The 72,089-nt window shown below is 39.2% G+C and overlaps 1 long non-coding RNA gene across 1 annotated transcript; it reads left to right on the forward strand.

The window, feature by feature from the left end:
• The first annotated feature begins 11,181 nt into the window (after nucleotides 1-11,181).
• LOC118239073 lies at nucleotides 11,182-36,711 on the forward strand. The gene is made up of 2 exons (XR_004770535.1): nucleotides 11,182-11,287; nucleotides 34,891-36,711. It is a non-coding gene; the product is annotated as an uncharacterized LOC118239073 (long non-coding RNA).
• Nucleotides 36,712-72,089: the final 35,378 nt, after the last annotated feature.

A 72,089-nucleotide genomic window follows, 5' to 3' on the forward strand; every position in this document is an offset into this window, starting at 1 on the left:
GTCTTCTGCATGAGCAGTGCATGCTGAGCCATCTCTTCACTCCTCTAAACTGTACTCAGAAAAAAAATCACAGCATTTCATTCCAAATATGCTAATATTCTTGTTAATTTTTAATAATTTCACTGAAATTTTCTATTACATTTATTTGTTTATAAGTGGGTACTCAAGCCATGGTTCATGTGTGGAGATCAGAAGATAACTTGCTGAAGTCACTTCTTTCCTTCCATCATGTGGTTCAGTGGATTGAACTTTAGTCCTTGGGCTTGACAGCAAGCATCGTTACCCACAGAGTCATCTCACTGGACCTCTATTATAAAACATTATGATGTTTTTCTTCTATTTCCATCATACTGAAAGTAAAGAAAAAAGATCCAATTCTTGACATAGAAAGAGCATTCATATAATGTTCTAAATCATGTTACAGAAGGTTTTCCATCAACATGGTTTTTCTTTGTCTCAGATGGGAAGAATATCCTCACATTTTTTGATTTAAAATGACTTTATAGAAAGGACAATAGATTAAGACAATGCCATATACTAGGATGTAAACCTAGATGAGAGGAACTGCATTATGATACAGGAGAACCAAGAGACTAAAATGTTGGGAGAGGCTGAAGAGCAGGTAGAATGGAAGTGACCCTCACTATTGTGGTACAGGAGTTATTCATGTGTTGAATGAAAGGGTGCTGTTACAACTTACGATGAGTGTCCACGAGAAACTGATTTGGATGGTCCCATACTTAATGAACTTCACAATTCCAAATGCAAGAGCATGTTTTCTACAAATGGTAGTCCATTTATAGGTCTACTTATACTTGAATTCTATCTAAAAAAAAAAAGCCTCTTTTGACTCAAACCTCTGAGAATAAAACAGAGCAATTAGGAGAGTTTCTCAGTAGAAACTTCTTCAAAGTTTTAGTAAATTATCAGGGTCATAACTAGTTAAAGCTTACAATATGTGCAGGTAAATCCTACCGCCATCAGTTGGTGCCTCTTCCATGTATACTCATGATGCTTAGTTTTGATGTTTCCCCATATCTTGGTTTCTATGAGTTATATTCTCCCCTCTTAACTGTTCTGATTCCTATCTGTTCTCAGTGAATGACCCCCACCCAGAATATGGCAATAACTCCTGTACCCTCTCATTTCTACAGTCATTATACTTTATGCTCTCTCACTGTGTCAAGCATCCACTCTACCCCAAACCTGTCCTAGGTCCTATGGATGCAGTAAAGAATTTAAGGTAGGAATTTCTTGTTAACATGGAATTCAAAGGGTGAAGATTGTTGAGAGCATGAAAGTACTTGCTCCCACAGATCTCCATGGAAAACCAGGAATGTTAAGCAACCAGGATTGTCCTTTCAAAGGGAAGGACATACAACCTATTTTACCAGAAGGCTGGGGATTGGAGGGGATTAATATCCTGGCTATCTGTTATATCTTCAGAAATACACTAGTAATCTACCTTACATTTCAGTTAGAGCCGGGGGCTCCCCCAAGCTCCCACAATCAGGACCAGAAATACCTAATAGTTTAAATGACCCTTGCATTATCTGTATAGCCAGCAGCTTCCCCAAGTTCCCACAACCAAGACCAGAGTGACTAATACCCCAAATGAACTCTATACTGTCTGTATGACCAAGATCAGGCCAGATCCTTCTTCAGGCCCTTAAGCTAGTATAGGTATCCTATCTCTAGAACCTATCTTCTTGGAAGAAATTACATGTTGAGTTTTGATTTAATTATCACCTCGTTGTGCACTAGGAATTGTGTTACATCAGGAAACTCCCCCCCCAAATTATAATGTGTTTAAATATACTGATAATAAACTGCATGGCATCAGACTCCCTATAAGGCTGATCCAGTTTGATGAAGTCAAAATGAACTGAGTTTTCATTCTCACCTCTTCATTTCCCTGACTCCTTCAGGAACCCTCTCAGAAGAGAAGAGAGAGTGAAGGACTGGCAAGAAATGGGATAATATGCCCTTTAAAGTATTTCTATAGGGAGGCCTGCAAATCCAGAAAAGGATAGTTTGTAATGTGGTGAGCAAGACACAGCTTCAGGGATAATGAAATACCTCATCTAAAGGCCTAGATAAGGACCAAGATTCAGATAAAAAAATGACCAGAAGTAGTTCTCAACATTTGGTTTCATCCTTTGGTCCAGGACCTAATACTTCAGCAATATTAATCAGCTCTTCATCACTGCCATGGTTGGATCTGAAACATCCCTGATAGGCCAATCTACTAAAGGCTTGGTTGTCAGACTCTGGTCATGAAATCTTTAAGACATAGATGGGGCCTAGTTGAAAGGTGTTAGGGCATTTGGAGCACATTCCTGAAGGAGACATTAGAATCGCAGTCCCTTTCTCTCCACCTTTCCACCCTAGTTACAATGAGATAATCACTTTCTCACTGCATACTCCATGCCATGATGTTTTGCTTTGTTATAGGCCCAATAATACTAGATCCTTTGAAAGTATGAGGCTTGATTTTAGTTATTTATCTCAGGTATTTAATAACAATGGTGGAAAGCTGACTGACATATCAACCAAGGTTGACTCACAAGGCCCATGTTTTATACTGCAGACACCATCCCTCAGATAGTGGGAAATCATGATCACCCATTTCAGTTGCTACTGAGATAGAGCTCAGAGACACAGCATGGAAAAATGTAGTTCATAACAGCATTTATAGATACTATGGTTTCAGCATACTCTTTCCTCTACTGATTTTTTTATTGCAATGATGATATAAAATTGTACTTGCTATTTATTATGTACAGATGTGACCATATATGTACTTCCTTATAATTTAACTCCAGAATGATCCTAAATGGCAGCCATTCTCATTGTTGTTATTTTACAAATGATAAAGTAAAGACAACACAGAGAGATGCTGTCAGTAACTCATAAAGCGCTAGCAAGTAGAGGGATTAAAGTTCAAAACCACTTACCTGGTCGCCTTGCAACCAACTACTAGATTTTGTAGAAATGACTAGTTGTGTAGAAAACTTGTAGTCATCCTTTACTGATCATCGCTGATACTGTCTTTGTAAATGTACTCATTGTATTCAGAGAGAATTAACAATTTCATTCTTAGCACACTGTGCAGTAATGCTACAGTAGAGTATTAGATAAATGCATAGGAGAAGAAATATGCATTTATAAAAGTAAACTTTTCTTCGTGTCCCATTGGGGGGAAGGCAGTGAATATAATCAAATATATTGTATGACACTCTCAAAGAATTAATAAAAATATTACTTGAAAATGCACATTTCTGATGGTATCTCTTATTTTGCTCTCCTCTTCCCCCTACACAACCTTCCTGCTCCCTTATGTCCTTCTCACCCCTCCTCTTCTCCCCTTCTTATTCTCCTAGCTCCCTCTCCCCCCTATGCTCCCAATTTGCTCAGGAGATCTTCTCCCTTTCCCCTTCTCTGGGTGACCATGTATGTCTCTCTTAGAGTCCTCCTTGTTGCCTAACTTCTCTAGTGGTGTGGATTGTAGGCTGGTAATTCTTTGCTCTATGTGTAAAATCCATATATGAGTGAGTACATACCATGTTTGTCTTTTTGTGACTGGGAGAGATACCATCAGAGAGGGAGCCAGTTTAGGTTTAAAGAGAAATCGGGTATTAGGGAAATGTCCAGAGATCTACAAGAATGACACCAACTAACCATATAAGCAACAGAGGAGAGGCTACCGTAAATGCCCTCCCCTGATAGTGAGATTGATGACTAACTTATATGCCATCCTAGAGCCTTCATCCAGCAGCTGATGGAAGTAGAAGCAGATACCCACAGCTGAATACTGAACTGAACTGGAATCCAGTTGCAGAGAACGAGTGATGAGCAAAGGGGTCCAGGCGAGGCTGGTGAAACCCACAGAAACAGCTGACCTGAACAACAGGAAGCTCTTGGCTCCCAGACTGATCACTGGGAAGCCAGCATGGAACTGATCCAAACCCCATGAATGTGGGTGTCAGTGAGGAGGCCTCGGCAATCTATGAGGCCTCGGGTAGTAGATCAGTATTTATCCCTGGCACAGGAATGGACTTTGGGAGCCCATTCCACATAGAGGGATACTCCCTGAGCCTAGACACACGGGGGAGGGCCTAGGCCCTATCCCAAAGGATACAGCAGACTCTGAAGACCACCCCATGGAAGACCTCACCCTCCTTGGGGAGCAGAAAGGGTATGGGATAGGTAGGGCATTGGTGGGGGGCAGGGGAGGAGGGAAGGGAGAGGAAACTGGGATTTACAGGTAAGACAATCTTGTTTCTAATTTAAATAAAGAAATTGAGGGGGAATGAAAAATGAAAAAAAAAGAAAATTTACATTTCTACCCTATCTCGTTTCTCACTGATTTTTGCTACATTAATATTTGCATATTTATTTGCATGAACTTCTTCAGTATTGTACTGAATTTTATTCATATCTTTTATGCTGCCACCTAGCACAAATCCTGTCTGGCAGGTACTTAGTACATGTCTACATAAAGGGAAGAAGTGAATACATAATGAGTGAAAGAAAGGGAAAGATATTAGAGACCTGTGCTGGAATATCCCCAAATCCTAAGGTATTTCTGTTGTTTCTTAATATATTTACACTTCCCAAACTTAATCTTGTTTTCTTGTATAGTGTACCTATGTGAAATTCACTTAGTATTTCTCAAAGATTTGTTCTTCCTTTCTCCTGCACAGGGCTATGTGCCCAACTTTAGCAGGAGCCAATATAGTATGTGTCACATTAGGCTTGGGAAACTTTGAAACTGTGTAGAGAAAGTAGCCCTGTTCCCTGAGTCTGTAGTGAGAACAACAGATATGATGGCCTCAAAACGCCTTCTTCATCGTTATTCACTTTTTTTTTGCAACTGAAATAGCATGTTTCCAGACTTCCTTCATCCTGTGCTGTTTGCTTTAGTTCCATATGGCAAAGTTTCTACTGGTAAAAATCCCACATCTGTTCCTGGCCTCTTCTGAAGTGGGTGATTATGTCTATAGCTCATGTCTGGACCGATTGTCTTATCAATTTGTGAGTCAGCTTTCCTGAGTCCTCTATTCCATTCCAAACATCCTTTCACACTTCTTCCAATATGGACAGGCTGAGAACTCAAGTCTGTGATATTCTGGTTCTGTTTGGTTAATTGCTTCTTCACTTACAAGCACACAGGAGGGATCAAGCCCCTACAACAGTTTCCTTTGGAAATCTACCCAAAGCATCTAGTTTAATCATTTTTAAATTATTTCCCAGAAAATGTGACAGTACAAACATAATACAGCCTCTTTTTTTCCCACTTTATCTGTATCTCTACCTGTAACCTCTATATTTTATTTATGTATTCTTAAGAAAATGAAAACTTTCTCTAGAGCTTTCCTCTTTTCTTCTGAGCCCTCAATAGGGTCCTGTTCAACAACACTTTTGGTTGTTTGAAAGAAAATGGCCTCCAAAGGGAGTGGAACTATTAGAAGGTGTGCCTTTGTTGGAGTAGGTATGGCCTTGTTGGAGGAAGTGTGTCACTGTGGGGGTGGGCTGTGAGGTTTCCTATGATCAATCTTTGCTCAGTGTGGAAAATAATTCACTTCCTGCTGCCTGCCTATCAAGATGTAGAACTCTCAACATCATCTCTAGTACCAGGTCGGCCTGCCTGCCACCATGTCCCGCCATGATGATAATGGATGATGAAACCTTAAAATGTAAGCCACCCCAATTAAATGTTTTCTTTATAAGAGTTTCCATGGTCATGATGTCTCCTCATAGCAATAGACACCCTAACTAAGACAGACCCTTCACTAGCATACATGTAAAAACTCTTAGAGCATTTACTCAGTACCTATTCCATGTTTACTTGCACAGTTTTTAGACATTGATTACAGAAGAATCCCAATTCCTATGATTACTTTCTGTATCGGCCAACGTTCTCCAGAGAAACAGAACTAAGGAGATGTGTTCACAATTCTTTATGGTATCTTTACCAGATGGAATTGGCTTGTGTGATTATGGAAGGTATAAATGGTCACTATCTTCTCTATACATGCATGGTGCCCAGGAACTGTGTGATTTCATCCCAAGTCTGCAAGCCTAAGAACCAGATGTCCAATGGTGTCTCAGTCAGGCAGGAGAGGACATTGAGTAACTTCTCTCTCCCCCCATATTTTTATTCCATTATTTCCCTCATGCATTAGATTATATCTATCCACCAATTCAGATGCTAATGTGATCCAGAAATACACCTCACACACATATAGAAAGAATACATTGAACCACACACACCTAGTGTACAAAAGTAATCACCACAGAGTAATGCACTCCACAACCTAATGGAATGAAGGCCAGTATCATTGCCTGAGACATTAAGCCTGTCCCTGGGACACGGATCATGGCTAAGTCTGTTCTCCCTGGGACATGGATCATGGCTCCATTGTTTGTGCCATATCCATTTTTTTCAGGGCTATGTAGCCTTTCAAAAGCTAGAAAGTCAAGCCCTAGAGCATTGGGCATGGTGTTTGGAAATATGTTGTTGTACTTAGTCCTCCAACTGAAGTAATTGAAATGCATGCAAATCATAACATTTCCTGGTAAGATTCTGAGGAAGATATAAAAGCAAACAAAACCAATCAAGGCAAAATGTTCCCCAGAGGCTAAATGCAGACATCGTGTTAAAACTTGCATTCTAATTGTTTATGGCTTGCAAAAAGTTGGAGAAAACAAACTTGCTTATAGTTTATTCATCCTGCAAAAATAAGCACTTGGCACATGCAGTTACATGCTGACCCATGCCAGTTCTTGCCAATCAAGTCATTCACTTCTCCATCAACTATTTTTGCGAGCCCCCAATGAAGGCTCATGAAATGGCCACACAAATAAAACTGATTAGAAATTTGTTCAACTTGAGCTCTTCCTTCTACTTTAAGGTCAGTTTCACTTGAAGCTATACAATGTACATATCACAGAGTTTATGACTCTTATGGAAGATTTATCACAATTATATTTATCTTTATTGTCTATTCATGACATGGTTTGGAGACACTTAGAATTTCAGTTTTCTTATCAGAGGCCTGGTTTATTTAGCTGATTGGAATTAAGGTTTTTTGTTTTGGTTTGTTTTGGTTTGATATTTTCATTAAGCATAATCACTGAAGGTCTCCCATTAACTCCCGGCTATGTAAAGTGTGGTGATTTGTGTATGTTCCTCATTCTGGGAGAACAAATTCATTTCAACTTGCTGTATGCTTATTCAAGTACACCATGGACCCAAGTACACCATCACTGATTTTGACAGAGGAGTCATGATTCTTGCCTACAATTACTTCTATTCTCAAATACTATGAAAAGAGAAGGGGGCTTATCAAATTTATCCATCTCCCCCAGAGTTTAGCAAGATGGGTCAGTGTTCCTGACTGAATCTTAGCATATGACCCAAAGAGCTCTGCTTGGGACCTGAGGCTGTGGCAGGAGCTGACCTCTATCTCATAGATTCCCATGAAGGAGCTTAGAGAGCACAGGAAAACAAGGAAGAGTTACATTTATTGCTTCTTAAGTAATATGATGCCTTGGGGTGAAGTAAGGAAAAGCCAGACAACCTTTCTGTAAGTTCTTTGGGATGGGAGCTGGCAGAATCTAACCTGGAAGCTTTCCATCATGGAATATCCATTAGGCTTGTTTATCTCTGGAAAAACACTGCTCTGTTTCCACAGCCTGCTGCTTGTCAAGGAGTGGTGCAAGAGATGCTCTTCAAGTTCAAGGAGAGGGTAAGCTTCCTACTCACTGTGAGAATAGCCTGTGTGCTTATTCCTCTTCTGTTCTAAGATGACAGGCAACATGGGACAGAATGGTCGGAACACAGGTGACTGACTCAATGAGGTTGTCCTTAGAATCTGATGACTACCACCATATATGTTCCATAGGCAGAGCTTAGCCTCCAGAATTTATGGAAGGCGTTAACAGCTTGGAAGCTAAAGCTGAACATCCTATTTGACACAGATTCTTACCATGACCTCCGACTTCTTGTTGACACAGGGCATAGTGTGGTTCTGGACACAGTGGTCTAGCATGATGCTGGGCACAGTGGCCTAGCATGCAGCTGCCAGACTGTGGGAGGACTCCAGATCTTTCTTTCTCTGTTGCTCATCTTTTATCCACACATGAACTTTCAACACATTTCATGTCATAAACCACTTTCACCTGTCTTCACAGAAAGGGGACAGGTGCTTTATACAAATGATTATCAGTGGGAGAATCTATATTAGGATTGTAAAAGGAGAGGCTGATTAAGGACACGAAATACATCATTTACAGCAGTAATTAGATGTAATGAACAGGCCACAATATGAGATTTTAAGTCAGGGAATGAGTAAAATTTAATAACAAAGCAAATTGTTATTTGCTGACTGGTTGTTACTTCCACTCAGGCAAATTGTATGGATGAGTCCATAAGAGTGTTGTTTAATCCCATGTAGAAATTCTCTTTTGTTTTGTCATTTTTTTTGTTTTGTTTTGTTTTTCTTGAGACAGCGTTTTTCTGGGTAACATCCCTGGCTGTCCTGGAACTTGCTTTGTGGATCAGGCTGGCCTTGAACTCATAGAGATCTGCCTGCCTCTGCCTCTCAAGTGCTGGGATTAAAGGAGTGCAGCACCACCTCCCAGCTAGAAATTCTTAATATTGAATGCATATATAACTAATTTTTACTTAGTTCTTCTTAAAAATTCAGGTTATATTTATGAATACTTAGAAAGGTAATTCAGAATAAAGACTGAGGTACAGTATTATAGTTATGTCCATTTAATGCCTCAGATACATTCTGAGAAATAAATTCCCAGACAATTTAATCATCATGTGGATATCATAGAATACCCATCATGTAATTTACTGCTCATCTTTAGGCTCTATGATACACACTTTTGAACATGGGGTCATTCATTGACAAACACATTATGTGACATGTTACAATAATTTGTGTCCCAGTCTCTAATCAGCCTAAGTGCAACATATTTAAATTGTAATTTTAATATTCATAATAAACTCAAGCACAATGTTTTATATTTCAGATGTATCTTTCTCTAATGGCAAAATTTGCTGGGTAAGGTGTCACATACCTGCTATCCTAGTATTAAGAAGGCAAACCAAGAACATCTTCACATGTGTGATGCTATCCTGGTCTACATAGCAAGTTCTAGGCCAGGCAGGGCTACATGATAAGATCTTGTCACAACAAATAAGTGAACTGAATAAAAATATTATCTGTTTAATATAAATATTTGCATATAACCATGTATAATATAAATAAGTACAATACAAATAAAATATAGTTGTGACTGCTGTGATGTAAACTTGACGCAAGTGAACATCAACTGAGGAAATGCCCCCTATCTGATTGGCCTATAGTGCATTTTCTTGATTGGTAATTGATGTGGGAGGGCCCAATTCTCTGGGGGTGGTGCCACTCTTGGGCTAATGGTCCTGGGAGTTGTAAGAACAGGCTGAATAGCAAGGAGAAGAAGCCTTTATGGCCTCTGCTTCAGTTCCTGTCTTGAGTTACTGCCCTGACTTCTCTTCTTGATAGACTGTGACAGGAATGTGCTGAAATAAACTCTCCACCAAATTACTTTTGGTCATGGTGTTTTATCATAGCAATAGGAACCCTAACTGAGACATTAAATTCAACATTAGAATAATATTTTGTGGTAGCATATTTTAGCTTGTTTGATTACATTTGCTGAACAAAATAAGTTTATGTTCCTTTGTTATTGGCCATCTTATTAAGTACTCGTGAAAGGAAAACTTAGGACATGAAAGTCTGGTTTCAGTATGTAGCTACTTTTAGTGCTCCAAACATTAAGCTGACACTTCACACATTATATCATTTAATTGCTATATCATCTCTGTGATAATAGAAATTACCAGTTCATATTTTAGATATATTCTGTATAGGGCTAGGATGACCATATCAAAGTCTAGTTAGCTAAAAATATGTCATGAAGCACAAACACTAAAACAGCATGTCTTTGGTGATAAAAATTCTTTACAATTTAATTGCCATTTCTTTTACTTTTATTTATGACAATTTATTTTAAAATAATTTTAAAATTACTTATTATTAAGTGTTACCTTGTGTGTATTGGGAGGTGAGACTTATGTCATAGGGAAGTCAGTGGACAACTTTTGGGAGCTGGTTCTCACTTTCTACCATATGGGTTCCAGGGATTGAACTCAGGTTATTAGGTTCAAGTTCCATGTGTCTTTACCAGCTGAACTATCTCCTTAGTCCTGAGAAGGACTTTTGACTATTTGAATCAAATAATTCAGTCTCCACATTTGGCTCATAAAAAATAAGACAAAAATGTCTAACAGAGCCGGGCGTTGGTGGTGCACGCCTTAGCACTCGGGAGGCAGAGCCAGGTGGATCTCCGTGAGTTCCAGGCCAGCCTGGTCTCCAGAGCAAGTGCCAGGATAGGCTGGCTCAAAAGCTACACAGAGAAACCTGTCTCAAAATACAAAAAAAAAGAAAAGAAAAGAAAAAGAAAAACCAAAAACAAATGTCCAACAGAAATATGAAGCCCTGTCTATGTGGATTAGACTGGTACCAGAGAAGATGTTAAAATCCTGCTTAAGTGTCCTATATTCTGTGTTCTCTACAAAGCAATAGTTGGTTTTTTTCCAAGTTACAAATACAATATAGTGGTCATGATTGCTTTATAAAATATTTTGATCATTATCCATAGTAAAAATATATTTTATACTCATCTCAGTAAAATGCAAATGCAGAGAGACAGAGAGAGAGAGAGAGAGAGAGAGAGAGAGAGAGAGAGAGAGAAATTTCACTAAATACTGCTTCATCATACATGCAGTACATTCTGATTTCTCATACCTTTAAATTTAACTTTAAAATTAATAACTTACTCATGGAATTCCATCTGAAGCTTTAAAAAATGTATTGCAACATTACAATTGTGTTTTACTACTATTGAAATCTTAACCCACACATTGCAACCTTTATTTAAAGCAACTACTACTGAAAAACATCTGACCTATCTATACATCCTCAAAAACAGATTTTATTTTATGTTTGAAAAACAACTCATCTGTTTTAGGGAAAAACAATTTCTGAGCTACTGAGTAATAAGATAGGAACAAAGGTTAACATGAGTCACTGAGAAAATATGCTCTGTACAGCATGGAAACACCATAACAGGAGATGGCTATGAAGACCCATTGTTGAACAGATCCCAAATGTTGGATGTCTATCTATTGACAGTACCAGCACACATGACCACTGTGACTTCTGTAAGTAAGGAATGAAGTAACTGTTCCTTTTCTATGAGTTGGGCAGGATTTTAAAAAAGTCTTTCTATTTTCTAATAATAAGGAAATAGATGTTCTGAGTTGTAAAGTCAAATGCATCAAGAATGGGCTGTTGTTTCTCATGTAGGTTTTGTACTTTGCAATATGTGCTTCCTTCACAAAAATTGAGACTATCATTTGAATGGTACACAGGGTATTCATTGCACAGATACTTGTTGACATTCTTCTATATGGCTCAGACTGAGATCTAAAGATAAATAAGTCATGGAATTTCTTTTCCTTTTACTTAAGGTCCATTTTCTGGTGAAGTGCTATCACATTTTCAAACATACATACAGGCATACGTACATAGTGACAAAACATGTACAATTGGATGCTTAATGGATAAATAGATTCCCAAGGCCTCACTTATGATGATAATGGGTCAGGGTGGTTCATGCAGGGCTCCAAAAAGTATATTGTTCAATGCTGGGTTTCTTAATGAGAGTAAATGGTTTGAAGTTTTCCAGTTAATGTTTCCAGTTGGCATCGGCAGAGTTGGGTTTGGGGGTCACACACAATGCTTTTGTGCAAATCTGAATGCATTGCCATGGATAAATGTGGTTTAGCAGTGAGGAATGATGTAAGGTGAGTTTGACAAATATGAAGGACTAGAATGAGAAGGTCTGACCAGTAGATGGTGTGAAGGAAAGTCAAAATGTTGGTTTTTTTCATGGCAGATCTTAGGCAGCCTCTCTAAATCCAGAGGTCTTAATCCAGAGCTCCATTTCCATGGAGACCCATCCTGAGCTTGTATACGAAGACATGTATTTACTTTCCTTAGCGTTTAGCTTACATTTAACATTTTCTTCTTATATAACTGTGGGCAGCACATCATAGGTTGTCTTTGACTTTTTACCACACTCTAGTACTTCAACTAGAGATAAAATATTGTTTGTGCTCATTGACACACTCAAATTCATCTTATCAGACATATTCTAGATCTAATTAATATAGTAATGAAGCTTAAAGATTTCCGCCTATGTGAAACTGTCTTTTAATCTAATTGGTTGACTTTGCAGTATTAAGGATTCTGTTGCTTTGAAAAGCAATTTTTGAAAGCTCCCCAGAAAATTTCCAAATTGTCAAAGAACTTGATATTAGGAAAAAAATTAAAGTCTTCTCCTTGAAGCTCAAGACTATAATACTCAAATGCCTGCATGCCAGCCAAGTGACATCAAGGAGTACTTGGATGAAGAGGTCAATTGGACCATTGAGATAACAGTATAGCTCTGCTACTTCTTTGCAGTTATTGAGAGTGTTATGGAAGCCACATAACTAACACCTTTGGTTTCCATTCAAGTTTGGATCCAACCCAAAGGCAAAGAATGTATCTGATGGAGCACAGACCATGGCTATTTAAACTAACAAGCACGGTATTATAAAATGGGCTTATTTCCTGGTGCCCACAACTTTGGGTGCACGTGGGATAAGCTGTAGGGAGAAGGTGCCCCCTGAGCCCAGCAGCCTGGAACCTTCTCAATGATGGCTTCCTGCAGCCTGCTTCCTATCTGAAGCCACAGACACTGATCTGTTGGACTTGGATCAACTCCCCCAGCAGGGCTGGTTTGGGCAGGCCTTTGTCTTCAGGAAAATGACTTTTGCCCTGCGGCCTTGAAATGGGTCAAAACAATGTATTAATTATATGAACTCCAAGGCCAAAAGTGCTCTCTCTGTCAAGTTGTTTCTCAAGTTTTGTCCTGTTAGGGTTGTCCAACAGAACCTCTCAGAGAATCTACAGTGAAGTTAAACCAAAACACAGAGTGCAACTTTGTTAATAAAATGCTAGCTCTATGGAGAAACCCAGCATTTTAATGTTGCTCTTCCTCTTATAAAATCATCACAGAATTAGAATCTAAGCTCTAATGTCTTTACAGTTTTAAAGAAAAGAAGATAAGGCCTGAGGGATTAGAGTCTGAAATCAGATTCTATTTCTCTGGTAAGCTGCAGGGTGCTGGCCCCTAGATCTTCCTCACCTCTGCTCTTTCAGACCTTGTGGCCTGTGCTTACTTTTGCTAACACGAGTATGGTTTATGAGGGGCTACAGAAAGCACATTGTTCAATGTCGAGTTTCTCATAAATGCAAGCAGTTACAAATTTTAAAGATTGGTATTTCCAACAGCTGAGCCACACCTACCACATTAGAAAAGAAGCCAAACCACAAACTCAAAAGCAATTATTAAAAAAAATACATTCCCATACCGCGGGGCTGAGTGTGTGTCTACCTCTGTGTGTGTGTCCAAATGTAATGTCCACCTAAGGGAGAGGCTGGGCATGTGCTGGCATGGTAGACAGAGTACTGTCCTCTGTTAACATACTCAAGTCCTAATTGTGAAAGGCAAAAAGGACCTTGCAGACTCCATTACATGTTTTGAGATGGGCATCTTCTAAGTCATCCAGTGAGCACACTGTAATCATGAGGGGACTTCTGAGAGGAACGCTGGAAAGTCTGAGTCAGAGAGAGATTTGACAGTGTTGTGTTGTTATTTGGGGATGGACAGAGAGGCCAAAAGTCAAGGAATGCAGGTGACTGCTAGAAGCTGGACAAGGCAGGCAAATGGACTTTCCTTCAGAGGCAGCAGAGACAATGCCATTGTGCCCAAACCTTGATTTCAGACCAGTTAAGTGTCATTTTTGGACTCTTGGTCTTAGTAACTGACGGGGAATAAATTGAGTGGGTTCGTGGTCATTTGTGACAGCAGCGCAGGTGGTTAAGAGTTTGGATTCCCGGGCGTTGGAGGTGCATGCCTTTAATCCCAGCACTCGGGAGGCAGAGCCAGGTGGATCTCTGTGAGTTCGAGGCCAGCCTGGTCTCCAGAGAGAGCGCCAGGATAGGCTCCAAAGCAACACAGAGAAACCCTGTCTCAAAAAACAAAAAAAAAAAAAAAAAAAAAAAAGAGTTTGGATTCCAGAGCAAAAACCAGCCTTCTCTGGACTTAGCGTGACCATTTACTCAATGTGTGGCCCTGAGGCCCACCAGCATATGCTGAATTACTTGTACTGTGCTGTAAGGCATTGCTTAACTCATCACGGAGGCCAAGCCTTCACAAAAAATTGATTCATTTCTATAGTCCAGGCTTATTCTGGGCCTCACATAGTTGGAGATTGTAAGGTTATTCTCACATGTGCCTTGGCTGAGTCCAAGGTTTGCAGAGTCCCTCAGCTACCATATTGTTTGAGCCAAATGGGCCTTCAGTTTCCTTGAGACTCCTGTGTTTGCTGCAGGTCATGAAATTTTGCTTTAGACTGTCACAGTTCATAAAATGAGCAAACAGAAAGCCTCCACATATTTAAAAATAACACCATGTATAAATAGCCACAGGGGAAACTGTACCCTTCCATCAGGGTTGAACTATCAGAAAATCTGAAGTTTAAGGCCTTTCCCAAACTAGAGAATTTTAAAAAAATCCATAAAATTATAAAAAGCAACCTTATGAACCAATGAAAGGCCTATACAACACACCAAGGTCAAAACATCTGTACCACATGTACAAAAGATGAAAAAGTCCCAAGCCCCTCAACGTCTTTAAAAGTGTTTATTTTACTAACCCACTCTAGGCATTTGTCTTATTCCTCAACGTTCTTTCCAAATGTACCAAATATTCGGCTATTCTAAAGCATGTCCCTTTAATTTTCCTTGTTCAATTCATCTGAAGAGTAAGAAGAGAGGATCAGGCAAATACACAGCCAACAAAGCTGACCTCAGAAGAGGTGGCTTATAGGTGATGTCACAGGAAAAGTAAATGGGTTATGGAGAGAGGTCAGAAGCACCATGATAGTACCCATTCCTCCACATGGAAGGGAACAGCAGCCGTGACTAAATTTACCCCCTTGATGAAGGGAAAGTCCTGCCCCTTGAATGTAAATTCTAAATTTGGGTATGTGTTCCCTGTACCTTCCTGGTTAATCCAGTACTATGGCAGGAATATGCTTGTGACTTCCAACAACACAATGTCCAATCCCTGAGGGTTCCTTGACCCACTGAATGCATTTGTTAGATGCAACTAAAATGTTTCCAGTAGACCGTAGGCACAGTTCTAGGATTCCATCCACAGATGGGCTATTTTAATCTTTGGTCTGAAAAAATCTACTAATTCAAGGAGTAGTAATTTACACATTACTTTATTATTAACATGACTAATAAGTACATAACTCACAATCACCTGGAAGATCCCTTGGAATTGACACTGCATTAAGTGCACAATTCATAGAACATGTGAGCTGTAAGTTAAAAAATAGAATAAAACCCACTCCTAAAACTCAATCCTAAGATGTGCTTTGAATATTGTTATATACACATATATATATATGTGTGTATATATATATATATATTCATTTAGTTACACAGTGAAGATACTAACTAAAATGTGAAAGTCAATTTAAACAGAACTGCATTTTTTCTAATTTAAATAAAAAATAGAAAAAAAGAACTGCATCACTTGAAGTTTGGAGTGAGGAGTGATGCAAAGAATGGGCCTATCAAATACAAAGATTGTAGCACTGGTTAAGATGGAGCTGCCACATGCTTGCAGCCCACAGGCTTCATCTGGGTCTTCCTCACCAGGAAAAGCATGGCACTCCACTTTACTGGGTGTGTATTTCAAGACTAGTGACATTTTTCATTATCAGCTACCATTATAACATTTGCTCATGATTTTCTGAGTCAGTACCATGGCCCATATATATCCTCTAGTGATAACTGTGAGTAATTTATGGTACTCAGATGTATCTGTAAATCCTTGGCTCACATGGATTCTGCATGGACTAAACTCAGGAGCAACTAAAACCACAGAAATCTGCTTTATTGCCAACATAAACCTAAGATGCTGATGTGCAAGGGTTTGGAAAGCTTAAGAGAATCCCATCACCAACACTGAGAATGCTACATAACATGTGTGCTCAGTGGGGTTGTCTCTCCACAGTTCTATAAGAATTACAATAAAATTTTCATTTATTTAAAACATGTAAAATTCATTGCAAAATTATTTTCAAACTGAAAATTCTACTTTATATATGAGGATACCATATTAGATCTGTAGAATCTTTAAAATAGTTTCAGTATTTATCCTTAGTGCATAAATGGACTTTGGGAGACCATTCCCCATGGAGGGATACTCTCTCAGCCCAGATACATGGAGGAGGGACTAGGCCCTCCTCCAAATGATGTGACAGACTTTTTTTAAGTACACTGTTTGGAATCAAGGACATTGGAATTCCTTTGTTACCACTGACAGTGTTGCTTTACAGTAAAGTGGACATGGTCTAATGAGATGCTATTCCCAGCCCTGGACTGGCATGGCTTCCAACTCCCCACACTCCTTTCTTGAATGTGTAGATGTATGTGTACTGGATCATACCAACTGGCTCTTCCATCCCATCTTTGTCTGTCTGGACCTCTCTCTCTCTCTCTCTCTCTCTCTCTCTCTCTCTCTCTGTCTCTCTCTCTCTTTCTCTTTCTCTCTCTCTAACAAAGTCAATAGACTAAAGCTGTCTTGGAAATTATTCTCTTTAGAAAGGCAGCATGATGTCTCAGCTATGCCTCAACTCATATGGAAAGTATGACACAGATTTTGGGGGTAAGGGGGGAAGGAATAATACTAAGACTAAGTGACTTGACAACATGTGGGATGGATTCATAGAAAAGGTCAGTCATCATCCAAAAAACAATGTCTAACCAGACTATAAACCAAGCTGTTCATATTTACCTTCTGTTACTACAGCATGATTTGGTATGAAAATGTTGGCTATGGAGATTTTCACAGCCAGAACAGTAACAATGAAATTGCAATTGTGACTGTGTGGATCCTCTTGAGTAAGGTGCCACCTAAAGATCCAGGTCCAGCACAAGTCAGGTGTCAGAACAGCGTCAAATGGACAATGTTCATGGCAAAATTCCCAGCCCATGAGAGAAGAACTTCAGCCTGGAAGCAGAAACCAAGACAACACAGTAGAGAGCTGAAGAAAAGCTTGACTTGATATGTGCATAGGTCTCCATGTCTCACTCCTGGGATTATGTCTACACCAGGATCTCTGATTCACAGCCCTGTTGGTACTTGGGATTGCATAGTTACTTGTGGAGGAATGCCTGTGCATTGTGTGGGCTTTAGTAGCAATTTTCTCCACCATTTAGTAGATGATAGTTATACTCCCCCAACTGTGACAACTGTAAATGTCTCTAGACATTAACAAAATATCCCTTAGTGGAAACAATTGCTCTGATTTACAAAGAGTATTTGCCAGCCAAAACTGATGTCTATCTGTATTGGTTGGTGGGGGTACTTTCTTGATCAGGATTGGTTCAGGGAAGGACATAGAGCAGCTATGGTCCAAGCAATAAGGCCTCCTGCAGTTTTCCTCAATAGAACTTGAACTTGGGAATTTCATCAATTCTAAACTGAGACTTCTGCCATTTTCCTCCCATGGCTATTTTGGTTCTCCATGCAGCACCCCTTTCATTTCAGAGAAGGAGTTAAATGTCGCATGATCTAAGAAGAGAAGCCAAGTTAAAGGCAGAGGGTGCCTGCCTAGGTACAAGCCAGAAAAGAGTTTTCATCAGCTATTTCATCAACTGACTCTCAGGTTCCCAGAGCTCATGGAAAGGCTGTTTCCAAGTATACTGGAGACCCTGAAGAAGTCCAAGACTGACTCCTACTTTGGGGGGGGACAAAGCTGCACCCCCATCTCAGATAGTGATGGTTAATAAGGCACTAGAGTACAACATATGGAAAAGAACTAAAATTACATGTGTAATTTTGCTTAGTAAGAGAACAGGAAAGTGTTTCCTATAAGACTTCAAGATATTAGGGGCTTTAAGTCTGTGCATATGAATTATGGGGACTGAGCACAGGGTGGATTTATTTTTGTTCTGAAAAATCCAAAGCAACCAAAGCTGACTTAGTAGAGAAATCCGGGAGCTATCAATTAACAAAAAGCATGGTAGCATTTTGACCTTCCTCCTTCTATGCATTTTTTTAATGTTTGTAGTTGGATTCCTGGGGTTGAGTGTCCTTTAGTTAGGAAACAACATTCTTTCGACTTATGCAAGGATTGGAAATCTTGGCTGGGTTATCTGATACTTCAGTCACATTTCCTTTACTGATTAGCACTGACACACAGATGGTAAAATACACATGAATGGGTAATAAGCATAGATCTTTGCTTAATTTCTTATCACTCCTTATTTGAGTATTATCAGCATATTCTTATACTCTGTATGTTTAGAATTTATTTTTATCATTAAATGCCTGCGTTTTTATTTCATATTAATTTTTGTTACTGGTAGAGCAAGAAATGGAGAGAGAAAAAGAGAGGGGGGATACAATTCATGGAAGTTTGCTTTCAGTCTCTTAAAAAGCTTAACTTGGTTATTCAGGAATGATCTCAATTTTGTTTTGCACATATTTTTCTCAGAATTTTATCCAGCAGTTTAAGACAAGTTTAACTCTCTATGGCTCAAAGCTCATTATCATTCTAGTGTTCTCAGCCTGAGCATATTTTAAGGAGAGTGGACTAATTCATTCAGCACTCAACATTTAGATCCCAATTTCCATTTCTGCTCTCATACACTGCAGCATATTTCCCACAGATTGGCATTCTGCTTGGTTCTGCCCTTGAAGCATGTGAGCAAGGCATGCAATGAGGACCAGAAGGAGAACTCGCCTGTGTATTATGCTGGCCTTCTGTGAAGCCTTCTTGACAGTACACTCCAAACACTGGGATGTGCCAAAAAATACTCAAAGTAACACACCAAGTAACATTGATTTCTTTACTTCATGCCACTGCTGATCTGTGTGGCAGCATATGTCTACTGACAAAGCCCAGTGGTCTGAATAGGATTTTGAGCCTGTTCCTTACCAGAGCAGGGAATCTTAGAAATTGGAGAGATTTAAAATTCATCCTTTGGTTAACAAAAGTTTGAAGAATCACTAATGGTGATTGCTGGTACAATCTCCCTACTCTGGGCAGCAAATTATAAGAATTAGGTAGAACTCTTGATTTGTTAAAGACAAGGTTGGAGTAAATGAGAAAATGCATTCCAAAGCCTCAGACAAAAGCTCCACCAATAGAGATAGCCATTTTAGTCATATGTGAAACACGAATTTGACTCAGAAACTATAGTTGGTGATAATGGAAGGGACCATCCTTTCTTCATGTGGTCTTACTGTCCTTTATTCTGCCTTCATATGGATAGAGTCCCAGACATCTCCATCAAATGGACCACTTTGTCAGGATTGGTCTCTTAAAGACCCACCATGATTCATGTCCCAGTCCCCAAAGATATCGTCTACTTACTTCCTCCTCTGACAATCCAGATCCTCCTTTTCACTTCTTAGGATGTAGACTCCCTCTATTCAAAGGTGAAAAAAGTCAGTATTATGTATCTGAGAACACATTCTTTTAAAAATGATGTAGATATTCTAACATGGAGTTCTATTTAAAGTTTTGCAAAAAAAAAAGAGATACAAATCTTTGCTATTAAACCTAAACTGTCTTAAAATATTCTTATCTCCTGAAGCCTAATTATAGATAACAAAATGTGGCAATAGAGGAGATTATTGAGTTTATATTATACTAAAGATAGGAAAGCTATTTGGCCATCAACTGTGACTGTGAATGCCTTTTAGAGATGAGGAAAGAGGGAGTAGCAGGAGTTCTGGTGAGCTATTGTCAACTGGACACAAGCTAGAGACACAACAGAAGAAGGAACCTCAATTGAGGGATTGCCTCGACCAGACTAAACTGAGGCAAAACTGGAAGTGATGTAAGTAAGATAGGAAACTCATGAAAATGGTGGGCAGTTTTGTTTGTAGCAAATGGTTAAGAAATCTATAGACCATGCAATGAAATACTGCCTTTACCATTTTTTTGATCAGTGATTGATTTTAGAGAGCCCAGCCCACTGTGGGTGGTGCCACCCATGGGCAGGGGGTTCTCAGTGGTAAACAAGCAGGTTGAGCAAGCCATTAAGCAGTGCTGCCATTGATAACAGATTGTATTCTGTAAACCAAATTAACCCTTTCCTCCACAAGCTGGTCAGCGTTTCATTACAGCAACAGAAAGTATTGAGCACATTAAGTGTATTTGCTCGGTTGTTTCATTTGGTATGAGTGACCTAAATCCTATTGAAAATTATTGTATGAGATGAACAGGAAATTCCTGAGTTTGTAGTGTTACAATCATTGGTAAGTTCTTTCTGCTTCTAACACTAGTCTTCTGCAAGATAGACCTGTTTGGTGTTGCTTAGTTTAAAAAAAAAATTGAAAACTATAGGCCAATTCCTCAATCCAATATGCCTACAGCTGTCATTTGAGGGTGTATAATGATAGATTATCAATTATTAGTGAAGAAGGATTCATTTTACTTAACTCTAGATAGAGAGCCACAGGAAGATGCACACTTTGTTTTTATTAATGTGTCAGCCATCTCAGAGTTCTGCCTAATGTTCCCTCACCCCATAGGAAGGATTTTCATATATGTTTCATAGAACTAGTTGAGTTGTTTTACAAAAGTAGACTTTGTGATGCAACGATCAAAATATAGAAAGTTGAAAGTAATTGGGTCTGACTATGCTAACCATAACATTGATCTATGCAACGGTGGGTATGCTAACTAGTCCATCCTGTCACAATACAACATATGGAAAATATCATCAGGGGATAGCATTCAAAAACTGGAAGTTTTTGATGTAAGTAAGATAGGAAACTCATGAAAACGGTGGGGGCACTTTTGCTTGTAGGGAATGGTTAAGAAATCTGCAGATCATGCCATGAAATATTCCCTTTACCATGTAAAGGATGGGTGTTTGCTTGTGGAAGTTGTAGCTGATAACTTATTATGAAGTAGTGGAATGAGATGATTATTAGGTACATCCAAGGTTATGAGAAGGAATGTGGACTGGTGCCACCTATCACACACCTATCACACTACCAGCAGAGTTTCAGGTATAGGCATGTGAGTATTTTGTGTATTCTTACACTGTGCAGTTCAGCCGGACACCATTTCATGTGCTCATCTGTGGTTTATCACAGACAAGATGGCACACAGCAAACTTGAAATTTACATTGTATTCCAAAAGTTCCTTAGTATTATGAATTGTGTTGAGATTAAAATCAAGCTTCCAAAATAAGTATTTATAACAGAACTGGGGAAGGGGAAATAAATGATTTTAGAGGGTTTCTACCTAGTCTCATTTAGGGCAATCTATATTTGATAGCATCATTCCTTGCTGTATTTTTGGACTTAATAATTGCAGAATTGAAGCTCGTATCCCAGGACAGGAATTTCCCATTTACATTCCAGCATTCCTTGTCTCCTGTGCATACCCACAACACTGAGATCATCTAATCCCCTGCTTTTATATTTTCCTCTACAGCCCAGGACTGTCTCTTCTCTCTGGTCTTTTGACCAAAGTACAAAGTGAGTTATTTGTTTTAGCTCCTTCACTCCGTTTATTTTTTTTTATTTGTTTTCACTGGCGAGAACTTATGGTGGTAGGAAGTGGTAATCATAAAACAGAAGCAAAATATCTCTAGGCTCTGAAATGATAAAGGATTTGATCTCACTCCCTTTCACTCTGTTTTTAAACAGTTTTTTTTGCAACTGTCATAAATCTCAAATTAGTTTAAAAATTAATAATATTTAAATTTCTCTCAGATTTTTACAAATTGTGATTCATTTCTTTCTTCTTCTTTTCCTTCCTACCTCCCTTTCTGTTTTGTTTTGTTTTGTTTTATGTTTATTTTGAGACAGAGTCTCTCTCTACAGCCATGGATATTCTGGTACTCACTATATAGACCAGGCTGTCCTGGAACTCATAGAGATCCACCTGCTTCTGCCTCCTGAGTGCTGGGATTAAAGGTGTGCATCACCATGATCTATGGTTCATTTCTTTTAATAAATAAACTTTCTCACTTGCAGCCAGAGTGGGTAACAGTTACCACATCCTAGTGTCTTTCAATTTCAGGTGTGTATTAAAATCCATACTTTGACAAAGTTTTAAAATCGCTTAGAAGCAGTGTCAATACTTGCTAGGCAAGCAAGTTGTAGTCACCATTTTGGAAGACCATTGGGCAGCATCTCCCTGGATAAATGTGCAGATGCCTGCAGAGTCAGCAATTTGGTTTCCAGCATGTATTCAGCACAAGTGAGTAACTGCAAGTAGATCAAATTGGAAAATATCCAAAGGTCTTCCAACAGTTGAACAGTAAAGAAAATATTATCTGGTCATCCAGTGCAATTAATTAATTACAGTGTAATTAGTAGGACAATGAGAATGAAGAGCCCCCCCCAGCAGACAACAACATGGAGGAAATTCATAAACAATCTGAGTAAAATTTAAAAATGCACAAAAGAGCATGAAACATTTGACACTTTCATGTAAAGCAGAACCTGTTTATGTTGTTAAACCCAGAATGGTGTGTATCCCATGGGGTATATAATAGGAGATCTGGGGGTATTATCTAATTTCTTCAACTATATGGTAGCTGGATTTATACGCTTATTTTGTGGACTTTTGTGGACTTATGTCCACAAAATTATCAATTGCATCTATGATTTAAGTATTTTCTCTGTATACACTATATTTCAACAACAAATTTTAGTAGGTTTTTCCCCCATGTGCTAGTTCACTCAATTTGCACAATAATTCTAGTAGATAAGAAGGGCAGGGTACCTTTCTCCTAGTTACAAAGAAGTGAACCTGACTCAAAGTTTTGTCCAAGGCCTTTGGGCTAATTAGTCACAGAGTTAGGTTGGGTAAGGAAGAGCCCTTATAGGCAGAGTGCTCTGATGCCTAAAAGGTATTCAGTAAATGCTACCTGATGCTTAGTTGTAGTTTCTAGTCACAAAAAGGCTGTCATCTTGCTGTGACATTTTCTGGGGTAGCAGTGTGTGTGTGTGTGTGTGTGTGTGTGTGTGTGTGTGTGTGTGTGTGTGTGTGTGTGTGTGTGTGTGTTTCATGTCCCTGCTGGAACACATGTATCTCTTGTCTGAAAGAAACAGAGATGAGCCCTGATTCAAATTCCCTTGAAGCTGCCAAAATACCTGTGGAAAATTGTGTAACTGTGTCCCTTTAGGGCTTAGAAGTGAATGAGTCAGTCTCTCAGTTCTCAGACACGGTGCCCATGAAAACAGTAAAGTTCACTTTGGTAGAAATCCATGTATGTGACTTTGGATAAATCATTGAACTTCTTGGGGAGGCAATAGTCTGAAAGACCAATAGTGTGAGACCCCTCACTTAAACCATGTGTGTGCCCCTCCTGTAGTGTACCTCTGTGAGTTCTCTAAGTTTTGTTCCCTTCCACACACAATCAAATCTCATTATTTTCAGAGGTGTTGGGCTGTATTCAAACTTGACAGTGCCCTTAGGTCACTTAAGATCAGATTTTACTTGTTTGCATTTGAAATTCTGTGTAATCACTTTTCTGCCAATCTGTATAGCGAAGAGAGAGACGAATCAACCAAGGTGTAAAAGGAATCAGAAGTCTTATGCAATTTCTTAATCATGCTTCCTCAAAAAATGTACTATAGATGAGCTGGGATGTAGCTCCTTGGTACAGTGCTTATCCAGCATGGCACAAGGCCATGAGTTCAATCCCCAAAACGGCACATAAAAATTAAAAAAGTATGTATAATAGAACTTTTCTTGTCAGCATAAAATTCCAGTTATTTACGATGTGGAGAAAAAAAAATAGACGGTCCCGGAAATGGAATTTAAAATTGCTTGGAAAATAAGAACTCTGGACCTTCTTTGGAAAACAAATATGTAGAATGTAAAATGTTTTGATTTAGGACTGCTGTGATGTCAAGGTCATCCAATGAGCTCAGCAGGAATCTGAGAAAAATAAAGAGATAAATAGAAGCAGATGTTTGGAAAAACTTGAATATTGCTAGGGAAATTGTATGATTAGAAATCAAAAGGTCAGTGTTGCATCTGTCACCTTAGTAAGGCTATGAGATCAAGCCACAAGTGGCTACACAACAACTTTGTAGACTAGAATCATGGGTCCATATTCTCTATACGACTAAATTCTTTCATGGTGTGCGTTTTGAGATGAAGTTCTTGTTAGGATACCCACAAGGAAGTTTCCTGTCTTGATTGCCCTGACTCAATCTCTGCATTTAAAATTAATATAGGAGAGTTTTGATGGGAATGAAATAATGTTAAAAATATTTTGGTTTCCAATTTGTCAGCACTTATATTCTCAGAAGCAAATTTCTCTTGCCTTTAGTTGGCACAGGAAGTAGAAATATACCATTTCGTAGTTAGTTACCAAAGATTGATGTGCTATTTGCATAATTCAGTGGAGGATATAGACCCCTGTAACCAAAAGGACAACTTAGACATAAGGTCCTTTGAGATCCTCAGAGGGAAGAATTGTCTAGTGTTATGTGAAGGTGGCAGAGGAGATTTGATTTCAATATGGGATTCAGGAGTCTTGAAAAGGGAAGTGGTGAAGATTAGTGAGAAAGGTTCAAAATGTGTTTCTTATACTTTGACAGTTTGTTGTGGAAAATTCATGCTTGTTTTTTTGAAGGTACTGTTCTTTACAATGGAAAAGGCAGGGAAACCATGATTGTCTCCATCTCTTTACCAAGAGATGACCCAGCTTTGGAATTCTTGCCCTCCACTTATGGAGACCTTGGATAAATTAGTCCCTCCCTCAAATCTTCCTTCCTTCCTTCCTTCCTTCCTTCCTTCCTTCCTTCCTTCCTTCCTTCTTTCCTTGCTTCCTTCCTTCCTTCCTCTGTGAAGCGAAGCATGCTTACTTCCTGGAATTGCTTTGAAACTGTCCAGAAATGGTTATTATAAACTGTTTCAGAGCCTAAAATATATTAAAGAGACATTCAGTAGTTTTGTTTCATTGTTGCTGTTGGGCATGAAGATGTCTTGAAGATGACTTAATGCATATACATTGAGGGGTTTCTCTTTTGTTTCCACAGAAGAAAACCTATGGATATAATCAAAATTAGTAAAGATGCAATTAGAACAGGAGAGACCTTTTAATAAGGAGAAGTGACAGCTCATCAACTGATGTGACAATTCAACATGTTGAAAAGAAAACTTACCTTATAAGGGTCGGGGCAGCGTTCTGCTTTTTTATCTTTACAGGAAAATAGAAATACTCATCTTCAAGAAACTAACTGACCTTGAACATCTACGTATCTAAAGAAGAAAGGGAGACTATTCAAAAAAATTGCCAAGCAAAGAAAAATCTGACCTGGTGGTACTAATATTCTTACAGGGTAAAATCTCACTACCTAGAAATTAATATCTCTTTATTTCTCAAAAGGTTGAAGTTCCAACTCAATTAAAAATTAAAGCTGGCTTTTGAGTTGGATTGTGGCTCTCTCCTTCTCTAAACCAAGCATGTTGTTAAAAGAAAAATTCAGAGTCTCTGTCTCATACTAGAAGAGCCACCTGGTGTGAGACAAACAAAAACCAAAATCTAGGGACTACTCTTGTCACAAATCTCTTTCCCCTTATACTTATTTTTTACTCTTTAGAACCTTTCTTTAGATATATTACTATAACCTTCTGTTTTGATATTAATAATGTTTAAGTTTTTCACAGTGAGCAATAACTTTCCCTAACAATAAGTGTAAAATTTTTGTCTTACTGTATGTTTGTTTCTACTTCTATTTAGAATATTTTTATATTGATGCAAATTAAGGTTACCTTCGTCATATTGCACTATATGCTTCTACCTCCAGTTAAGATATTTTTATAGATTGTCATAATTTTGAGATTATTGTCATTATACTGAACATCTATTTACAGATTATTTATTTTTATAATGTGAAGCTTTAGTATTTAAGATATATAGGTTATTAAGAATTACAGTTTAATAGTCACCCATACTTGTCATACTTATAGTTGTGTTAATTAGGTTCTCTAGATGCACAAAGATGTATTCATTTCTGTTGCTGTGACGAAATGCTGACTAAAGCAAGGCAGAAGAGGAAAGAATCGATTTTACCTTACAGTTCTAGGCCCACCAATGAGGAAATTGGGGCAGAAATTCAATTAGGAGCTTGAAGTAGAAATCATAGAAAAATGCTACTTTCTGGCCTGCTCTCTGACTCACTTTCATGGTTGTGCTTAGCCAGTATTTTTATATAGCCTAGTACAACCAGCATGAAGAGTGGTGCTGTCCATAATGGGCTGAGTTCTTCTACTTCATTTAATAATTAAGACAATCCCACACAGACAAGCCCACAAGCTAACCTGATCTAAGCAGTTCCTTAATAGGAGGGTTTCCTTTCAGACGGCTGAAGGCTGCTGTATCAGGTTGAAAATTAAAGGTAGCTACAGTATTCTCTTGGCAGATTTCTACTTTTTATGAATATAGTGTGGGATATTTGGGTAATACCCAGTACTCGGTACACAGTTGTTAATACCACTCACTAACAACTTTTACATATTGTGCTATACTTTATAAACACTTCCATAGACAGAACTATCAACCTTAGACGATGTGAGACATTTGTCTTTAAAGGTTAGAACTGTGAAACTAGTAAAGATCAAGACCATCCTCCACATGGTCAACTGGTAAGAATTATCAGATTAATGATAGAATGAAAGTTGGGGATGGTGAGAATCAATCATGGAGATTTAAATCAACTCCTGTAATATGTGTGTAAGTCAAATATATTCTCTCGATTTACCCATTTTTTTCTGAATTCCTTTTCATTCGTGGTAAGCATCCAATAAGCACTTATTGCTAAATGAATTGAGTGGTTTCATGAATAAATCCTGTGCTAGAGAACTGTCCCATGCCTTTTTTAGCTTCTGAGAATGTGCTCTTAACACAACACACGAAAATTGAGAGGTTTTCTGTGCAAATTGCAGGAATGTGGAAGCAGTGCCCAGGGCATGGCAGAAGCAAGAGCTCTTGGTAGCCCTGGCACCCAGCGGCAGTCACTGCATGCTAATTTCAGGAGATAGGCAGGAGTGTACAGTTAAGCGAAGCCCATGTGTCAAGCAATCTCGGGAGTCTGGAAGCCAGACCACCCAGGATGACAGGCTGTGACAGTCCCAGACTAACACCATTCACCTGAGATAGAACACCCATACTCACCCTATCTAAGGCTTTCAGGTCAGGTTACACAGCCTGGCAACCTGTTTTGGTTAGTTGTTTTGTTTTGATACATCAACTTGACACATGCTAGTCATCTGGGAAGAAGGAACCTCCCCTGGGGAACTGCCTTTATCAGATGGGCGGTTAGGTAAGTCTGTGAGGCATTTTCTTCTGGTGATTGAACTGGGAGGGTCCAGTCTACTTATGGTGATACAACACCCTACCTCGGCCAGGTGGTCCTGGGTTGTATAGAAAAGCAAGCTGAGTAAGCCATGGAGAACAAGGTAGTAAGCAGTGTTTCTCCATGACCTCTATTTCTGTTCCTGCATTGAGTTCCTGCACCAACTTCCCTTCATGACAGACTATAAGCTGTAAAACAGAAACAAAGCCTTCTCTCCCCCAGGTTGCTTTTGGGGTTGTTATAGATCACAGCAACAGAAAGCAGATTAAGACACAGCTTGGGGATACGATTATACCTAGGAAGGTGTTGCCTGCAAACACAGGAAGAACCAGGACCAGTAACCATACTTTGTGGATTCCTTCCACAAGAATCCTTTTGGATTTCTCTCAGTAAGTGCTTTTTTCACCTTCAAATGAGTAAGAGCTGGGCAATCAACTTGTTTATAGCCTTTCTTAGAATTTTTATAGAATAATTGGAGTCAGTTAATAGGCTCACAGCATGTAGGGAAAGGGAGAACTTTCACTGCCCCCAGGAGTAGACAGCTGGCAAGATCACTCTGGGCAGCTATCTAGTCCCTTGGGAATCTCCCTTCTTCTTTCAACCTGGAACATGCTTTCGTGACAGTCGTCTTTGGAAAGAAGCTGAATAGCTCTGTCTTGATTGCTCTAGCACATTGCTTTTCACAGCATCACTGTGGTGCCACCCATTCAAGACTTTTGTGTTTTTTATATTTATTAATTTTATGTGCATTAGTGTTTTGCTTGCATGTATGTATATGTATGTGTACCATGTTACCCCTGGTACTCCCAGAGGCCAGTAAATGGTGTTGGATGCCTTGGAATTGGAGTTATGGATGGTTGTGAACAACCATGTGGGTTCTGAGAACTAAACCCCAGTCCTTTGCCATAGCAATATGTGATCATAAGCCCTGAACATCTCCCTGGTCTCTCTTCATGACCTTTGACGGGGTTTCTGAAGCCCCAGAAGATGTTGCCTCATTTACTGGGCTTAACAGAACTCACAAAAGGAGCTAAAACTTCACAGAACCCCTAAACCTCGATTGCTGGTATCCTAATTGTAGTATCATGTCAATGGCTACTATGTAACACAGCTTCTTCTTGGATGACAATGTACCATGTTGCACTGAGGAAAACAACACACTAGGCTAGAGGCAGGTTTAGGACAGGAGGCACTGCCATAGACCTGACTGTGTGATCTCAGGCGCTTCTCTGAAACCACCACCATATGGACACCTCCTTGATTCTGTGACCTGTAGGTACTTAGTAAAGTAAGCCTGGAGTTGGCAGATCTGTTCTGGCCACCTCATACATTTGAATGAACATGGGCATCCATCCATTCATACTCAAATACAGGTACAACACAAATACATTGCACACACAGGGTTATGGCATTAGAAGTTAAGATATGTGAGATAATAAGTAGCCTCAGGAAATACTGTGAAGCCATTGAAATTAATGAAATACAACTATATACAGAGACAGAAGGATATCTGTGGGATCTTATTGGGTGAAAAATACAAAGCAATATGTATGATGCAATTTCATTTTAATAATAATATATACACTGTATGAGATCAGCTAGACTGCACATTGTACAGTGGGCAGTGTTTACCCCTGAGGGTGTGAAATGGAGACTAGGCAAAGGGATTTAAACATTTTTACACATTGGTCTCATTTTCACTTTTATAATGAAATGTTCCAAAGTTGAAGTGACAAAGTCATAGCAATCACCAATATTTGGAGACATATTTATTAAATATGAACCTGGTGAATGTGTTTCATAATCATTTCCTTATAAAATATTATAATTATGTTGACATTTCATTCTGATTTATCTATAAGGTTTTATACATGTTGTGACATTCCTGTTTTCTTCTATATTCTGAGTTGGGAACAGAAGCACATATTATAAGCTGAGAATTGGAGGTTCTAAAAGATGAAGTTATTTTACTCAAGATCAAACATAAATTGCACTAGAGAAAACTTCTCACTGACTGCTTTTTCTCTTTCATCAGAAGTTTTTCAAGGCCTTTCCATGGGCCAATCTCCTTTCCATTACATCATGTATGCTGGAATTTTCAAATAAAGATATGATGATACAGAAATTCTGTCTAAATCAATGCCTGAACATGATACCAATTCTTCTCTGAGATGTAAATTGTGTTTAACTTTACATGTATCTTTCTTTTTTAAATGTTATTTTATTTGTGTGTGTGTGTGTGTGTGTGTGTGTGTGTGTGTGTGTGTGTGTGATGTAAGCAGGAATTTACAGGTCAGAAGATGCTGATGGATCTCTTGTAGCTAGAGATGTGGAGTATTGTGAGCTGCCTACCATGATCGATAGTGTCTAGACCGTAGTTCTTTGCAAAAACAGCATGTGGTCTTAGTTGCTAAGCCATCTCTTTACTCCATCACTGTGTATCTTTCTAATAATGCCATACTGGGGACTTTGTTTACCAAACCAAGACTCCAGCTTGCTTTTCTGAACTGTGGGTTTTATTTTAACTTTAGCTTTCTTCTCTATGCCCTTTGCTTAGAAAGGAGCCCATTAAGTGGATTTCAGCTCACCTTCAACTTTCAAAAGTAATCGAATGTCTTCAGAATCCTTTGTTTCTCTTCCACAGCAGTCTTCTTTCCCCTTCATTTTGTACAAAGGGAAAAGAAATGCTTGGGATAACAATTGGCCAACCATCCTATGATGCCTGAGAAACAGAAAAATCTTATCCCTAAAGGAAAATTATTTCACCATAATGTCTCAATTAACATAATGTTTGTGGTCTGGATTGCAAACAGAAACTTAAGTCCATAGATGCTCAAAATTAAGCACACAGGCAAATTATAACTGCTTCTGGGTGGGTACAAACAGAGGGCACTTGAGCAAAGGATGCATATGAAGTTCTCAACTGGTGAGGGCAATGCAGGCTAATGTGATTTGGGAGTTCCTGCTGTAGATGCTTGATTGGGCAGGGATGAAGATTTCCAAAGAGATGGGATTGAGGAGAGATAAGTTTAGAGGATAGTATTTGTCTCTACATTTAGATTTCATTCTATATAGATATCAAAATATATAGGTAGATGGATGGATAGATGACAGGTAGAAGATACATAAACATATAGATGATAACTAGCTAGGTTATAGATAGATGGATAGACAGGTGATAAATAGATAAATTGTTAGTAAATTCCATCCAATACATGTATAGTGATGAATACTCAAGTGTAGTTAGATATCAGATTAATAGATACATAGTTAATAGACACTGAATAGATGGGGATATGACAAATAAATTGTATATAACATGTATAATATATATATATATATATCATCAGTAGATCTGATACATATATAAAGATGACTGTGGAGGTATAGTTAGCTAGGTGGAAAGACAGATGGATTGATAGACTACATATATATGTATAGATTGATGATAGAAGATTATATATATATATATATATATATATATATATATCACTCAGTACTATCTGATACATGTATAAAGATAACTACAAATACACAGCTCTTGTCTTTTTAGAGTATTTCAGTATAAAGACTGAGCAGCCAAACAACTAACAAACTGCTTACCGTACTTGGGACGTAGTCTAGTCAGTAGAAGCGCTTGCCAGCCAGTCTAGCTTATTTGTTGAGCTACAGACCAATGAGAGGCCTCCTCTTAACAAAACAAAACAAACCTCCAAACAAGATGATGGCAACTATGGAATGGCACCTGAGACTGAGGCTTTTACAGACTCCTGCAGGTACATACACATTCACCCTCTCCCACAAACTACTTACAGATTGTAGTGGTTATTAATTAGGAAATAAACACAGCATTGTGAGATTAATAACATAAGGCCAGAAATAATGGGATGGGACGACTGGCCGGCTCTGACACACATCCCAACCCCTGAGACCAAGTAGACAGCAGTTCTGCCATTTGTCAGACTTTGCTACTGATCTCATGAAAGGTTACAGTCAGGTTTGAAGAACTATTTCTCCAGTGCAGAGCAATCCCAGTCTTGCCATAAGTGATCTGGCTTCATGCTATGGCTTCCTGTTACTGAAGAAAGGCAATTATTTCACTGATTTATTGTGACCCCTCAATTCTGATCTGCTTGCAAAGAAGCAGGATGACTTCCTTTAGTAGTGAGTGCTGTGTAGTTGTAGGGATTTGAGGAGTAGTAGGCACCTGTAGGGGCTGCCAAGGCTGTGCTCAGAAGGGGAAAAAGTTGGGCAGGGCTGAGGCGGGGTTTACCAGGAAGGACAGAGGTTCTGAACAAAGAAAGCCTTCATAACTGGGAAACCCACAAGGACCAGAGATGAATGGCAGCATAGAACTTCTTGCTTAAACTTTTCTGACACTGAATTTTCTGGAATTGTTTTGGTACAGTTCCACTTTGTGGCAGAGGGTTCAGTACAATCAGGTGTCCTTTTGAAACCTAAGAAGTGCCACACTGATTCTTCACTCTAACACACACACACACACACACACACACACACACACACACACACACACAGAGAGAGAGAGAGAGAGAGAGAGAGAGAGAGAGAGAGAGAGAGAGAATATATGTAAAATTCCTTAAGGCAGACTTTGCTTGGCCACAGTACTTAACTACAAGAGCTTTTCCAGATGCAAGGAGCTCACTCCATGGGAAATAACAAAGAATTTGTGAATTAAGGAAATTACCCAGGCTTTATGCTATTTTCCCCCAGCATGGTTATACATTATAAACAGAATGTTGAGGTCAATCAGCAAAATTTGTTAGAAAATGCACTCTCAGAATTGTTTTACTTAATGAAAATCAGGTTTATTGAGGAAAACTAAGGCAGCTGTTTTATATTTATAGCAAGATAGATCAAGTTTACATATTTCAGGGCTCTGTACTGAGTCACTAGAAAAAAGGGTAAGCAGTCATCTTAAGACTCAGTATCCCAAAAGATTCAGTAAATAGGGAACAACAGAATTTAAATCATATACAATACATTTACAAACTATTTTTTACTGTGGTTTTATTTTCTTAGCGCACTGCCTGGCTTTATCGGTTTCAGATATATTTCACTTACTTGCTTGATCCTTTTGGCCTGCTATGATTCTGGCACTGTCAAGTTTTGGTTTGAATTATCTATTGGCCTAAGTAATGGCAATCCTTGTGGTCCATTTTGATGTATACATTATTTGGAGGTCCTTTGGCATTTCTATACAACCATCCCCAAATATCAGATCCTGTGCCACTAAGATGTTCCTTTTCTTTTGCCCAAAGTCATATGATTCCCTTGAAATCATTTTATTCGAGGGTTACATAACCCCAGGGACCAGGAACTTCTTTAGTAATTTCTCCAAGTGAACACTAAATTCTGAAGGACAGTCTAAGATTTCTGTTCCTTGGGTGATGGGGGTGGATTTATTTTTACTCTAGATCATCTTCAAGACACTTCGAAGTGTATGCCTTATAGACTCTCTGTTCCTTCAGATGGAGCTCCAGAGAAAGCATTTGGCCTGTGGATGTTCTCCCAGAGACCCTCTGGATCAGGATTGTTTCCTGGGTTCTGAAAGTTAGCATCCATCTGTTCTAGGAAGTAAAATCCTGGTATGAATGGAGTTGTTAGAGCTTGGTCTTGACAACCCTAGCAAGATAGGATAAGCATATGTGTTTCTTTTCTTATTGCTGTGACAAAATACTAACAAAAGCAACTTCAAGGAGAAAGGCTTTATTGGCTCACAGTTACATGTTACAGTCCATCAGGTAGGAGAGTCACAGCAGTGAGATTGTCAGTGAACCGGTCACATTGCATCCATAGACTAGAGTGGGAAGCAGTGGATTAATGAGTGTGTCCTCGGCTAACTTTCTCTTTTCTTTTCAGCTTAGGACCCCAAACCCAGGGAATGGTGCCATCCACTATGAGTAGGGTCTTCCCACACCAATGCCCTAAACATTCCCAGAAGCCATCCTTATCTAGATACTAATTTATGGAACCTCTCTCCCTCGGTGACTCTAAATTGTGTCAAATCAACAATTAAAACTAACCATCACAATCAGCCATCTAGAGGTAATAGTGAAAAACAGAGGAAGGTGGTTTGTTCAATGTGGTCACATGGTAAGAGGAACACAAAGGTCCAGTGGCACACATCTCCATCCATTTCAGGGTCTGACTTGAGATTCAGGTTTAAATATAAAACAAGAGACATGTGTAACTAAGCAGTACTGGTCAAAGGCATAGTTCCACTTATCACTGACCTGTTATTGCCTACATTCTAGTATCTCCAGTGAAGTTCTCTGACAAGTGTCAGAACCATGTGAAATCTCTTTCTCTGGATGGCAACAGATGTGATCCTCTCCCTTCAATCAGCATGAGACTTCTAGTAAAATTACAGATCAGTGGGTACCACTGTTTCAATAGTCTCATAGCACAAGTGTCTCATTTCTGCCAGGCTGTTTATACTGGCTGACAACAGAAAGCAGACCCAATGTACATCAGCAAGAGAGTCAGGCAAGGTGTCAAAACCCTCCATGTATACATATTTTGCCTAGGGAATTTTCTTGGACAGTGCTAAATAGATGCTGTACTCATGTTCAATGAAATAAGAAGTGGGTCAAGCGAGGTAGAAGTGGCACCTTTGGCAAAACAATTAAATATATGTTAGACTTGTGTGTAGATGAGCTTCCTGTGACCTAGAGAGTTTGAGACTTAAAAGCTATCCCATTAAAAGGTGCCTGTGTACCTGCATTCAAATGTATTAATAATGTTTCCCAATTATCTGCTCAAGAAAAGATCAATGTACTGGTGTATGGAACTACTTGGGTAAAATACAAGTGTTTATAGACTACATTGTAACATTTAGAATAAAATAGACTTATGCAGTCCTATGAAAAGGAGTTTACTTATGCTACTAACAAAACCATAAGAACTTAAGTGAGAAGAGAGGCAACCAAATACTGCTTATTTTTTACTATAATAGATGTGTTTGAGTTGTGGGAATAAGTTCAGCAGAAGCAGATAAGATTCTTTACTTACTATTTTATTATTTGTTTCCCTTACATCTAGAAAAGGCATGATAGCCACCTTGTACAGACAGCTCCTTTATTCACTGTTCTCCTTTACATATTTACTCCTTGTCTTTCTAGCTAGAGATAATGTGAATTCCAAGTACTTAAATAGCCTTTCGCGGCTGTTTGTTTCTTAGGAAAAGATCTCAAGAGTTCATTCCATCTGTAATAGTCAACTTTCATGGTTTAAATGGAAATCAAAGTCATAATTCCTCTCTTTAGGACAAAGCTGTCTCAATGGACCTGAATTTACTGTTTCCTTGAAGCCAAACAAGGCCCACCCAACAAGCTTGGCCAGGGAGTGATCAACTAAGAGGAAGCCAGACAAGAGAGATGGCCAGACTTGCCTGAAATAAGAACCTGGGCTTTGATGGCTGAACAACCCCAGTTTGGCAAGACTCAATCTACAGCTTGGAGGGCAAGCCAGCCCAACTGACCTCTCCACCACCACCTGTTGTCTGTGAGTCCAGACAACAGGACTCACAAATTTCTTGATTATGCTATTGAAATAATAAAAAAGAGACATCCATATGTACACAGAGACTTTGATCAATATATTTACCAATGAAAAAACTGTAATTATCTGTTGTGTCATGTGATGGCATATAGAGACCAGTGAAATGTGTGAAGTGGAGGAGATGAAAGAGACCTTTTAATTTTGGAAATGAAGAGAGATAGCTCTGATGGAGAAAGCAAAAAGAGATGGTCGTTAACATCTTGAGATTTCGATGATGCCCAATGCGTCCATTTCCTGGTCCCTGAGCAGATGTGGGACTACAACAGGCACACGTGATGCAGGACTCGGCAGCCATCTCCATGTTTCTGAAGCCTGTGGCACACCAATGGAAGTGAAGACTATGCAGCACAGGCACAGACAAGATCTGACCATGAAGTCTGTATCAGACCAGTGGAAGGGACTTTTTTGTAGACTCAAGAATCAACAATCTGTCGTGGTAAGGATGCTTTGGATCATACAGCAGTGCTTTGACTGAATAATATGCCTTTCTGGAACATGTCTATTATAGAAAGTAGCTCAGAAGGTTACAGATACACTGAGAAATGGGTAAAGTATGCAGTGACCTTACATGAATCCACATCTGCATATTTCTAACCTTAAGCAAGTAAAACCTTTGTGAAATTAGCTAAGGACTATAAACAGCCGATCCTGGGTCAGGACCATGTAATTGGACCAAAGGATGGCTTTATGACTTTGTGCCAGCAATGCAGAAAAGCAAGTTTTTTTTTCATGTTTTCTCTATAATGATGGCTGAATCAGACAGGTCTTTTTGCACTCATTCAATGGTCATAACTCTGAGAAACCCATCCATGTGGGGAACTAGGAGTCAAGACCTTGTTCCAACATGAACTGGAGGAACAAGAGTCTGCTTGGTGTATGCCTGTCCTGTGGGCAGAGCCATCCTCAAAAGGCCTTTGGCGTGATTTACTCCTGCCTCTGCTTGTTGTCATGTTCAAAAATACCTGGGATGAATCAGTAGACTTTTCACTATAGCTTTCAGCATGGGCTGGGCAATTCCTTTAAAAAACCTAGATCTGACTTCTTTGCCTGTCTATTTGACAAAGGTGAAAGCTTACGAGCATTTCTATTCTACTAGAAGCAACAGATATTTTGAAAAAAGCCCACAGATAAAAAAGCCATCTTTTCTGAAGAGTTTAAATTAATAATGGAGACCTATCTTACCTTCATAAGCATCTGCTTAAGGTTAGCCTTCTGAAAACCTGCTTTCGAGATTATCTCTCCATCATCATCATTAACTGTCCTTTGTTGCTAAAAGGGTAACAATGACCAAATAAGTGCTATAAATGACTTCTGTCTTTTCAGTGATGCAGCATGCCTTGAAACAATGACTTGTGTTCATTTCATCAATTGGTAGCACACTACTCTTGAGTGAATGGAAACAAGTGAAGATGGATCACTTCATAGACAATAAAATTATGAGTTAGAATAGGCTGTGTGGAATGAATCCTGTTAAATAAATAATAGGATAATCCTTTAAATAAATCAGTTATTGTACGATGCTCAGACCATGGGGTGCCCGAAGAGTTTTTCATGTGTTCACAGCTCTTTTCACAACAACATGTATTATTTTCCCTTTTGTCTCTATTGGCATCTTTACCAACTATTCCATAGCCAAGGTGTATGCTGAGCATAAATCGAGGTAGTGGTACCAAATTACACCATTAAATACCATTCTCCTCCTCATCAGAGATTCATAGCAAAAATCGTGTAATCAGGGTATCAATGATTTTTATTAAAATTTGATATTTGAGCAAGCCTCTTTTCTTACTGTTCTATGTAGCAAAATGATAAATCAAGTCTAAAACCTTCCATTCTATATATTGAAGCCCTGTCTCTTCCAGGAAAACAACTCAATGGTAGAATCTAAATTTTCAAAGTTTAACATTTTAATATCTGTTACCTAGAGCTTAACAACTTCTCGTTATTTTAAGCTGTTTTCTGACCATGTTAGTGTAATCTTAACTTGACATTTTTTATATAGTTGTCAAAATATGGAAACTGTGTACTGGAGAGATGGCCCCAGCACTTAGCACATACTGGTCTTGTGGAGGACTGGAGTTCCCAGCTCTTAAAGTTGGCTGTTCCCAATCTCCTGTAACTCTAGCTCCAGCATATCTAATGCCCTCTTCTGGCCTCTGTAGGCAATTCATTCACGTGCATACACTGAATATATAATCGTGTGGTTATATGTTTTTTTAAAAAAGTAGAGGACTTGCCCAGCTCAGTGAATAGGTATTTTCCAGATGAGAGATGTTTCAGTTTTCCTTAGGGTAAAAGCTACAGGCGAAAGGCAGGAAATACAATGAGATTTATCAACAGAGTGAGGTTTGTTGATACATTTTTATTTTCCATATTGTAACTAATATCTGAGAGCCCCTGCTAGACAAGGTGTGAAATAGTAGCATGGCTATCTGAAAAGTTATTAAAACACTCCTCCCTTTTCTAACTATGCATCTGCAGGAGGTAATGTTTTCTTTACGTGTTTCAACCAAACAAGCTACCACAGTAGGTTAAATACAGGAACAGGTATGAGAACCCAGGTGTTTATTGATTAGATATTTTGTGTTTTAGAAGCTACAGCTATTTTCACAAAATATATTACTTAGGTTAGTGTATAATGTGCCTTTTCTTACTTTAAAATAATAGATTGATATGTTTTAAATTTAACTTTAAGCTATTTAAATTCCTCAATAATCTTTTAGTGTATGAAGGAGCTCTGAGCCCAAAACATTTGAGAACTATTTTACTCAAAGAATTAGGCAAACTCAGTTCTGGGACAGTTATTATCACCAGCCTAAAGGGAAAAAATATGTGCACTGAGCTGAAAATAAAGGTACTCTACTACAAATTAGATTATATGCAAACTTTTTTTTTTCTAGCTGGTAATGTGATATTTGCTTGCTAGAATGTGAATAGCAGTCTCTGGGGGAGACTGGAGATGGGGTTCTTAAAAAATTTTGATAGTTAAAACTGTGCTTGAAAAACAAATTTAAACATTTGGACATACTGAAATCTTAATTTCCTTTAATTCTGTAACAAACCAAAAGCCTTCTCTATGGATGCGGAAGTGGTTGCTAAGTTATTGACTGTTTCAGGCTGCAGCCTTCCTTTCCCTTCTACTCCACAGTTCAGATTATGACTGGTCTCTCCAACAGATCTACAGAGAAGAGCAGAGCAGCTCTCCACTTCTTAGCAGGAGTTGCAGCTTTTCTTTCCTTTTCTTTTCCTTTCCCTTCTTTCCTTTCCTTTTATTTTCTCTCTGTGTGCTGCCCATTGAAGTTTTATTTTCATACAGTATTTCCATTTTATGACAATAACATGCATCTGTAAATATTGCTTTTTAGGTTGAATCAGTTAAATCATGAAACTTAAAAGTTCCCTGAGCTCATAGCAGTACGTTTGAGAAGAGTTGCTACTTGGAACTCGAGAGAAATAGACCCTTTCCTCCCTAAGTCACTTTTGGTCATGGTGTTTCATCACAACAATAATGACACTAACACACAGGGCCTGTGAGCTGCAGTTCCTTTATATCAGACCCTCAAGCGAGCACCCCCCCACCCTGTTTCTGATTGTCAGTCACCCTTTACTGGCCCCTCCCATGCATCTCCTACCACTTTTTTTTTTTCCGAGACAGGGTTTCTCTGTGTAGCTTTGGAGCCTATCCTGGCACTGGCTCTGGAGACCAGGCTGGCCTCGAACTCACAGAGATCCACCTGTGTCTGCCTCCTGAGTGCTGGGATTAAAGGCATGCGCCACCAATGCCAGGCCTCCTACCACTTCTTATATACACCCTTCTCTAGCATGTGCTGGGTCTGTAGTCCCCATATTTCTGTTCCTGAAGTGGTTTTAGTCCCCTCCTTTTTTCCCTACCCATCTATTCACAAACAAAAAACAATTTGCTTTATCCATTTACTCACTCAACAGATAGGGGTGCACTCAATGTTTCAGTTAGCTGTAACTATCAACTTGGCACAGCCTGGAGTAGTCTCTATTAAGGAATCTCTGGATCAGAGCCACCTCAGGACATATCAGTAGGGATTGTCTTCATTATTAATTGGTTTAGGAGCACCCAGCCCACTGTGGGACGCACACTCCCTAGGTAGGTAGTCCTGGCTTACATAAGAAAGCTAAGCATAAACTTGTGAGCAAGCCAGCAAGCAATGCTCCTCTGTGGTTTCAGACTTCAAGTTTCTGTTTGAACTCCTACCCCAACTACCTTAAATGATGGATGCATAGATTATGCCTTCAAATCTGTCCTCTCCTCCCCAGGATTGATTTTGGTAAGGGTGTTTTATCATGGTAACAGAGAAGGAGCTAGACATTCTGCAAATGTTGGAATGGGTCTCTGCTTTCACATGTTAGAGTATCCTGTAAGTGAAAGTGACACAGTTTCAATGATTCTTCATGTAAGAAGCTCGAACCCAAATGCTGTGAATGTGGGGAGTGTAGGGAGAGGTTCACACGAGGAAGGAACATCAAGTAATGACATGGATAATAAGGAGAGAGGGCATTGGATATGGGCAGGAAGGAGCATCGGGAGGATGGGGCTAGAGAGCAGTGAGTCAGTGGGGGCACAGTGTCCTTGAGAGAGGGGTGTGCAGAACCCAAATCAGACAGCAAGGAGCATGTTCGTTTTTAACCTAAGAGATTTATGGAACTTTAAAAACTGGACACATAATGGGTTCTCAGAGCTCACAGAGGTTGCCATAAAATGGCATTAGAGAAAGTCCAGAGTCAATACAGGGGGACCAGTGATGAAACTGGTTTAGTAGTCATCCATTATGATGCTGGTTGCTTGGATTAGGAAGGTGAAGGAGGTGGGTTTAAGACTGAGTAAACTGTGGAACTGAAAAGTTGATGGCTGGTGGACTGGCTCTGACAGTATATGGAGAGAACCAAGTATGAAACCCAGGATTCTAGCTTGAGCAACTCAGTCTAGAAAGGGTTTTTATACTGAGCCAGGCAGCTCCAGAATAAGGACAAGACTTCGGAGAGAGCACTCGACTCCCTTTGGCACAGTGATTGCTATAGTCCGAGATTCACACTTCTTACTGTGATTTGCATGTGAAGTGTCCTCTCTAGGATCATATGTTTAAACACTCTTAGCTGGTAACTCTGTTCTGTGTCATTTTGGAAAGTTTAGGAAGTTTAATCTTTCTGCAGGAGGTAGATCATAGTGGGTGGGCCTTGAGGCTTAGAGCCCAGTTCTGCTTCCTGTCATCTCTTTCTTCATCCTGGTCCATGGAGCTGTGGACAAGAAGCCTCCCCCTCCCGTCACTATGCCTTCCCTATCGTGATGAACTGAACTCTCAAACCATAAGCACCAAAGAATTCTTCTTTTATGTTTTTTTTTCCCATGTCAGGTATTGGTTACAGCAGTAAGAAAAGTAACTGATCTCTCTTATTTACAGTACTACTATTTTATACAGGATTGGTTAAGTTTAAAGCTTTCTGGTTAGTAATGCCCCATGATGGAGCAATTTGCTTTTATGTAAACCTTGACAGGAGATAGAGCACAGTTTCCCTGCATGGAAAGTGAACGGACAAGACACAACACAGGCACAAACCCATGTAGAGTTCTCAGGTAAATTTGGACTTGGCAGTTGCTTGAACCCATATTAGAGTCAAGTGACATTATCATTCTGAGACACCAATGCTGACTACATTAGCAGTGGCAGCAGTGACGGGACCAGAGAGCCAGTCATACTGTTCCTGCAGCATATACATTGCTGTACATACAGCTCAACCTCCTTGATACCCATCAGTTTATGAACCCAATTCTATGTCCTGATTGAAAAGAAATTCATCACGATGCTGATGAATGATATTTAGTATGGTGATGACAATAGCTAACATCTATTGGATGCCTAATGGGAGCTAGGCATGGCCCTAGTTAGTTCAGGTGTTTAGGTGTATCTTATCCTTTAATATTTTTATAAGTGACATCTGGTATCTTAGCCCTTGTGCCACAAATGAGAGGCAAGGAAAAAGTGGCATGTAATCAGTGCCACTTTTGGTAGTGACCCTTTGTCTAGTTAGTGATAAAGACAGAGGGAAGACTTCAGAGCCTGGCTCCAGAGCTAGCCTGTTTTTTTTTTTTTTTTTTTTTAATGGATTCTGTGACCGGTTACCAAGAACCTGGCCAAACATCTCGTTATGTTCTGTTTTCCTCTTGAGTTGGTGAGTACATTAAGGTTAAATGCTGGTTATAAATTGCTTTCTATGCTTTGAACAATGAGATTACATTTGAGGCATAGAGCACCCAGGGAGGCAGCAAAGAGAGTTTTTCAATTAACAATCCCCTCCCCCACTTTACCCTGGCTATCTGCCTCTGCTCACCTGCTGACTGGGTAGGGTTCTCAGCTCCAGCACACCCCCCCACTCCTTTGTAAGCCCTGTCCTGCTCTAGGACACTGTTAGTTAACCCAGGGTTGCAGGTGCCAACCCAGTCATGAAAGCTCCCATTGTACAACATCTGTGCAAAGGATTCCTGCTCAGGTTTTTGTGGGGACAAGGGAATGCTGAAAGTCAACTGACAACACAACGGGACAGAGTGAAACTGTGTAGTTTCGATTCCCCAAGATTCGGAGAGCCCGTTTGTTTAGTGCAGCCACAGCAGCCAGCAAAGCAATAATACAGTGTCCGCATTCCACGCAAAGAAAGCTCTCTGTGCACAGAGCCTGAAGGTGATGCTGTCCTTCCCCGGGGGACTTCCAGATGGTCAAGTGGAGAGCTGCGGAAGCATAATGAAGCTGGTTTGGGGATGACAGAAGCTCCATGGAGGAAGATTGAGAAGATGGGCATCAGAGTCTGGGGACAGTCTGTTACTTCTAGGTCACAGACACAGGACATGGATAGCACAATCACTCTGAAATGTGGTCTAACGCCACACAATCCAAGCTGGAGAGGCAAACTGCTCATGCTCACCATCTCTAATGATTCTAAGCCCCTTGACTTTAGCACAGAGACACAAAGCTGTTTTAAACTTTCCTTCCATCACCCTTCCTAGGATGAAGACTGGAAGTGAGAGAGTTCCTATGCGCCCACTATTTGCAGCACCATCATCCATTCCTGCTCCTGAAGGTGGCAGTGTGTCATACCATTCTCATGCATATGGTGCTCTCTGCTGGCAGTTGCGATCTGTGTACCCTCTGCTACCCTGCTCAGGGATCTCATACCACTGATAGGGAGCAGCATGGAGGAGATTTGATTCACAGCCAGTGTCTAGAAACTTCCACTTCCTGCAGCATTTCCTTGACCCATTTTTGGATCAACTGCCCTCCCTATAAAGATGTAGTCATAATTAACATGGACTCTTCCATATACTCTTGACTGGCAGCTCAGTCTTACGCATGCCAAGCTTTTTTTGTTTTGTTTTGTTTATCAAATGGTGGTGCCAAGGGCAACAGTGTCACTGGGCAGGGTTAAGACTAGGAAATGACTTGATGCTCCTCTCCTTCACAATTCCTATTAGCAAACAGCCCCTCTCAATATGCATTAAAAGTCAGTGAAAACACTGGCTTGCCATTGCAAACCCACTTTGCAGCCAGATCTCTATTGTCCAGTCTGGATCAGAATTCAAACCAGTTTCAGAAGACAAGAACCTCCATTGTCACTCAAACATCATTGCCTGCTCTCATTAATGCCTGTTGAGCACATGCTGACCCCAGACTTGCTGTTACCCTGCAATCTATCACAACAATGGGAAATGATAGAAAAGTGATAGAAAATCAACACTGATTCTTCTCAAGAAAAGGATTTCATCAGAAAGCCAAATGAAAATATACTCAGACTTAATTTTGATCAAAGTTTAAGACTGTGATGCAGAAGTGAGCACTGAGCACGGATGGCTGTGTCCCCAACCATCATTATTTTATTTAAAAGAATGGAAAATACAAAGGAATGTGTGGATGTAAGCACGTAACTTGTGTATGCATACAATATCTGGGAGGACACACAAAGCCAATAACAAACAATTTTTGATATTTGTTTTATGAGAGACACATGTCTACATATATTGCATGCCTTGATTCACTTCAGTCTTCTTAAGAGCTTCATGAAGGGGATTTTGAGTATCCCCATTCTCCAGGCAAGAGGACTATGGTACAGAAAGATAAATATTCTACTCATAGTTCTGCAGTGAATGTACCCATTTAGAGTTAGAGGTGAAGCAGTCTACCTGCTGCCCCTAGGAAGCAGGACTAGTCAGAGCACAGGAGTCGGGAAAGATCCTTCTGTTGTAAACAGTTGGCTTTTGGACTTGGAGCCATAAATTTATGGCCATATATTCAGTGCATAAATGAATATGTGTCAATATTCACCTAATAACAAGATGCACAGAATTCTAAAGTTAAAAGGGAAAGGGAACATACTTACCTACTGTCTGCTTACTACTAGAGAGTTCAAAAGAACACAGTTTTTAACTCAGAGATGGGCTGCCTGAGCTCACATCCTGCTTCTGTCATTGAGTTTGGAGAAGTTTGTATTCCCAGAGACTCCAGGAGTTACTTTGAATGGATATGCTAGTATGTGTTCTTATAAGAGTGTTTTGTTCTTAATATCTGCTAGGTGCATATCTGTTATCACTATCCCAAATGGGGAAAAACTCACCTAAATTCATTCAACCATTAAGAAATGGGAAATATTTGCTACATACTAGACATAATTCTAGGTTCTAAGGATGTGACAATAGAAAGGAACAAAATATCTTCACATAACCATTAACTACTCAGAAATGAAAAGACAGTATGACTTGGGATGAGAAATTAGAGACAGGAGGGGGAGAATGCACGACTGGAAAAGTATACAGTATGTCAATGGAGTTAGCAGAGTCTCTAATACCATTTCATTATAGGCAATAAAGATTGACAATTATACAGTGACAAATAATTATATTACTCTGAGTACATATAAATCCTTACAAAAATCTTTACTATCTAGAAGAAAGTAGCAACACATGTTTATACACCTTTTCTGTTTGCAAAGGTCATTTAATACAAAGAACGGCAAGAACTTTCACTTGTAAAAAGAAAGGATGACAATTCATGAGCATACAATTTGAAATCAGCAGATTCTTGGACAATTCTGATCACAGACTGAGGAGATATCTCCAAGGACACAAAGTTCATACTGTGTGAACATGAGCAGCCGAGTTTGCATCCTGAGAACGTATGTAAAAGTCAAATGCTTAGAACAAATGTCTGAAATCGCAGAGTCCTTGTGGGAAGATTGGAGGTATTGGAGGTGGACACTGGAGAACCTCTGGAAGCTTGTAGGCCATCTGGCCTAACACACACAGCAGAAAGCAGTGAAGTGATCTGATCTCCTTCAACAGAGAAGGTGAGTTACAGAATCTAATTTTGTCCTTTGACTTTCATCTGTGTTATGTGGCACATGCAATAATGCTCATACATACTTCAGTAGCAACTTAGTTGACAGTGTGAACAATGAGTTGTTCAGATTCATCCCATTTTGATAAGACCCAATGGTCAAGAAAGCACTGTGAGACAACACACCCAGGGAGTGCCAAGTGCTTTTCGGTGGCTTGGCTGATCTAATAGAGACATAAATTATGTGCTTTCACAGGCAGTATTGCTGCTTGGAAACTAGGTGCAAACCTCAAGATACTGGAGAAGTCAGACACCAAGGAAGGGCCTGGGGGAGATGATGATTGGGTATCCCAGGTACAGGACTACCTCTTGCTCGTTCTTCTAGGTTAGCTTTCATCTTGCCCCAGTACCCCCCAAATGAAGTCTTCCTTCAGATTATTTGCACCATTGAACATCATTGAGTTACAGGAATCACTGCAACTCATTGGCACTTTCTTTTCCCTATAAGCACCCATGTAACATCTTTTTCTTTTTTTCATTCATTTATTTAAATCATAATTAAAGTCATGCACAATTATGATACACAATACAGTATGTTCACAATGGCATGACTAAATTAAACCAATTAACATGTTATATCACACATATTCATCATTTTTGTTTTGAGAACACTTAAAGTATACTATCTCACAACTTTTAAAATATAGCATATTGTTATCAACCATATTTATCATGCTCTCAGTAGACCTCAAGACTTCACAGAGTCCATGCTTCTTGTCCAACTGCAGTTTTATATCCTTAAACCAATCCTTTCCCCATTGTTAAAAGACCCACATTGAAGCCTAATAGCCACAATTCTGCTCTCTGTTCCCATAAGTTCATCATTTCTAGGTTACACATACAATTGAAATTGTGTGACATTTGTCTCTACACCAGCAAGACATTAACATATAACATCTTTTTCTCCATATATTGATTATACAAAGCATCACTAATTGAAACTGGTCTACCCAGAAATCAAAATAGAACACTCTGGAGGCATACAACAAATGCACACCAACCCTGGTGCTACTTTGACCAAGCTTGAAAGTCATTTTGTTTCAGTTTTTGCTACAAGGGGTCACGGTGAATTCTATAATAGCATATATTTCATTCAAGAAAGCTCCACAAGAGTGCAGTTGTTCTCTTTTCTTCAGTGCTCAGTACACAGTAAGTGCTCAGAAAATACTTGAATGAATGAAACAATAGAATTCACTAAATAAATGGGACTAAAGTCACTTACATATTGAGGAAACTGAGACCCAATGCACTTATTTGGCAGTCTCTGGGACACAGAATAAGATTGTATCCCTGGATCTAGATATCTTGGCATCCTATCTTTTTGTCTTAACGCCAATCAAGGTCATCGTAATACCCCTTGACTTTACCTGGGATCTAGAAACAGAAAGCCTGTGTAGGCTAGGGTGGTGCACTTGGGTTTGTTTGTGCTGGTTTGCCTTGGGACCGAGTTTCCTATATTCAGGAGTACAGTTGACTAACTATCCTGTTCTGTCATGTATGGCATTTACCTCTATGCAAAGAAGAAAACACAGGTTCTGAGCAGAGAAACAAGTGGGTGTGGGTTTTGCTGTGAGCTCCAACCTGGTATCCCTGTGACTTCAACCAAAATTCTTACCTTTTTTGGGAAATAAGAATGATTGTTTGAAAGGAGAAAGAATACACTGAGCCCCATGTATGGAACAAAAGGATGCTAAGGCCTTGCTGTGATTCTTAATGAGTTTGGCCATTTTAAGTGGTTGATGGGGAAGTAATTAGATCATAAAGTATGGTCAGGTTTTAATTGTTCCTAAGCAGCATTTCATTATAATTAGAGTCCTTTGGATGAAGGTTTAAGAACATGTCAGAGACATTATTTAGTCCTTCACACACAAGAATACTAGTTCAAAAGGAAATAGGCATTAAATTCATCTTTTAATTTTATGTCCACAATTTTTGTTTATGTGACTCCAGATGATTTACTGAAGAGAACCATTCATGCTGACAAGCACTTTGCTTAAAAACATGCCCTCCTCTCCCATTTCAAATATTGCATCAGTGAAGAAGAAAGAAAACATTTCATTGAAAATTCCCTTGTGTTTTCACCCCATCAGGACCATGATTAATTGTCTTCATGAAGAACTAGGTGTCACCAACATTTCAAAGATATTTTCCAAGTGTTTTCCATAATAGAAGGGCTATTTTTTTCCTTGAGGCTTTTATCTTCCATGACCCAAACTAACTTCCAATGCATTGTTATGTAGTTTGAGGAATGTCTGTCTCTGGTTTTCATTACTTGTTTTCAATTTTTGCCAAGGAGATTTTGAAAATATTAGCGGAAAATCAAGCTACTGCAAATAATTAATAACTAACAACATTAGTAAAGAAGGCAGGATCTGCTTAAGTTTAGGTGACAGAATGTCTTACAACGTGTCAGTCACATGTAAACAATAGCCTTGCAATCAGAATAAACATTACAGTTCGGTTTGCTGTAGTCTTCTGAGGATTCCCGTTGAATTTTACACTTTTTCTCTGTTACCCTCTCACTGTCTATAGATGATTGTTTCAAGATCTGTAAAAGACAAAAATACAATATTGTTTGTTTCTATTTGGGTATACACACTTCCATAATTGATGTCATGGCAGTAGTGAAAATAAAGATGGCCCTCTCAATATGTCTGTCCTGTCCTTATATGATCTATCTGAAGTCAGGCAGCCAGGGAGCTTGGAATAATTTACATTTTTAAATGATGCCTTCTGCTTAATTTATACTGATCAGCAGGGAAATTGAATAGGAGGAATTAGTTATGCCTCCCCATGGCATAACATGGTAACTCCAGCGGCCTTAAAATATTAGGATAGCAATGGATAGTACCCTATGCTCCTAGAAAACATACAAATGCAATAGGGAAACAAAACCCAGGTGTGATTACTCTATTTTTGATGAAAATAAGTCTCAGAGCTACAGAACAAGAAGAAAGGGGCCTAGAAGTTGTAATAAGAGACAGAGGGATGGGAGCATATGGAGAGTGCATCTCGTTGTGGATGTCAGAAAAAAAAATCCCGGGAAAATATAATTCTACAGCAGTGGCACATTTTGAGGAAACAGCCACACTTGGCTCTCACAGTGGAAATGTGGTGCTGAAGCAGAGACCCTCCTCAATTTTCATGGGCAGGAAATATAGAAGTATATGAAGATGTGACTAACAAAGATTTACACACAGTGTATATTTACAGGAAGCCATTTGTCAGCGGAACAGTGAGAGAAGAAAAATGTTGCTGAACTATAAATGATTCTGTGGAGCCACTCTTAGTTCCCTATGCACATTGGAGATTAAAAATACTTATTTTAAGACATACCAAGGTTCTAAAGAGAAACTATTTTGTGTGGACTAGAACCACTGCCATGTGTCTACGCAGAAACCTGGAACAAATGGTCTGCCAAGAATTAGCTTCATTCGTATGTAGGGGCCAAAGTGAGCTCAACATAGAAGATCATAGATATTTGAAAATGTGGGAGATGGAGCTAAAAGTAATAAGACAATCCAGATTTCTGTAAAACAAATCTCATTGGAAACAAAATTTATGCTAAATAGATGAAAAGTATTGCCATAAAAATTTAGAACTTAATTAACAATGTCTATTCATAGCAAACTAACCAGATACTTTGCCTGGCCCTGTCTTTGGAAATAAGTATGATGATTATGTTAACATGCATAATACATATAGCATATATTACACACAATATTTATTTATTTAAAATGCTCAATGTGGTAGCAATACATATGAAATTCTCAGACATGAAGAAGTAAATGAATGGAAACCCAGAGAGGTAAGTAGATCATTGGATATGAATAAATTTGCAGAACAACCTCATTTTTACAGTCTGTCAACTTGCAGGAGAAAGAAAAATCTTGTCATTGCCCTGCTTAGAAGACACCATTGAAGACTTCCTCCCATAGACATGGTACCTCAGATGTTGTCATTATAAAGTGAACTACTAAAAAATGTGCCAACAACCCTCTGGATATAGTAGGTAAAACTGCCTTTCCATAGTACCGAGAAAGTAAATAAAATAAAGAAACAAATATTTCCTTATGATTCCATGACTAGAAAAGTCTTTCCAGTAGGTTTAAAGCTGCAATTCTAAGTATAAGGTGATCTAAAATCCATAAGTAAATAGCTCTCAAAATATCATCTCTGATAAATAGTGCAGAACATCTGTGTGTCATTCTGAGAGGTGTCAACATTTTAACAGCCTTGATTTTCAAATCCATGAACATGGCATACCCTTCCATTTATATGTATCATCTTCAATTTCTTTCACTAGTATTTTGTAATTTTCAGTGTACCATGGATATAAACCCCTTGGTTGATTTACTTTTAATTGTTTCGTTTTATTCTTGATGTTACTACAAATAGGATTATTTCACTTTTTATGTGTAGATAGTTTACTGTTAGCATGTAGAAATGATGCTGCTTTTGTGTGATTTTGTATTCTGTATCTTTATTGAGCATGCTTATAGTTACCCCAGGCTTTTGTTAAAGTTAGAAATTTCTACAAGTAATTACAGTCAGATCATCTGCAAGTAAGGCAATTACGCTTTTTCCTTTCATGTTCAGATGGCTTCTTTCTTTTTCTTGCTTAATTGCTCAGCTTAAGACTTTCATTACTGAATTGGACAGAAATGTTAAGTAGCCATTTGTGATAGTTTGTATATGAACTGCTTTCCAACCCAATTCGTGTGTTGAAGTCTTGGTCTTCAGTTGGTGAATCCAATCATTGGTAGATACCTGTTTCTTGAAGACTCTAATCTGATAAATGAGTTGGTACCTGAGGACTCTAAACCAATAAATAGATTAATAGCCAATGGATTCATATATAGAAGACTATTATTGGGAGATATGGAAGGCACAAGCCTAGTTGGAGAAAGTAAGTCCCAAGGGATGTGTTCACTGTAAGGTATGCTTTGTCCACAACGCCTCCCTCTCTCTCTATGTTTCCTGGAATCAAGTCAGCTGATCTTCTCCACTCATCGCTCTGCATGAAACAGTTCACAGGGAGAAATTTTTATCATGAAAGGACCCCAAATTTCATTTAATATTTGTCTGTATGTGTTAGTTTGCTCCTATGAGTTTTCATCTTCATTCAGCTAATTTGGATACTTTTACTTACTTAACCTTCATTGAATAAACATTTCACACCAGGGATAAGCACCACTTAATCTTGTGGAGGATCTTTTCCATGTAGTATTATATTCATTATGTCAGTGTTTTGTTGAGGACTACTGTATCATCCAGGTCTGTATTTCCTTTTCTTATAACATCTTTGATAGCAAAGTTCTGGCCTATAAGATGAACTTATGTACAAAAAGTACACCTTCCTCTTTGCCAGAGTTTGAGAAGATCTATCCTTTGAATCTCTAGTAGGACTTGGCCATAGAGTAGGCTGATATTTGATGGCTAATATATTTATTGCTATTTCAATATCCTTACTTACTATTTTCATTATGATTTCCAGTTTCTTCATAACTCATTCTTGGTAGGTTAATAGTTTTCGTGACTTAGTACCTTTGTTCTAGGTTATCCAACTTTATGGCTATTGGGTTGTTTAAGGAGAAGAGTCTTATACAATATTTTATAACCTGCGCCATCAATTTTAGTCTCAAATTTAATTGATGAATTAATTTTCTCTATGTGTGTGCATGTGCATGAGTGTTCGAGTATGGGGGCCAAGTGGTATATGTGGAAGCTAAAAGACAACCTCAGTTGCTGTTTATCAAAGAATTATTATTATTATTATTATTATTATTATTATTATTTTGAGAGAGAGTTTCTCTCACTGGTCTGGAATTTGCCAAGTTAGGGTAGGCTGGCTAGCCAGTGAGTCCCCAAGGATCTGCCTATCTCTGTCTTCTCAGCACTTGGATTTCAATTGTATGCCTTGTCTGTGGCTTACTATGCCTGGCTTTAAAATTCATTCAAACATGGATTCTGTGGTTCACACTCAGGCCCACATGCTTGTAAGGCAAACACCTTTCCAAGTGAGGTATCTCCTTAGTCTCAATCTTCTTTCCATTTTAGCATATATAAAGTCTTTCTTTGAAAGTGTGTGTGTGTGTGTGTGTGTGTGTGTGTGTGTGTGTGTGTGTGTGTGGTGTAAGAGTGTCCATTCCTATATTCCTATGTGTGTATATGTGGAAGAAAGAAGTTGACATGGGATGCCTTGCATGAATTTTCTCTCCATGTTTTTGGGGGAGTTTTTTTTTTTAAATTAAGTCTAAGCTCATCATTTTGCTCAACTGGTTAGTTAGAAAACCCCCAGAATTATCTATCTTCATCCTGCTTAGCTTGGGTTAGGCTTGTGCCATTATGCTTAGCTTTTACATGGTTTCTGGGTATCCAAACTCATATCCTCACACCTGTGAATAAAGCAGTCTACCTGCTATGCCATCTCCTCTTCCCTTTATAAAGACTTTTATCCCTATCAAAATTCCAATGGTATAATTCACAGAAATCAGAAAAAACTCCTAAACTTCATATGGAATCACAAAAGACAATAACTAGACAAAGCAATTTGAATAGAAGGATCAAAGCTGGAGGGACCCAGTCAGGTGATTTCAACATCCAAACAGTAATAAAGATAACATGATAATGACACAAAACAGAAATAGCCAATAAAATAAAGTGGAGAGCACAGAAATAAATGCATGTGTCTACAGTCAATGTATTTTGACAAAGAATCCAAGCACATATAGCAGGGAAGGAAGTGTCTTTGATAAATGTCATTAAAGTGCCTATTCATATAAGCAGAATAAAACAGGTCTCATCATTAAATGAAAATCAGCTTAAAATGGATGGAAAACATAAACACAAACATGGCCTTAGGTGACAGCCCATTCTCCAGGTATCCACAAGATCTTTGGTGATAACAGGTCATCCACAAAGATTCTGGCTACTGTAGAGCCATGGACCCACACATGGCCCTTGACAGCAGCCCTGCCTGGACATCACCATGGCCCTCAGGGGTGGACCGTGTAAGGCACTCAGATAGGTGGCCCTCAGTCACCAACATGGCCACAGGTGATGGTCCAGACCCCAGGCATCCATGTGGCCTTTGATGGCAACACAGAGATCAACACAGACCCCGGCTTTGGCTGAACCCCATGGACCCAGACATAATCCTCTTCAGAAGCCAAGATCCAGAAGTCATCAAGACCCCAGGTGGCAGTGCCAGCCATGCTGCCACTGGGGCCGTACTGATCCGAGTGTGGTGCCACCCTGGACCATTGTAACATCTGGGCCCAAGTTGCTGCTGAAGGCCTTGTCTGGGTCCATGTTCCTGCTGCAGCTGTGGTCATATCTGTGGCTGAATGCATGTTGAAATTCAAGGTCTGTGCTGAATTGGCCCCACCCTTTGCTGGCCTCAGGAAGCTGGCTCTGTCCCTCACTGCTGGCTGCTACAACTGGAAAGTTGGCCCTGCCCCACTCCAGAGAGCTGGCCCCACAGGAGAGATCACAGGTGCAGGAGAGTTGACCCAGATGGCATGAGTGCAGGAGAGCTGGCTTTATCCCTCACCTGAGGGAGCAGTACTAGCAGATGCTGAACTGACTATGTGGATGTCCGTGGCTCCTGTTACCACCCATGCCCATGTCCAGTGCTTTGAATTGGCTCACCCCAACATCTACCCCATCTATGACCTACTGAAGCATGTGAGGGGGCTGGTGCTATAGAACCAGAGCTAAAGGATCTCCATGACTCCAGGCAAAAGCAGGATACCTGATAGGAGTTTCCATTAGGGTCCAGTATTGATGGTATACCAAAAGCCAGAGGTCTTGAACCAGACCAACAACTCATTACAGTGAACAATTGCAAATGAAGCTATTTGGATGAAAGGGTCTACTTTGAGACAACACCACAGCTCCCAATGCCACTAGAATGAATGAAGAGGTGATGGAGAGGCAGGAGAGATGGAGGAGCAAAGTGGGTTCTTTTTAATTAATATTTTTATATTTTTATTTTTTAGGGAGGGGTTTTACAAGCATGAAGGGTGGATATGGACGGACTGGGAAATCAGTAAGAATGGAGCACATGATGTGAAATACCCAGAGAATAAATAAAAAAATGTTTAAAAAATAGCACCATAAAAGCAAAATGTAAACACAAGACATGAAACTGTAAAGCAGCTTTTAATCTGGACATTGATATCTTAGATTTGCCCCCAAATTGTATGTATAGTTTCAAACAAACTCTCATCAGGGTCTAGAGAGATGATGCTTGGCTAAAGCACTTGCCACACAAATGTGAAGCCTGAAATTTAAATCTCCACAACCCATACAAATGTCAGCTGAGACTGGTAGCCCACCTGTAATTCAATCTTTGAAAGGTGGAGATATGGGATCCTAGAGCAAACTGGCTAAGGAAGTCTAGCAAAATCAATATTGATGAATTCTATATTTAACTGAGAGGTCCTGCCTCAATAAATATTGTGGGAGAGATATATTATGGATGATTTCTGATAGTAACCTCAGGCTTCCACATTCACACATGTACCTGCACACATGTACACACACACACACACACACACACACACACACACACACACACACACACACCATACATACACATGAAAAATGCAAAAGAAGAAACACTCCAACAATTTTTAATAAATTAATCTAAAAATGTATGGTAGTTCAGAAGACCAACAAATAAGCAAAATATGTTGAGGAAGAACATGACAGAGCTGCCCTTAGCAGCTGCAAGAAGCACCAGAATTCCTCATTTTCTCTTACCACCTCTTCTTCTCCCCTTCTCTTTCTCCTACCTCCCCCCTCCCAATTTTCGCAGGAGCTCTTGTCCCTTTCATCTTCTCCAGACATGAGGGATCAGGAAGATTGAGTCAGGGGAGAGCAAGAAAAGAGATACCTTAATAGAGGGAACCATTATAGGTTTAAAGAAAAATTTGGCACTAGGGAAATGTCCAGAGATCCATAAGGATGACCCCAACTAAGAATCTAATCAATAGTAGAGAAGTTTCCTTAAATGCCCTTCCCCTATAATGAGATTGATGACTATCTTAAATGCCATCCTAGAGCCTTCATCCAGTAGCTGATGGAAACAGAAGCAGGCACCCACAGCTAAGTACTGAGACCAACTCCTGGAATTGTTGTAGAGAGGGAGAAGTGATGAGCAAAGGGGTCAAGACCATGCTGGGAAAACCACAGAAACAGATGACCTGAGCAAGTTGGAGTTCATGTACCCCAGTCTGAGAGCTGGGGACCCAACATAGGACTGAACCAGCTCCCCTGAATATGGGTGTCAGTTAGGAGACCTGGGCATTCTATGGGGCTATTGGAGTAGAACCAGTATTTATCCCTAGCATACGAATGGACTTTGGGATCCCATTCCCCATGGAGGGATATTCTCTCAGCCTAGATACACTGGGAGGGCCTAGGTCCTGCCCCAAATGATGTGACAGACTTTGATAATCCCCATGGGAGGCCTCACCCTCCCTGGGAAGTGAATGGGGGGGTTTGGTGGGGAGCATGGGAGGATGCGAGAGGGAATAGGGATTGATATATAAAATAAGATTGCTTCTAATTTAAATAGAAATCTGTAAAATTTTTAAAAAGGAGCAGCAGAATTCAACACTAGTCCACGGTTAGAGAATTTGGCCAAAGCAATAGAACAGGAAGTCTACACAAAAAGACACCTGAACTCATCTTGCAGAGCAGCAGAGACTTTCCAAGACATTGCTGAGGTTACTGGTTATGCACATAGAAAGTTATAATCTTTTACATAAATCCATTCCAAGGAAATCAAAGACTCATAGATGAAAGGAAAAAAAATCTATGTTGACCTCAGACACTGAGGGGGAATAATTCTTAGAAGAAAAAGAGGAAAACAAAAAGGGAAAAAAATTAAATATATTACCAAAAAATAAAGTCTGGGTGTGTGCCATGATCCCAAGACTCAGGGACTGAGGAGAATTGCTCATGGAAGGCTACCTCAGTTACCTAGAGAGACTTCACTTCAAAACCCAAACAACATTAAACCAAAACCAATGAAATCTGCATTTGTCATATAATGAAAAGGCATGTTATGGTCTTTGAAGATACCCACACACTATATAGTACTGATAAAGAATAAATCTTGATGAGATTTAATAACCACAGAAAAACTTGAGTAGAATGGAGGTCTTTCATTCTTGAATGAGTTCATCTACTTCTCTGCTACCTTCAGATAACTATGTGAAGCACTCAGGCATACTTCCTGATGGTGTTTGGCTGTGTGCATCTATCTTTAAAATGTTAAACAAGCAACTTCAGACTAGTATTTTTGTTTGTTTGTTTTTTGGTTTTTCAAGACACGGTTTCTCTGTGTAGCTTTGGAGCCTATCCTGGCACTGGCTCTGGAGACCAGGCTGACCTCGAACTCACAGAGATCTGCCTGCCTCTGCCTCCAGAGTGCTGGGATTAAAGGTGTGGGCCACCAACACCTGGCTTCAGACTTGTATTTTTAACTTTATATAATATTGTTGTTATATCCAAGACTTCAAGTATTCTACCAAAAGATAATATTTAATGTGAAAAATCTATTTAATCTTATCAAAGTATCTTTATTTACTTAATCACTCCTTTTGCCTTGAAAACAAAAGTGTTTTGTTTGTTTTCTGTCAGAATGATTTTTTTGATCCGTTTCTAATAAAAGATTATTGGGAAGAGGAATTGATCACTGGTAAGCTCTTGTTTGGTATGACTAAACTGCTTCAGAGAAAAGCTGTGCTAATTTATGCCTTTATAACCATGACTCCTTACTTCATCATACCCCTTAATGAAAAGTTTCACCTTTTTAATACTTTTTTAAGATTAGTTCTTTGACAGTTTCATACATGTATTTTGATCATATTTACCTTAGGGAGGAGCTCATCAATATGTTATTCAGTGTCAAATGGTCCACCCTGAAAACACACACAAGTAGATCATATAGACTGAGCATGTTATATTTTGCAATGTATATGTATAAACATATGCATATATGTATTTAATAACACTTAATGTAAAAAGATACCACAAATTTGAAGAGAGCAGAGAGAGCACATGAGAGGATTTGAAGAGAGGAAAGGGAATGAAGAACTATAATTATAATATTAAAAATAAACTTAAAAAAAAGTTGGAGTCAGGAGTAGGAAGATAGTTCATTTGGTTGTGTTTTCTGCATCAGTACAAGGACCTGCATTCAGATCCCTAGGGCCCATTTAAACAGCGGCTCTGAATGTATACATCTGAGATAGCAAGACACCTGAGCTCACTGGTGCTGGCAGGGAGGGGCAGGGGCGTGGTGGCTGAGACATCCAGATGCCTGAGCTCACTGAGACCCCAGCGATGGGCGTGATGCTGAAAAGGCAAGTTCCTGAGCTCAGAAGACCCCAGTAATGTGGAGACTGAGACAGTAAGATGCCCAAGTTCACTGCTTAGCCATTCCAGCCAAATCTGTACAATGAGAGACTCAGTTTCAAAACACAAGGTGGAGAGTGATAGAGGAAGCCACCAATGTTGAACTCTTGTCTCCAAATGCACGTGAACACATACATGTGTACACACATAAGCACGTACACACACAAAGTTAAAATCAACACACCATAAAGATTCTCATTCTGTAACTGTGGACAGGAAAATGGCCCTGGGTGTCTGCCTGCTCATCAGGAGATGTTATGATTCACATCTGGTTAGACAGGCACAGTTTCTCATCACGAGCATGACTATGGCTTCACCCATGTCTAATCTCAATAATATTTCATGGCTGTGCTCCAGAAACTTAGACATGCTTTTTTTGCATGCTTTTCTTTTTATTTCCCCTTTGGAAATTAAGCTTTCAATATATAGGAGCAGATGTTATTATTCACATTCAAATTGTTTTTGATGCTTTCATTTCTCATGGAAATTTGTGGTGTATATGTTTAAGGAGAGGGTTTATTGTTTGTGGAAAATGAGGCTATCTTAACACCAAATGCCTAGGCCTTGGTTTTTCTGTAAAAGAAGATTATTTGTTATCATTTTTTTGAGGGAACAGAAACATGTTGTCTTTCTCCCGCCAACTTATAATACAACACAGGCGAATACTGGAATGCATTTTTTCCTGTCATTTTGATGAAGGGCTCTACACTGATCCCTTTTGCTTATTGAGAGCTATCATAGAATGATGTCCCCTTACCCTTTCCACAGAGAAAAACTTCCGCTAACAATTTTGGAAACACTAGGGTTGGATACATTGAAGGACCAGAGTGCCCAAAGGAGCTCTTTTAGTAGCTCTCTCATTTGCTCTGTAAGCCTGGGGCAGCTTTCCATGGACTGAATAAACATTTTGCCCGTGGTAGCCTGCCTGAGGTGCCAGATACCCAAAGGGTAGTTCTGATAAATGGAAGCTTTGGACCAGCCCGAGATCTTAGGGTCCTCAGATCCATGAGAAATTGAGTTTAAGAACAGTCTCCTCTTCCTCACTGGGGAATCTAAAGAAGCAGCCATTTGTTCAGTAAACAAATATGCCCAGGGTCAATTACTGGAGAATGTAGTTCAGCACCATGCCTATTTCTGAACTGAAATATTGTTGATAGCACTCAATTTCTTGCTGAACCTATACATTCATAGAATGGCTTATTATGGGCAAGAGTGATTGATTTCTAACAATTTTGCTTAATATTTTTTGAAAGAAAAATTCCATGCCCCAAGATAGGATAATGTTTAACAAGTGGTTGGAGGTAGAGGGTAAAGAGTTGGAACAACCTGATATGTGAAATATTTCCATTTCTTTGGTATAAATATTTAAAGTCCTGAAGCATAATGGTGTGAAACCATGTTTGTACGACCACTCTGGTTTTCATTTTCAGTACAGCATTCAATAAAGTACATGATATAGTCAACAGTTTATTGTAAAATAAACTGTGTGTGATTGTTTTACATAACTGAAGGTAAATGTATTTGTCCTGAACTCCTTTAAGGTAGGTTAGGCTTAATGTACAATAGTTAACAGTTAGGTATATTAAGTACAGTTTTTGATTTAGAATTATTTAAAACCTATCTAGAGATCATGATGCAACCTAATTATAAATCTAATTTACCTGTGCTCTCACTAAGGCCCATTCCAAGCTGTCAGTGTAAGATCAGCACACACACACACACACACACACACACAGAGAGAGAGAGAGAGAGAGAGAGAGAGAGAGAGAGAGAGAGAGAGAGATCTCAACTCCTGTCAACTTCACTGATTCTGTGTATAGACTGGGGCTTTTCTCATTATGATATAATATCAGCAAGTTGGTTGTGCTGATAATTTTCTTATCAACTTGACACATGCTAGATTGATTTGGAAAGATGGAGCTTCATTTGAGATTATGCTACTATAATATTATCTTATGGGCAAGGCTTTGGTACATTTTCTTGATTATTGATGTGGTAGGATCCAGCTCAAAGGTGTCACTGCTGGGGTATTGATCCTAAATTCTATAAGAAATCAGGCTGAGCAAGCCTTGTGGAGCAAGCCAGTTACTCCCAGTTTCCTGCCCTCTCTTTCCTAGATGATGGACTGCAAGCTGTAGGGTGAAACAGACCCTTCCTTCTCTAAATTGTTTTTGGTCATGATGTTTATCACAGCAATAGAAACCTAACTACGACACAAGTCACACCTTTATCCATGACAATAGAATGATTTAGGGAAATGTACTTCAATTTGAATTTTTTTTTTTTTTTTGAGACAGGGTTTCTCTGTGGCTTTGGAGCCTATCCTGGCACTCACTCTGTTGACTAGGCTAGACTTGAATTCACAGAGATCCACCTGCCTCTGCCTCCCGAGTGCTGGGATTAAAGGTTTGTGCCACCAATGCCTGGCTCAATTTGAATTTTGATTACTTGCATTTGGTGTTCAGCTATGATTTTATTTGGTGATTTTTAAAATATATTAAAATTATAAGCATTGACAAAAGAATGATAATTTCACTAATAAAATCTAAGTCTGTTCTGCTGTGGTAATTATCTTTGGCTATCTTAAACAGAACCATTGAATTTCAGCTACTGAGATCTTAATCCAAAGAGGAATATTTAACATCTTACAATTTAATTGCCACAGTGCCTCCAATTTGTATTTTTCACTCAGGACTGCTTTAGCTATTCTGAGTATTTTGTGGTTTCATATGAATTCTATGGTTCTTTTATTTCTGTGGAGAATGACATTGACATTATTATGATATGCATTGCATTGAATCTGCAGATTGTCTTATCTAGTGTGGTGTGGTCATTAAACAAACAAACAAACAAAAACCTGTTCCAGTCTACCAAAGTGGACAGCACTGGAAGAGATTTTGTTATGTTACATAAGCCAGGCACAGAAGGAGAAATACCACCTTGTGCTGGCTGTGTCAACTTGATGCAAGATAAAGTCATCTGAGAGGAGGGAACCTCAATTTAAAAAAATGCCTCTATAAGACTGGACTATAAGCAAACCTGTAGGGCATTTTACTAATTAGTGATTCATGTCTGAACACACAGCCTATTGTGAATGGGGCCATCTGTGACTGGTAGTCCTGGGTTCTATAACAAAGCAGGCTGAGCAAGCCATGAGGAAAAGGCCAGTAAGCAGTACTTCTCATGGCCTCTGATTCTGTCCCTGCCTCCAGGTTTCTGCCTTGTTTGAGTTCCTGTCCTGACTTCTTTCAATGGTGAACAGTGATATGGTAGTGTAAGCAAAATGGAACCCTTTTCTCCATAATTTGCTTTTGGTTATGGTGTTTCACCCAAGCAAGAGTAACCCCAAGTAAGACACACGTGATTTAACCAATATGAGGAAACTAAAAAAAAAGTCTGTCTTGTAGATGAAGATCAGGGAATATTGGTCACTAGAGAAGAGTAGTGGGGAGAAAGGACAGAGAGAGGTTAGATAAGGGAAATGAAAACAGATCCGTGGAATTAGCTATGGTGTTCTATAGCCTGGCAGTATAACTAGTCCACAACATTGTGTGCTCTGATTCAACAGATAAAGAGAGTCTACAAGTCCCCAGCATATATAAATTACTCATGTTTGAGGAGATAGAAATGCAAACTAGCCTCATTTAATCATTAAACTTCACATAAAATTGTTCATAAATGCCTACAAATAACTCTTACAGTCATGTAAATTCTGCATGGAGGTTAGAGATAAAATTATGAGAGAATGACTACGAATCTAGTATCTAATCTTCCCCAATCATAAAATGCCCAGAAGTCTGATAGCGTGACTTTCTTTGGCCGGTTGGATCCAGCAGTTATTGCTCCACTGGACGTCAATGAGCCTTAGGGAGTAAAGCCCACCTAGGAAGCCACAGCCATGGCTGAATAACAATGCTGATGTCAGGCACTAGCTGACCTCTGAGGAGAGTTTGGCATTCTCATTTAGTCTCAGCTCCAGGATCATCTCAGATCAGCCAGACTTTTCAAGGCTGCCTCTGAATTTGACTGGCTTTGTCCCATTTTTTTTTTCTTATTTGGGGAATTTCCCTTTTCCCCTGAATGTCCTAATAGGGAAACATCTCTTTATTCTTATTCAACTATCACTGACTTTCTTTACAAAGCTTAACCAACATTTCTTATCTGTTCTCACTGAAATAGCCTCTCCCTGGATTATTTGTACAAGAGAGGTGATAGATGGTTCAGTTTGATAGGTATCAGTTGTGTCTATCACTTCATTGAATGTTTTGAAGACTGTCAGTGGGTCTAGTTCATTGACTTGGAATCCATTCAGTATAGATAAAAGCATCAGTAGGGTGTGTAATCTGTCAGGTAATGACTGAAATGTCACTGTGTTTGTTGCAGCAAATAAGTCAGGCCATATGTGATTCCTGGGGAGAGAAAGACCCTCAAGATCAGAATGCACAAAAAAGATTATAGGAGGGGGAGTGGCAATATGGATGAGAGAAATGACTTGGTGTGTGTGTGTGTGTGTGTGTGTGTGTGTGTGTGTGTGTGTGTGTATGTTTTGACATTTGGCAAGTTTCCAATATTTTCTCCTTCATTTTGGGTTTGATTTAATAACTTTCAGGCCTGACCTGTGCCCTCTGAGCTGCTCTGAGCCAAGATTACTCACTTGCATTTGACTTGATTCTTAGGACATCAAAACCTTGTGCTTCAAACTCATGGTCCCCAGAGTCCTGTGAGCTGACCCTGGAACTGAGAAAAGTAAACAGAAGACAAAATGATAAGGAAACAAGTCCTTAAGAGCCTCTTGTCCCACCCTGAGATGAACTTACTTCACTTCTCATGTGATCACATGTGTGTAAGAGAGAAGAGACAATAACAACAAATCATAAATCCTTCCTAGTGCTGACAAGGGTCCAAGAGTTCAGCTCTGAAAAATCCTCATTCCTTGAAAGAGTGGGTTGAGCATCCTCCCTGTAGTTTCTGTCTCTGAGTAAGAGTTTAGGGAGAATTTACTATAAAATGATGTTAAAAAGCTGAACCTGGTAGGATGACAGAGTATGCTATCAAAATGAGGGATTCATGTCTGTCTTAAAGGCGACAATTGTGGTTTTTAATAAATGCTTTGATTTATATGTCTCTGAAAAGCAACGAAATCTCATGCCATCGATCTATAACTTCATCCTGTTTAGGACTCAGTTAAAGGCCACACAGTTGAGTTCTTGACTTCCTGACCTGAACAGTCTGGCCATGGGACATTGTTTTACTTTGTGGGTAGGACCATGTCTACAGTCTTTCTCAGTTACACTGACAGGAAAGCAATATGTATTTGCACAGCTTGGGTAATCCAGGACTCCTGACAACCATACAAGATGTATTTTTGCAACAGTTGCCCAACCCCAACTCTCTTTGAAATCTTCCTGTCCTTATCTCAGAGATTTTCATTGGACAAATTCCTCATCAAATTCAAGCTGAGATACAGATCATTTTCCTAGAAGAAGGTTACTTTTATAAGGCTTTAAACGAATTATGAGTTCAAATACTGTCTTTGCTAAGAATGAGTGATCATCTATTGAGACAAGAATTAATGCTTCTCTTTTATAAATAATGGCAAAATGCTTTCCTGGACTCCAAAAAGGCTTAGAAAGATAGAATTTCAAGTTCTCTGAGGAATGAAGGACACTATAGACAAGCAAAGAAGTCTCAGGAATCATGAGTCCAACACAGGTAGAGGATGAGGTTTGTATGTAAACTCCTTCTGTATCCTCATTGTAGACAGGGTTTCTGGGTTTGACTTATTCATAGGAATGCATTCACTGTGTCAGTGTGGACAGTTACCTGGAATGTGAACTTCACTACACATGGATGCCATGAAACAGTGCAAATTAAACTTCCAAGAAAGGACCACAGAAAAGGAAAGGAAGCAATAACCAGGACAAAGGAAGGAATAAAGGATGAGCCTTCAAGACTAAGGCAGGCTAGAACCATAGATGACAGCTACAGATTCTGTGGCACAAATGTTCTTCCTAACAGAGCATCTGTGCTGAACAAAATTTACATTCTCTGAGTGTTTAACAGGCAGCTTTATATGATCCATTTGTGAGTGCTCTTTAAGGGCATTAAAAATAGAATCTGTATGATTAGGGTTTCCCACTTGAAAAATAGACTCTTGATTTCTCAAATTTGCATGTGCATCTGGAAGCTTTAATAATAGCACATTCCTAGATGATAAAAGAAATATTAAACCTATTCACATGTAAAGTGTTCCATTGTAACAGGTTTGGCATGAATACAGCAATTAGAGCATTTGTGAACTTTTGCCCATCTTAGTGCCCAAAGGTGTAAAGGAATGAAGCAGCGAGCATTGACCATGGTGGCCTTGTCTTGCTCCAAGTGGAGCAGTGATCCTGCTCCATGCTCCCCATTCTGCATTAATGGTATGATAGGCATGCTATCCCCCTGTAATATAAATAACAAGTTAATAACTGAGAAGCATTTATGTTGAATGTCTTGGTTGTTTAGATATAGACATTAGAAAATTTTAATATCACATTCCAGGAAGAGAGTGAGCTGTTGAACATATGTGTACTTTCAATGTGCTCCTTATAGAAGTTTGACCCTCTTTGTATATTTTAATGCATAACTTAGGAAAGCTGTCTCTGATATTGTAAGTCATCCATAATGTGGTTAAATATTTCTTTTATGGGAGCCAAGTAAATATTATCATTACAAAAATAAGAAAGATGTCACTTTGGATGCAACTGTAGATAACAAATAAATATTACTTTAACTAATATTTGAAAAGTGATTTATAATTTTAAAAGCATTTTATATCTTTGTGTACATTATAAAGTTAGCTTTACAAATAGCATTCATTTTTATTTAATACAATATTTCTGAGGAAAGCTTGAGAAAAATATCTATTGTCACTGATGAGATCCAACCCTTCCATTTTAAACTGCTTCCCTCCATCTGTAACCATCTCAAAAAACAAACAAAAAAACCCACTCTTCAGATTTCATCAACTGTTTGAAAGAGCCCATGTTAACTATAAAGCAGCAAAGCCCCAAATCACAGGGACCATAGCAGCAAAGACTTTGTTCATTATCATTAGTATGATAATGATAAGGGTCAACTCTGGTCTCAATTGCCAAGATTAGATTGGCCTGCTGGAATGTCAGGAGGAATTGTGTGATAGCTAATTCATGTAGGAGGATCCAGGCCTAGTGAAGTCCCTTTGCCAATCATTACACTTGGGGCACAGACTAGTGAAAGCTCTAGGACAGGGAACCACTTCAGTTAGTTCTAAGGTCTCAGAGTCTGGAAGTGTGTCTCTTCAAGGCATGTGTCCCTTGCTCCCCTTTTTTGACTTCATCTACTCTGATGTTAATAAGTTTGATGTCAAACAAGTCATTTAGCTATCTCTATCTCCAGAGATTTGGAAAAACTAATTCTACCATGTGCTATAAAGGAAAACAACTGGAAACAGCAGTGAAAAAGTTCCCAATGTATTAGAGTTTTATCGGTAGTAGGTCTGGACATGGAGAAAAATTCAAATAAAGAACATTTGGTCTTGTGTGTGCCTGGCTCTCAAGGCCATTTCCCTTTGTCCCACTCTTCCTCTTTAATCCTTTGGTCACATGAGGTCCTTTATTTCATTATTAAACTGGTTAATCTTGATAATTTTGCTAGTTGGTCTAAAGAGGGTATCATTATTACAGCTTTTGATACTTTTTTAGAATTTTAACTTTGCCTCTGGAGATGACATTAACAACTCCTCCCCTGGGAATTATAGGAGAACATCTTCTCCAATGATGTAGTTAGGGACAAAGAAATAGAAAGAAGGGATGGTTCTGAAATTCACACCTGTACCTGGACTAGCTCTAGAGAGGCCACAGGCCCTGAGGATGGCAAAAATCTCACATTATAGTCATGAAGGAAACAAAGAAACATGAAGTCACATCTGTCAAAATGACTCCTCAAACAAACAAAACACATAATTCCCCCACCCCTTTTTATTGTGCAACAGACTGTCCTTGTTAGCTTTATCTGTCAACTTGACTCAGCCTAGAATCACCTGAGAAAGGTCTCAATTGAGAGTATGTCTAGATCAGACTGGCCTTCTGAAATACCTGTAGGAGATTGTCTTGATGGTTAATTGATGTAAAAAAGACCCAGTCCACCATGGGTAGCAACAGACCCTGGGCTGAAGAAGAATGTTCCCTAACTATGAGCCAGCTAGCTGCATTTCTTCATGGTTTTTGTCTCACTTTGGTTGTGAAACGAGTTCTGTCAGAGGTAATTCTGTGTGGAATAGCAAACAGATCTACATTCAGGTTGCTGTTCTGAATTCCTGCCTTGATTTCTCTCACCATTAGGCTATTATCTAGAATCATAAACCATATAAACGCTTTCTTCCCCTAAATTGCTTTTGGTCCCAGGATTTTATCACAGCAGCAAAAAATAAAACTAGGACATGGAGTGATGACCTCCTAAACAGATCCCCAGGCTAGAACCCAGTGACCATGAATATATCAGCTCACATGGCATAAGGGACCGTAACACAGAAAGAAAAAGTGAGAAAATAAGGCTCTTGAGGATAGAGTATCTGACAAATGCCAAGTGTGTCTGTATAAGGGAGGCAGGGCTGTCAATGACAGGTGGGACAACAGAAGCAGATTGTGATGTGGTTACAAGTCAGATGTCTAGAATGAGTCTTGAGAGCTTTAGTCAAAGTCTTGGTAGGATGTGCTCTCTGTGGAGGCTCAAGGAGAGTCTGCATCTGCCAGATCTTGAAAAAACATAAAACTGATGTCAGTTTCTTTGAGTAACCAAAAGCAGCAAACACCAAGACTCAGAGTGGGTCACTGGGAGAGATTATGTCCCATTTTATGGGCCTAAAAGCATCTAAAACCAGGGCCCAGAGAGAAAGCTCAGTGGTAAAGAGCACTGGCTGATCTTCCAGTGGACCCGGGTTCAATCATAGCACTCATTTGATGGCTAAAAACAATCTTTACCTCCAATCCTAAAGGATTCTATGTCCTCTTCTGGCCTCCAGTGGGTACTGCATTCATGGACATACATGCAGCACATACATACCTACAGCAAAAAGCTCACTTTCATAAAGTCAAATTAATTAAAATAATGACCTGGCATGGTGACATATATTTTTAATTCCTTTCTAGAGATTAGAGGACCATGGATCTTGGTGAGTTCAAGGTTATCTTGGGCTACAAAGTGAGTTCCAGGCCAGCCAGAACTACACAATGACCTTGTTTGAAAAACCAAAACATAAACAAGTGTAACGATAACTCTTTCCGCCAGCCGCCTAAGTTCTGCCCACTGCCACATTAGGGTTCCAAGTAACACACAGAGTCATATTAGTTACAATGCTGGCCAATGATTAGGATTTCTTATATGCTTGCTCTTTCTTAAGTATCAACCATTTAAAATATTCTAAGTAATAATTTCATATATGTATACATTGCAAAACTATTACCTAAACCAAATTAATACTTTATCACTTTGTACAATTACTCTTTCTGCTGTGAGAAAAGTTAAGATCTCCTTTCTTAGCAAATGTGAAGGCTCCAGCATAAAATTATCAACTCAATTTACCACGATGACCATCACATTCTGAGAACTTACTCATCTCATGACTGAAAAATTTATAAATTTGGACAATATCTTCCTCCTCTTCCAACATGGAGCCCATGGCAAAGGATGTTATCCTTTCTTCTTTTGATCCATTTTTTTAATATTCCTCAAGTGAGATTGTATAGTACTTGTGTTCCTACACATGAAGTGTGTTTATCAAATACAACACCTCTTGTGTTGTCAACAATGACAGAATTACATTTCTTTTTAAAGACTGGATAATAATCTAATGTTTAGTAATAAACAAGTGTGTATTAGACTATTGTTCTTTTATCAGTGGGCATTGCATTAGGTGAGGAAGACTAATTACAAAAAGCCTGAAGAGTAGCATATGACATGGTCTCTGAAATCACATAATTCACCAGAAGTAAAATTATGAAACATCATATGGAATATTCTTGTCACTGTATATGTGTCTAAGATATACTTTATTCAATTTCCAGTCCAATTCTGGGCCATCATGGAAGCAAGAATATGTGGTAGAGGACTTATTTACCTTTTGTAAACAGAAAGAAAGGAAAGTAACTGGAAGGGGCCAGAAACAAGATACACCCAAGATCTACCTACTATACTTCCCAGCTATATTACACCTCCTAAAGTCTCTAGAACATCTCCAAATAGCACTACCACCCAGGGCCCAAGCATTTGAAACCTGAACCTTTAGAGTGACATTTTATGCCAAGTCATTGCAGGCATGCCCATCATTTGCATATTTTGGCTATGGTTCAATGAACACAAACATGCAAATATCTCACTGAGATCCTTACTTTGATTGTTTTGGCCCTATCCCATTTTTTTCTGCTGGATCCTATTATTTGAGGATCTTCATACATTTTCCAGAGCAACTACAGATTTGCTTTTAACACAGGCTGTAGCACAAGCTCTAATAGGTCTTAATAGTAAAAACAGAGAGTCAGATATTGTGATAAATGTTGAAAGATCAGAGAAGAAAAGGAGCCAGCCACAGGAGAGACCTCTGACTTCTACTGAATCCTCAGACCAAAAGGACAATTCTGTCCCTACAGATTCTCAGACTGAATGCAATGAGCTCCTATCTCCTCCTGCCTTATATCTCTCTCTCTGCCCAGCCACTTCTGTCTCCATCTCCCTGGTGCTGAGATTAAAGGTAGGTAACTCCCAAGTACTGGGATAAAAGGTGTGAGCCACCACTACCTGCCTCTGTATCTCTTTTAGACTGATCAATCTGTTTTTTTTTCCCAGGGTGGCTTTGAACTCACAGAGATCCTCCCTAGTGCTGGATTTAAAGGTGTGTGCCACCCCTGCCTGCTGTCTATGGCTAACTAATGTGGCTGGCTCTGCACTGTTATCTTCAGGCAAGCTTTATTTGTTAGATCACAAATATGATATCACCACACAATGCCTTTTAGAGAAAGAAGGCTCTGCTCAATCTACCAGCCCTGGGGGTGAGTGTAAATGTGAGTACCCATAAACATGCAGCATCTGTGTGATTTTTAAGATGGAAAAATAATAGCCAGGATCTTATTGGTAACTGAATAAAGTGCAGCTTGGGGATATACACAGGGTAAGGGATCCTTCATGCCAAGCTCTGAGTGCTCGGTGCTTTTGCTTCTTAGGAGTCTCTTTGCAGAGCTACAGAGACAATGTCAAATTTCTGCCCAAGCTCATGTACTATACCTCAGTCGCCCCTCTCCTCAATTATGTAGATGGAAACAAATCTCAGTTGAGTCCATCCAGATGGTGACAAATTTAATGGATTCACCTATGAACTACCCATGGGAAAATAAGGAAGTACTTGATAGTTATTTGGTAAAAATTAAATTACCAATATTTCAATGTGTCTATTTTTGTTTTAGTTGCTCAAATTTCAAAATAAAATTTGAATAATAGAAGCTCCAGAAAAGTAGAAACAATTGTCTCATTGAGGCCACATAATTCTTTGAATTTAGACATCTGTAAAGATTATTGAGTTCTTCAGATAAAACACCCAAGGCTGCAAAGTTCATTGCAATCGATTGAATCAATGAATAAATCAAATCTTGGGGGAAATATTAGGACTAGAAGCAAAACTTTATGCTGTACAGCAAATAGATTGCTTGAGATTTATTTCAAAGTTAAATTAGGCAGAATAGTAACTATGTTCTGTTGCCTCTCCTTGCCCCTCACTCAGAGGCCGTGCTCATCAAGCTTCACCCACCTTGTGAGCATCATATTCAGCAACAGCATCCAAGGGTCCTCTGTGCTTCAAGATAGCATAACTGTTTAACTGAGGTGTTAGCGAAGCCTTGTTACCACTCCAGGTGGTACAGTTTACTACCCTAGAGTAGCTTGTGAGAGCTTCCTAGGTCATTCCATGCCTTTCATTTCCAGGAACTGGGGTCCTATAGCTCTGGAACACTAGTAATTTCTTACAATACTCTATTTTTTTCTTTATCTACAGGGGAAATTTTGGTATCACTGAAATCAAAACAAAAATGTAGTCTGTTCATGCTTTAAGACACAAACCAGATGTCATATATTCTCCATGAGGTTATTGGAATGTCTACATCTATTAAAATGTCTCTTCACTCACCATAACATATTGCAATAACATGTGTCTGTGTCCATCATACCTAGACTATGGAAAGAAGGCAAACTCCATTGTTAATGAGGTCCAAGTTTGATCCTAACCGGTAGTCTTCTTAAAAAGAAGGCTGATGAGAGAACAGTGATGAGAGCTCTTCAGCTGTCTCCTGGTCTAATTGACAAGGCCCAACAGAAACACTCCACACGATGAGCAGGATCAGGATGGTAAGTTCATGGCAATCGCAGTAGATAAACCTGCATACAAACTGACCATGGTTTCATCTTCTCTAGACTTTTGCATCACAAGACTGAGGATAAATCTGACATTCTGTTTTGTTTTTGTATTTCTTTTAGTTTTTCGAGACAGGGTTTCTCTGTGTAGCTTAGTAAACCAGGCTGGCCTAGAACTCACAGATATCCTGCCTCTGCCTCCTGAGTGCTGGGATTAAAGACGTGTACCACCACCACCCAACCAGACCTGACTTTTTTTGCTTTGAAAACATAATATTTTTCTCCATTTTTTATTTGAATTAGAAGCAAGATTGATTTACATGTCAATCCCAGTTCCCTCTTCCCCTTCTCCCCTACCATCCTCCCCTTCCCCCAACTAAAACCCCACCTATCAAGTAGTCTTTCTGCTCCCCAGGGAGGGTGAGGCCTTCCAAAGGGGATCTTCAGAGTTTGTCATATCTTTTGGGATAAAGCCTAGGCCCACCCCCATGTGTCTTGGCTCAGGGAGTATCCCTCTATGTAGAACGGGCTCCCAAAGTCCACACCTATGCTAGGGATAAGTACTGATTTACTACAGGAGGCCCCAAAGATTTCCGAAGTCTCCTCACTGACACCCACGTTCCTGGGGTCTGAATCAGTCCTGTGCTGGTTTCACAGTTTCCCAGGTATCATCTGGGGACCAAGAGCTCCCCCTTGTTCAGGTCAACTGTTTCTGTGGGTTTCACCAGCCTGGTCTGGACCCCTTTTGCTTATCACTCCTCCTTCTCTGCAACTGGATTCCAGTTCAGTTCAGTGATTAGTTGTGGGTGTCTGCTTCTACTTCCTCCAGCTGCTGGATGAAGGCTATAGGATGGCATACAAATCAGTCATCAATCTCATTATCAGGGGAGGGCATTTACAGTAGCCTCTCCTCTGTTGCTTAGACTGTTAGTTGGTGTCATCTTTGTAGATCTCCAGACATTTCCCTAGTGCCTCATTTTTCTTTAAACCTAAAATGTCTCCCTCTATTATGGTATCTCCTTTCTTGTTTTCTTCTATTCTTCCCCCAACTGAACCTTTCTGCCCCCTCATGTACTCCTTACCCTTCCTCTTCTCCCCTTCTCATTGGGCTGGAGAGATGGCTCAGCCATTAAAGGCTAGGCTCACAATCAAAACTATAAGACTTTTTTTTTTTTTTAACAAAATCAGATTCCAGTCAAGGATTGTTGCTGCACTACTATCTCTTAAGGATATTGAAAAGCTCAGCTTTTTGTAATGTTAGTTGCAGAATCTGAGATGCTTTCCCCACAGTTACTGGCATCCTCTTGGGGCACAGAAAGGATGCTGACCTAGTGGGATGACTCTGTAGGGAAAGGAGAATAATTGTTCATGGTGGTTCCATCACTCAGAGAATACAGCGCATGCCAGTTAATCTTGAGGATGCCTATGTAGATCTGGCAAGAGTCTAAATTAATTTCAAGTTATCACAAAACTCTTAGGGTCAGAACCTTAGAAATACTTGCTTATAAGGATTGTTTCTGAGCTAAGGAAATACGTCTCTGTCTCTACATTCATACATATGTGCATATTAAATGAAACTATGCAACATATATTAAACATAAGCAAATGTCCTGAATTCTTTGATATCAAGGAGAGCATTTTGTGCTCATAAGTTTAGATTTTTATTTTAAAAATTATTCTCAGTATGTATTATCATTGAAAGTTTTCAGATTAATTTCTATTTCTGAGTGGACACAGAATTGCTTTAGAGCCTGAGTAATGTTTTCATACTCAAGACAAATGGACTGGAATTTCTTTGCATGGCCATGTATTATGAGCAGCACACATTAGGGAACAGTTTTGTGAGTCAAGACAGCATGAGATCTTCAGCAGAACTGTGTTCTGAGAAAACACATGAGAAACATAAATGTTTCTGACCATAAAAACATCCTCGCATGACATGTTGGCACAATAAATAATTATTATCTATAAGCTATCTCTTTTAATGCATGAAAACCTATGCTCTTGGGACAATAACATGCTATTTTTTAAAGACAAACTTACAAAAGCATTTTAACTCCTAAAAGACATGGACTCTGAGCCTTCAAAAAAAATACAGGCCATGATTTGTTTTTCATATAGTAACCTGGTTTTGACTGAGAAAAATGGAGGAAACACTTCACTACTAAGAAACAAATGGTAGGATTTTATGAGAGACTGTGGTTCATCAGGGCTGGCTAACTGTCAGAATCTACTAGAGTTTGCTATGCCAAAGGTCAATAATTCATCCCTCCTCCCATAGGGAAGAGTTCTCAAGCCAAATAAATGGATTCAATGAGATCTGAAAGTACATTGTTTAAATTGGAAGTTCCAGTCTATTAAAAACCAATGGACCACAGCCAAAGATGTATGGAAACCATAAAAAGAGATAAAAAGAGCAGTTTTAGCCCTATGAATTGAGATGAAACTTCGAAATGAAACTTGAAAATATGAGGCAACATTTAACTTTTAGGGCTTACTATTAAATACCTTTAATGATGACATGGCCTTGTCCTGCATGCAAGTTATAAATGCTTACATGTATTATTATCTAACCAATACTTACCTAGTCTGTGAAAGTGAATAGTTTTTCTCCTGTGAATCCACAGTCAAATCGATTGACATCATAATTTATGTCCCCTTTTATGTTTTCAGTTCATTGTATCTATGATTGCCAATATATTGAACAGATTGTTTATATTCTCAGCTTTAGACATTGGATAACTCTTGATCCTGCTGATTTAGAGAGTCAGGGTTCCCAATGATTTAAGTGACATTTGTGGCTAGAACTGGTGAACTCAAAGATTGGGACCTTAAGAATAAGCTTCTCAAAGTGAAGAGACATGATCATTCATTGTGATATTATGGAAGGAAAAATAAAGGTTTTAGCTTGGATTTTCTTGATTTTCCTTTACAAAGCATTTCTCTTTAACTGTTATCTTTCAATTGTCAATTTCAATTATCTTTAAATTTATCCTTCACTGATTCTCAAAATATGTGTGTTCTATGAAATAAGACTGTTAGAACCTTCTCATATAGAACCACCTGTCTAGCATTTCTCCTAGTAAAGAGCCCCAAGGGACAAGATATCCCTTAGTATGCAATAGTGGTACATATATCTTGGTGTTAACCAAAAGCTCCCTACTTGTACTTAAGGCCTGCTGAATAGTAGGTAAATCATCTGTGGTACTGGAAAACTAGCCAACTACCTGGGGCTAGTGAGGTCATGGATATTAGAGGAGAACCTACTGCCATTTATTTTTATGTCAGTGCAATTCTTAACTACATTCTAAAACTTATCCTTTTACCTACAGATCAGTGTATTTCTCAACCTTGATTAAAAAGACTTCTGTCTGTGAAAGACAGTGGCCATTACAGAAAATGACAACAGGTCAAAATGAAGAGAACAACTGATTGTGGGGTGGTCAGTTCTAAAGGATACATCTACAGCACAACTCCTATACCTAAAGCTTGGAAACATTGTGTAAGAGGGGGCTGAAAGATTGTGAGAGGCAGAGGAACAGGAAATCTGCTGTGAGATCATGTTTGCTAGAAATTTCAGAGAAGCTATACCAATGAAGTCTCATCAACATGGCTACTTAAATGAGACCTGAACAAGCATACCA

Source organism: Cricetulus griseus, chromosome 6 (assembly GCF_003668045.3).
Source record: "Cricetulus griseus strain 17A/GY chromosome 6, alternate assembly CriGri-PICRH-1.0, whole genome shotgun sequence".
Lineage (NCBI taxonomy): Eukaryota > Metazoa > Chordata > Mammalia > Rodentia > Cricetidae > Cricetulus > Cricetulus griseus.